The 62,824-nt window shown below is 40.2% G+C and overlaps 5 protein-coding genes across 5 annotated transcripts in view; 3 read left to right on the forward strand and 2 right to left on the reverse strand.

The window, feature by feature from the left end:
• Window positions 1–5,050, reverse strand: part of LOC100488194 (olfactory receptor 1019) — a 5,443-nt gene extending 393 nt beyond the window's left edge. Inside the window, exons 1-2 of the mRNA XM_002934315.3 lie at window positions 5,008–5,050; window positions 1–563 (exon numbers count right to left, since the gene is read on the reverse strand). The exon at window positions 1–563 is cut by the window's left edge and continues 393 nt beyond it. Of these exons, the coding sequence (XP_002934361.3) occupies window positions 1–563; window positions 5,008–5,050 (606 nt within the window). The remainder of the gene's footprint in view (window positions 564–5,007) is intronic.
• Window positions 5,051–13,013: 7,963 nt separating this feature from the next.
• LOC100486213 (olfactory receptor 6B1-like) lies at window positions 13,014–13,874 on the forward strand. The gene has a single exon (XM_004911377.3). It carries the CDS (start codon window positions 13,014–13,016, stop codon window positions 13,872–13,874), a length of 861 nt encoding a protein of 286 aa, XP_004911434.3.
• Window positions 13,875–37,491: 23,617 nt separating this feature from the next.
• On the forward strand, window positions 37,492–40,782 carry LOC116412258 (olfactory receptor 5V1-like). Its single transcript, XM_031906094.1, has 2 exons — window positions 37,492–38,088; window positions 40,723–40,782. Exons 1-2 carry the CDS (start codon window positions 37,492–37,494, stop codon window positions 40,780–40,782), a joined length of 657 nt encoding a protein of 218 aa, XP_031761954.1.
• A 3,286-nt stretch (window positions 40,783–44,068) lies between these two features.
• Window positions 44,069–45,025, forward strand: LOC100487398 (olfactory receptor 6B1-like). Its single transcript, XM_002934310.2, has one exon. The coding sequence runs from the start codon at window positions 44,069–44,071 to the stop codon at window positions 45,023–45,025; it is 957 nt and encodes a 318-aa protein (XP_002934356.1).
• A 10,925-nt stretch (window positions 45,026–55,950) lies between these two features.
• On the reverse strand, window positions 55,951–59,933 carry LOC100491436 (olfactory receptor 5V1; the record flags this gene model as incomplete). The annotated part of the gene is made up of 2 exons (XM_012955875.2): window positions 59,029–59,933; window positions 55,951–55,960 (listed from the first exon to the last, which is right to left on the reverse strand). Coding segments are annotated over exons 1-2 (915 nt in total), but the record flags the coding sequence as incomplete, so codon positions are not given.
• Window positions 59,934–62,824: the final 2,891 nt, after the last annotated feature.

Raw genomic sequence — 62,824 nt, forward strand, 5'->3', positions numbered from 1 at the left:
TTCATTGGCCCTTGTGTCTGCACAGGAAAGGGAGAGAAGTGCGGGAATATCACAAAAGAAATGGTTGATAGCTTCAGACTTGCAGAATGGTAAATGAAATGTAAAGACTGTGTGAACCAGAGAGTTTAGCAGACCAATAATCCAGCATGCCACTGTTAGCACCACGCACACTTTCCAGCTCATTACTTCTTTGTAGCGCAAGGGCATACAAATGGCCACATAGCGATCACCTGCCATAGCAGCAAGAAGAACACACTCAATTCCTCCAAAGGATATAAATAAATATAACTGAGCCACACATCCAGTAAAAGAGATCCTTTTCACTTCAGAAAGAAAATCCAACAGGAGTTTTGGCACAGTGGAGGAGGTAAAGCTTATATCTACCATAGACAGGCTTCGAAGAAAGAAATACATAGGGGACTGAAGAGTGGAGGACAAAGTGATGGTGATGATCATCAAAGAATTTCCTAGCAAAGTCACAATATATACCACCAAAAAGAACACAAAGAGGATGAGCTCAACCATTGGGTCATTTGTCAATCCCAGTAGTGTGAATTCTGTGACCCAGCTTGTATCATTTCTATTTTCCATGTATTGTACTGGCAAGGCCCGCAAACAAGCATTCTGTGTCAGATGAAATATTCAAAACTTTTTAAATAGCTGTAGTGCTATGAGATCATAAAAAATACAATTTACTTTTGTTTAACCTACATAACTTAATTCTAAAATTTAGATTTGTCATCCTTCTTTGATTCAAATTAAACACAAAGGGCAGACCGATAGTTTGAAGGACAGGATAATGGCAACCAGGTCCCTTATGTAAAAACCCCACACACTGACACAGAGTTTTCCATAAGCAATGTAAAAAGACCTGGTGCCATTTATGATGTACCCTGCATATGAATATAGAAAATAGAGGTTTTATTTTGCAGAACTGTGTCTGTATTCCTTATACTGTATTTCACACAGTGTTGTAGAACAAAAGGGGTAACTTATCCCCAAACATGCATATTATTTCAAGATTGTAGAAATTCAGGTCATTCCAGGCCTTTATTAAAATAAATAAATATATAACCCCCCATATTTCTTTGGCCAAGTGCCTGGTATATTGTGAACGGTGACTGTGTGCAGCCCAGTGCCAGTCTGGAAAACCAAGGGCCCACCAACCAGAACTCTAAAAAACCCTGGTATCCCTATTTATGAGAGGTTTATTGTTCAAATGTAATTAATATAGCCTAGAAAGCGCTGATTCCCACTAGATTCCAGTTCATTGAAGTCTATGGGAAACATTTAATACACAGAGATATCATAGCAACCAGAGTGGCATCTTACAAAAAAGCAACTTCAGGACTAATTCTATGTGTGCAGCTATGCTGTTCTGTTTGTTGCGTTATTGCGGTACATGTTGTATACAAGCAAAGAGCAACACAGTAGATACAGACAGGCAGTAGATACAGACAGACTGCAGAGGATAGCTCAGGCAGACAGAGTGCAGACAGAACATCTCTATCCTATTTTATTTTGTTCCAGGAATCTGTTATCTCTTGTTATCTCATTCATTGCACTCATGTATATTGCCCCTTTACCTATGACTATATAGGCAGGGATTGTTACATACTCTTTGATAATTGGTAAAACAATTATACTTAAATGCAACCCCCCCCCCTTTCTTCCCTAACCCTTCCTTTTATTTATTAGTTTGGCTCGCCGGCCATTATACAATAGTTCTACAAAATACTAAAGCATAAATGTGAAAATCAAACAACCTCATAGTTTAGAACTGTAACTTTTATTTGTCATGTGAATAGACTTATACAACATGCATTCTCTTAAATGCAGAGAAGGTTAAATAGAATAAAAATAAAGTTAAAAAAGAAAATGCTGAAAATACCAATACCTACCAGTGTGGATGTGCTTTGATTCTCTGCAGTGCAGGTGCAGTTTCTGACTGAGGTTTTAAAGGAACTTAACATCCCTAAGGAACATGCACAGAACGACTAAACTTGATTTTGCAAAGCTCAAGAGAGAAACCTTTAGTTCTGCATTTATTTATAAAAGGACCAGTAATACCATAAAATGAAAGGTTTTGTATGCATCAAAATATAATGTGCTGTTACTCTACACTACAAAAAAAAATTGTTTGCTAAAGAAACACCACTGCAGTTTACTGCTGAATTGGGTTTTAGGGCACATATTTACATAGCAGACAACATTTAAACTTCCAAAAATACAGGAGTACAATACAGTGAACAAATTTTAAGCACAATCACAATTTGCAAAATCCAGTGTTTTTAAGTGTTCAGTGTTTTAGTTTCAGTGTTATTGTAGGTCTAAGGCTGATGCCACACCAGGCGTATGGCGTATATTTTCGGCAAGCTGAAAAATGCTTGCCAAAAATATGCGCCATATGCACCATATGTCCCCTGCCTGTGCCTGCCCCGGAATGAATGAGATACGCTCAGGTGCAGGTTTTATGCGTATTTCGGATACATGTGCTTGCACCTGAGCGTATCTCATTTATTCAGGTGCAGGCACAGGTAGGAGCGTATGGCGATATTTTCGGCAAGTGTTTAACACTTGCCGAAAATATACGCCATACGCTATGTGTGGCATCAGCCTAAAGGGCCATTAAATCTGCTATAATTGCAATGCGTGTGATGCTGCCGGCGTGTGACAATTGTGCTTGGTGCAAAAATTTAAAATAAATACACACCAGAGACCTGGGTTCAATACCCCAATATAGGACTTTCTTAGTAAGCTCCTGGGTGTGCTGTAAATTGACATTCCTGCCTGTTTCTGACCATCTTGTTTGCCACCTGAACAGACCTGTGCCTGGAACACATTTTGAGACTGATTAACCCTTCTGGTACCGTGTTTCTGGACTGTTATGCTGCTTATTAGTGATGAGCGAATCTGTTCCATTTCGCTTCGCCGAAAAATTTGCAAATCCTTCAAAAGATCTGCGAAACGGCGAAAAAAATCACAAAACTCCGAAAATGTTGTGCGGCAAAAAAAATTGTCGCCCGCGGCTATTCTTTTTTGACGCCGGTGACAATTTTTGGACGTGCGGTGAATTTTTTCATCCGTTTTGTGAAACAATCTGCCAATGGCGAAACACGGAAATTCGCCGCGAATCCATGCCTGGTGAAATATTTCGCCCATCGCTACTGCTTATACTCTATCTTCCTCCTTAGTCCTGACATCAAATCAATTAAGAGTCGAGCACAGGCCCTTACAGCATAAAACTTTCCATTTGCCCCAGATAAACTAAAAGAAAAAAGCAGAGTTCTACAGATAATAACAAATATTTAACTTTTATACCAGGTACATGAGTGTTAAATATGTTAATATATACTCATACATTTAGATGTAAGGCTTATATTATCTACATGATACTAGTGGGCAGAGATTGACTATTGGGCTTCCTCAAACCAAAATTGAGAATATCAACAACGAAGAGGTGTGAGTATATAATTAGCAGCCCAAATTCTAATTTTTACACTCTGTACTTAAACTTTCATCCCTAACGTAATCATGGCACTTTAATAAATGCTCATAAGGAGTATTTGGCCAAGGCCCTACAGAATATGGGGAACCACCATCAACAATTTCATCTGCTTCAAATTTGGATTGAAACATTCCACAGAAATGACAGACCCTAAATTTAATCATCTGAAAAACTCTACCATATTAACCTTTAATATTTGTCTTTAACTTTTACTTTTCATAAAAAAAATATTTTAAGAGCTACTTCATTTCAGATAGAGTTAATGTATTCTTAATTTAGAAAGTGCAAACACATGTCATAGAATGTATGGCGCAGAGTGCGCTTAGAGGGTTGCTGGCATATTAAGGGTTAATTCACCTGTCTGGGAACGTTGCTGGAGCAGGTCTTTTCTCTGTGTTGGCTGCAGGGGCAGAGCTGCAGGTGAGAAAGTTATTGGCTGTTTCATCACACGTGGTTCCAGCTGACCCACGACAACCAGAGCAACGGGCACAGGACAGCACGAAGCAGAGTTCTACCCTGCTGCAGGAACTATGTCATTTATTTAAAGCTCCAGGTAATCTGGAGCTAATCTTTCTGTCACTCCTGGTGTGGCGCATATGCAGTTAAGCACAGGAGTTCCTGAAACTAGTTATAAAGATGTTATTGTGTGTCAAGCTACTCCTCTAGCCTTACACTTATCTAGTACAGTGAAAGAAACAATTTTGAGGGAAGATTATACTGATATGCTTTCATTATTGCGTTCAGCAGAGGATTTTTTTAAAAAGCTGAGGGTAAAGGTGACAGTGTAGAAGATGGGTGTAGACCTGTAGCAAGGACCTTTACTAAATGGCTCCAAGCCTGTTTATATTCTAATACATTGTGTGAAAAATTCCCCAATTTCGGTCCCCTGCCTCTTTAAACACTTGAACATTTAAAATCTGCTCAACAACATCCAGACATTGTGAGAGAGAAATTGGACACAGAACTAGCTCTTAACCATATTGCAGGGCCTTTTGATGATATCCCATTACAGAATATGAGACTATCACCCTGGGTGTTGTGCCTAAAAAAGGAAACAGGTTAATTTAGTTTAATTCATCATTTATCATACCCTTATGGCTTATCAGTAAATGATGGTATTTCCCCAGGCATGCTCTCTGTGGAATACACATCTTTTGATAGGCATAGAGTTGCATAGATTGTGTGGAATAGGATGTTACCTATACATCCAAATTCTTATTTTTTGTTAGGTTTTTTCTTTGGGGTAGTTACTATTACATAAATGTTTGCCTATGGGTTGTGCCGTTTCTTGTAATCATTTTGAGATATTTGCTAACTTTGTTGAATGGTCTGTTAAGTTTGAAACGGGTTCAGATTTTGTTTTGCATCTGTTTTTGGATTTGTTTGTGTCAGGATCAGCCAGGTTTCGAACACCACTTGTGGTGTTCCTGGCGGCATGCATTTGCCTCTGTAGCCACTGGAGGCATTTCGGTCTGTCTGTTTCTTCTCTTGTCTCCTACTTTCTGTCTGCTCTCTTTCCTTCGCCCACCTCATTAACCTCATGTGTTTCCCATCTCCTAATCTTCACCCTTTATAAGCCTTTCCCTGACCATTGCCCCTTGCTTGGTCATTAATTGTCTCTCGTGACCCTGCCTTCGTGTTCCCTGTTCCTGTGTCTGTTCTTGTTCCCGCTGGTTCCAAGCTCCAGTTCCGTGTCCTGATCCTGCCTTCTGCCTTGTTCCTGAGTCCTTTCTAGTCCTGCCTTGATTTCCCGGTTTTGACCTTGGCCTGTCCTTGACTTCGCTTGACTGCCGCTTGCCCTGACCTTTTGCCTGTTTTTGGATTCTGCCTCTGCCTGCCGTTCTACATTCAGTTTGTATATCCGTTGTGTGTTCGGTTACATCACTAAGTTTATTAAAGTTCTTCACTTTCAACATGGCCTCCGACACCAGTTTTGTGACTTATGGTTACACTCCGGGTTACCCAGTCTTCAGGCTCCCACCTTCCTGGTACTCCACAGCATCTCCTCAGGGAGATCGTGACAGAATGACCAAGCCATACAAAATGGAGCCTGCTGGTAACTCCTCCATGTCCTGTGATGTTGAACTACAACTCTCTACTGCTCCTTGGCTCTCTACCCTCAAGAAATACAAAGGTGAGGAAGATTCTTTTTCTGCCTTTCTGCTTTCATGTAAAGCCTTAAGTTCTGCTCCATTTTTTGTACAAGCCACTAATCCTTTAAGGAGTAGACTTATAGCTCGTTATCTCCTAGAGGGAGATGCTCGTGTATGGGTGGAATGGTGCATTGCTGAAAAGGCCAGTTTTTTGGAGGAACCCTGTGCTTTTTTGTCCTATCTGAAAGCTACTTTTACTGGGGATTTATTCCCAGTTACCTCTGACTCATTCTCTTCAAGTGCCACTGGGACTGCCGGTTCTGTAAAACCTTTCCCGTTTACCCCTTCAGTCCCAAGATATTCACAGCTTGTTGAGTTAAATATATTGAATATCCACCAGCCTACTGTTCCTTCCTATTATGATTTTTATGATGAGGAACTAGACTGTGAAGATGACTATACTGATTTTTCTGATTATGAAGATTGGGAAGATGTGGATTCTGATGAGGACGAGATTCAAACTGCCATTAAACCCATGTCTGTTCATTTACCTTCAGTTCAGTCTGTAACTGCTCCCCTGTCAGCTTTGGCTGTTCGGCAGTCTGACATCAAACCTGTGACCATTTTCAAGTCTCTCAGACCTGAACCCCAGTTCGTGAGTCTGTCTATTAAAAACCAGTCTCTTGCTCAAGTTCCTGCAGCCAAGCTTCCAGTGTCTGCTCCAGTGCCAGCTATCTCCCTGTCTGCTCCGGTGCCGGCCATCTCCCTGTCTGCTCCACTGCCAGCTATCCCCCTGTCTGCTCCGGTGCCGGCTGCCCAGCTTCCAGTGTCTGCTCCAATGCTGGCTATCTCCATGCTACCTGCTCCAGGGCCGGATGCCCAGCCTTCAGCACCTGCGTATTTGTCTATCTTTCTGGTACCTGCTCTCAGGCGGCTTGGTCCCTTGCCAGCTTTCCCACGGATTGGGCCTCTACCAGCCCTCTGGCGGTCCAGCTCTGAACTTTACTCCGCTGCCGTGCCAGACTCCACCGCTGTGCCAGACTCCACTGCCGTGCCGGCTCCCCGAAAGCTGACTGCTCCAGTGCCAGCTGACTCCCTGCCCGCTCCTGTGCCAGTCTCCGCTCCTGTGCCGGCTTTCCGAAAGCTGTCTGCTCCTGTGCCGGCTCCCCGAAAGCTGACTGCTCCAGTGTCAGCTGACTCCCTGCCCGCTCCTGTGCCAGTCTCCGCTCCTGTGCCGGCTCCCCGAAAGCTGTCTGCTCCTGTGCCGGCTCCCCGAAAGCTGTCTGCTCCTGTGCAGGCTCCCCGAAAGCTGTCTGCTCCTGTGCAGGCTCTCCGAAAGCTGTCTGCTCCTGTGACGGCTCCCCGAAAACTGTCTGCTCCTGTGACGGCTCCCCAAAAGCTGCTGCTGTCTGCTCTAGCACCTGCTGTTAACCTGCTGGTTCCTGCCATCCAGCCAGTGCCTGCTCCGGTGTCTGCCATCCAGCCAGTGCCTGCTCCGGTGTCTGCCATCCAGCCAGTGCCTGCTCCGGTGTCTGCCATCCAGCCAGTGCCTGCTCCGGTGTCTGCCATCCAGCCAGTGCCTGCTCCGGTGTCTGCCATCCAGCCAGTGCCTGCTCCGGTGTCTGCCATCCAGCCAGTGCCTGCTTCGGTGTCTGCCATCCAGCCAGTGCCTGCTCCGGTGTCTGCCATCCAGCCAGTGCCTGCTCCGGTGTCTGCCATCCAGCCAGTGCCGCCTCCTGTGCCTGCACCCCGACGGCTGCCTTCTCCCGTACCAGCAGTCATGTCTGTACCAGCTCCTTTCCTTGAGCCAGTTCTCCAGCCATCAGCTCCTGCCTCCGTGCCAGTTCTCCAGTCATCAGTTCCAGCTCCTGTGCCAGCGGTCCTGCCCGTGATGGCTCCTGTGCCAGCAGTTGTGGCTGTTCCTGCCTCTGTGTCAGCGGTCGTGCCTGTTCTCTCTTCAGTGCCAATGCTTCTGCCACCTGCCTCTGAGGACAAAATTGCTTCTGGGTCTACCTTCCCTGCTAGTGGATCTGGTGGTTCTGTTGTCGCAGACTCTGCCAGTCCTGTTGCAGTGAGTGGTGGTCTTGTTGCTTCCCTGGGCATCTCTCTTCCACCTGTAGTGGGTGTGCTTGATGGTGCTTCACCTGTAATGGGTGTCTATGATGGTCCTCCACCTGTAATGGGTGTTTTGTGTGGCGTCTCATCCGCTGTGGCTCCTGACCCTGGCGTCTCATCCGCTGTGGCTCCTGACCCTGGCGTCTCATCTGCTGCGGCTCCTGACTCTGGCGACACTCCTGTTCCGGCTTCTGTTCTTGGCGACCCTTTGGCTTCGGCTTCTGTTCCTGACGACCCTCTGGCTTCGGCTTCTGTTCCTGACGACCCTCTGGCTTCGGCTTCTGTTCCTGACGACCCTCTGGCTTCGGCTTCTGTTCCTGACGACCCTCTGGCTTCGGCTTCTGTTCCTGACGACCCTCTGGCTTCGGCTTCTGTTCCTGACGACCCTCTGGCTTCGGCTTCTGTTCCTGGCGACCCTCTGGCTTCGGCTTCTGTTCCTGGCGACCCTTTGGCTTCGGCTTCTGTTCCTGGCGACCCTTTGGCTTCGGCTTCTGTTCCTGATGACCCTCTGATTCCGGCTTCTTATCCTGACGACCCTCTGATTCCGGCTTCTTATCCTGACAACCCTCTGGCTTTGACTTCTGTTCCTGGTGACTTTTTTGTTCTGGCTCTTCTGATGTCCCAGATGTGGTTCCTAGACTTGATTTATCTACTATTCTGGCCTCTGTTTTTGATGAACCACCTGTACTGGCGTCCACTTTGTTTGGGATTTTTTCTAGTAATTTTTTCCTTTGGTCCAATTTATGTTTTTCGTTTTGTTTTTATATTATTTTCCAATGTGGTTTTGGGCCAGGATTTTCTGTTTTTGGTCTCTCTGGACATTTTTTGGACTGCAAGCCTTAAGGACATTTTTGGTAGGAAAATGTTTAAAATATTTCCACCCAATCCCGGGATCGCCCAGTGGTCGATCCTCAAGGGGGGGGTAATGTCAGGATCAGCCAGGTTTCGAACACCACTTCTGGTGGTCCTGGCGGCATGCATTTGCCTCTGTAGCCACTGGAGGCATTTCGGTCTGTCTGTTTCTTCTCTTGTCTCCTACTTTCTGTCTGCTCTCTTTCCTCCGCCCACCTCATTAACCTCATGTGTTTCCCATCTCCTAATCTTCACCCTTTATAAGCCTTTCCCTGACCATTGCCCCTTGCTTGGTCATTAATTGTCTCTCGTGACCCTGCCTTCGTGTTCCCTGTTCCTGTGTCTGTTCTTGTTCCCGCTGGTTCCAAGTTCCGTGTCCTGATCCTGCCTTCTGCCTTGTTCCTGAGTCCTTTCTAGTCCTGCCTTGATTTCCCGGTTTTGACCTTGGCCTGTCCTTGACTTCGCTTGACTGCCGCTTGCCCTGACCTTTTGCCTGTTTTTGGATTCTGCCTCTGCCTGCCGTTCTACATTCAGTTTGTATATCCATTGTGTGTTCGGTTACATCACTAAGTTTATTAAAGTTCTTCACTTTCAACATGGCCTCCGACACCAGTTTTGTGACTTATGGTTACACTCCGGGTTACCCAGTCTTCAGGCTCCCACCTTCCCGGTACTCCACAGCGTCTCCTCAGGGAGATCGTGACAGTTTGCATCTTGACAATTTGTTGGCCCTATCTGCACAGACACCTGCAACATTCTTCTTAACACTTTTTTGCTTATGTAGCAAAAATTTGGTATCTCTAAGCTATGGATAAGACTGTTAAGCCAACACACGTTCTGCAATTTTTAGGGATCGAGAGAGACTCCAACAAAATGGAATTTAGGTTGCTGAAAGCAAAACTGCCGAAGTTGAAAAGTTTAATATCTGTGGTGCTAAAGGCTAAAAAGTTGATGCTAAAGCAGATTCAATCCCTGATAGATCACCTGAATTTTGCAGCTAGAATAATTCCAATTGGCTGGGTTTTCAACCGAAGACTGATTCAACTTACAGTTGGAATTATTATCCCTAAATGGCACATTTGGATTACAAATGTGGTCAAAATTGATTTATTAGTAAGGTGGAATATTTTAGTAAATTATAATGATAAAACTTGTAGCAAGATAGCTTTTGTCGAAAATTCAGCTCTTCACCTTTATTGGGATGTAGCAGCAGAATCAACAGGATTCGGTGTAATCTTTCAGACACATTGGTGCTGTGAAGCATGGCCTGAATCTTGGATGCAAACTAATTCATTCATTTGGATGGTTCCTTTGTTTCTAAATTTCAGTTTGAATATGTATTTAAACAATGCTTACAGAAACTGGGTATTGCACATGATGCTTGTAAGTCTCACTCCTTTCGCATTGATGCGGCTACAGAAGCATCCATGTTCGGTTTTAGTGATGGTTTTATCAAGAGGCTTGGGCAGTGGGACTCCAAACGTTACATGTTAGACCTAAATTAATTTAAAACTTGAATTGATGTATTTCAGGTCAGAAGCAGTGTTTTGTATGGAATATAGCCCATTCTTTAGTATATTAGGCCAGGAGGAGAGCTGCACTGCGAAGGTATGAACTTATTTAAGTTTTTATTTTTATTTATATTTACAAGGTACATGTCAAAGATGCATATTTAAAAGTGATTCTAGCAGGCCCCTGTTGACTCCTTATGGGTGATTGTCCTGAGGTTCCTAGCAGGCATTGCCATCAAGTCTTTAATTGGTTGCTAGCAAACCAAATAAGGAGTACACTTTTTTTTAGGACTCTGGGACATGAGAGCTAAAGCCCAATGACATTAATTAGTTATTCCCTGATATATTTATCCCCTGGGGTGCAATTTAGACAACACACAGTAATGCAATTCTAGAGGGAGTACCATTCATTAAAGCAGCCCCATTTTATACACACAGTAGATGCCTTTATAAAGTGACTTGTCAGTGGACCATATTGCGCAAGATGTGGTTTTATTTAGGGTTTATTTGTTTTCATTCAACAAATCAGCACCAGCACGGTATAAGTGAGTGAATGACATTACATTAAGACAGCAGAACTAGTATACTCTGAATATATACTGGAACCATCGTGGATTTGTTCTTGTATTTATAGTTTAAGATTCATATTTTATGTGTGTAAACAGTGTAGCTTTTAGTCTTAAAAGCGAGTGTTGAAAAGAGTGTCTTGACCATATGCATGAAGAAGAAACTTTGCAGCCTGAAAACCATTCTACAGTGAGTACACTAAAATAATATTTTTACCACACTGCCCAACAAGCCTTAGACCAGGGATCCCCAACCTTTCTTACTCGTGAGCCACAGTCAAATGTAAAAAGACTTGGAGCAACACAAACATCATAAAAGTGCATAGAGTTGCCAAATAAGGGCTAAAATTGGTCAGGAATTTAAAAACAACTACCTGGTTTGGGGGCACTGAGAGCAACATCCAAGGGGTTGGTGAGCAACATGTTGCCCCCGAGTCACTGGTTGGGGATCACTGTCACTGGGTAAGAGTTTTATAATGTTGTATCTTTAGAATATACGTGAGAATATATAGTCATTACCATTTATATCAGGTCCCCTTTACCCATTGCAACCATTTAAGTTCAAGTTTATATACAGAAAACACTGGCCAGTTATGTTCTATTTGAAAACATATGTTTAATGTGCATCCAGTGCATACTGATGTAACAGCCCTGTTCTTAACAGATGATCAGTTTTGCAGTTTTCCAGCTAATAGCACTTTCCAGGCTTCACTATTTATTGGAGAATCGCCTAAAAGCGCCAAGTATAGCAGGTGATATGCAATGCCAGTACTAGAGATTTCTTGCTATAATAATTCATGTTTTTGGATTTTCTTCTCATGTTACTGTAACCCCTATTTGGCTATAAAAAAGTTAAAACCCAGGCTAGTATGATTTAGAGCATGATGTACATGCGACTCTCTTAGACAGGATGGGCCTTCGCTATATGGAAGAGACCATGCGGAGCAAGGGTGTATTGGAACTATAACTCACTGTAGCTGTGTGTAGTGCAGATTAGCAAACATGGATGCCAGAAGGTTCTTGCACTATAGTACAAGTTTATTGTCAGAGACAAATGAAATGCAGGGTTATAGCAATGTACTCACATACAGGCAGATATAGCAGAACCCACTGAGGATAACAAGGGAGGATGCCACTGGTTTATCCCACCTCTTTTGGGAGACTGGGCAGGGTAAAGCACTGCTTTGCCACCACTTTGGAAGGCAGTCTGGATAGTTACTCCAATCCTCAGGTTGATAACCTTTAACTTGTGTGGGTCCTACGGCCAGGCATGGATCAGGGTTTGCACTAACCTGTATCCTGTCACTTACCCGTGGCCCTAAGCTAAGGCAACATTGCTGGATGGAAGGGTACTTCCAGCTGTCCTTCTGTTTGGGACCTGTACTGCCCTTGCTATCTAGTTCTAGCTATCTCACTCTTCTAGAGAGTGCTCTTACAGTTCTGCTATTCTGACTAATCCTCATTCACGGGGCCCTGTCCCCGACTTCACCAGAGTGGATGTTAACTCTGGGGCAAATTGCTTTACTGGGGCCTATTTCTGATCCCAGGCTCAGTGACCTGTTTTTGAGACACAGAGGCAGCCAAAGAGGAAGCCACACCCTCCTGCTAAACACTATATTGGATTGCAAGGGGTGGGGTCAACCCAAATAACCAATAGGTATAAGTGCATAACTTTAAACTGATACATGGGTCTTTGCCCAGTAACAGCAGAAATCAGGAATTGGTAGGGTTTAAAGCCATAGGAGCAGATTAACCCTATGGGTCCCTACATTACTGATGCAGCCAACATTGTTAAAACTGTCCTGCTATATTCATTCTTAGCACTGATTGGCCACAAGTAAGCAGGATTATATGGAGCCTATTAATGCCTATACAAACATAATTAAATTTGACATATCAATAAATTTGGAAATATTTACAAATAAGAGATAAATTGTCATGCTTAGAACAATCTCAGTTTACTATGCTAAACTAGACTGGCCACTAAAGAATGGTTCTCAAATATCCAGACATTAGGTAAGATAGATGGAATTACTTTTATTTTTCCATTTTCTTGGTGTATGTGTGTGGTTTCTTATTTATCTATGCATCTGCAGCTGAAACTTGATATTTGCTTATCCAATACTATGAAATGGAAATCTAATATTTATATCTGTGAATCCAAACACAAATACATATTAAGCCCTAATACATATATATATATATATATATATATATATATATATATATATACATATAGTAAAAAACATTATTTTTCTTCTACTCTCTCTCAAAGGTACAACACAATTTAATGGAAATGCAAAATATAAATAATTCCCAGGTTACTTTCTTCACCCTTCTACAGCTTTGGGGATCTCCCGTTGGACAAATGTCTTTCTCTGTATCCTTTAGTGTTATATATGTGTTAACATTGAGTGGAAACCTGATAATTATCATTGTCTGCAGGGTCGAAAAATCTCTTTGCACCCCAATGTACTTCTTTCTCAGTCACCTTGCTGCACTGGAAATCTGTTATATTTCTGTGACTGTTCCTAAAATGATCCACTATTCTGTTTCAGGGGACGTTACAATTTCATTTGCTGCTTGCCTTACCCAATTGTATTTTTTTGGATCCCTGGGCTCAACCGAATGCTTCCTTCTAGCCGTCATGGCTTATGATAGATATCTTGCCCTTTGCAAGCCTTTGCATTATCACTCTCTGATGACCTCCCAGTTCTGTAGCAGATCAGTTGGATGTTGCTGGTCATTTGGTTTTATATTCACCATGTCCTCTGTCCTTCTTATTTCATCACTAAAATTCTGTGGCTCTAATCATATACAGCATTTATTCTGCGACATCTCCCCAATTCTTAGGTTGTCATGCACAGATATTCGGCACACAGAGACCCTCATTTTCCTACTGGCATCATTTACATTGGTGGGATCCTGCCTAATCACATTACTATCATATTTAAAGATACTCTCTACTGTGCTAGGTATATCTACACAATCAGGTAGGGGAAGGGCAAGTGCAACCTTTGCTTCTCATTTGACTGTTGTTACAATATATTATAGTACAATGATCTTTGTATATGTGCGTCCAACTACTGCAAATGCCTCCAGTCTCAACCAGATCCTATCAATGTTGTATACTATTTTAACACCACTACTTAATCCTTTCATCTATGCCTTGAGGAATAAAGAGGTACAGAGGGCACTTTGGAAACTAAAAAGCAGATTAAAGTTGTAGCTTCAAAAATATATTTTCAGAAATCAATAAAGAATATAAGATCATTCCATTTTGGGCATTAATTTACAGCTGTTCTTGGGTTTTGGCACAAATTGGAGTACTGTATAAAAAGGCCAAAGTGCACATTAAAATTGAATAACATTTAAGAAACCATATTTACTACATATGGAAATAACAAAAATAACAATGCCGCATTACACTTTATATGGTATGCCTCCTAACATATGCTAAGGTTTCAATAGGAATGCCCATTTTGGGGCTTTATCAGCCATTGTTGAGCTACAATGCCAAGCACCTGCAGTCAGTTCACAGTTTTCAGACTTGCTGAGACACAAAAAGGCCCATTTAGTAATATAAGTGTGAAATTGCACAAGTGCAATTACCCAAACAACCACACAGTGAAGGAAAAGATACGATTGGTGGCTAGAGCATTGGTAAGGGTAAGTGAACTGATGATTTTAGTAAATTTAAACCAGTGTATAAAGGGGCAGTGCACATTTAAATTATAAATAACTTTTGGTAGGCTGTAGAAATAGATATTCTGAGATAATTTGCAATTGTTCTTTTTTTGTGTGTGTTTTTTTATTATTTAGCTTTTTTTAGCAGCATGCCAGTTTGGAATATTTGCAGCTTTATGGTTGTTAGAGTCCAATTTACTCTTGCAACCAAACAATGGTTTGAATAACAGACTTAAAGATGGAAAAAAGGGAAAGTCATGCTAAGCACTTAAACAATTTTGCAATGAAAGTGTGACTACAAAAATTCATACAGATAAAGACAACAGGTCTTGTGCACCCAATTATCAATGTAAATTATCAGTGTAAATCAGGGGGCTCAAACTCAATTTACCTGGGGGCCGCAGGAGGCAAAGTCAGGTTGAGGCTGGGCCACATAAGGGATTTCACAAAAAATTGGCTTTCAAGGGATAATGCAAGGCACGGCGGGCGGGAGCTGCTGATTGCGGAAATGACGTTATGCCATCATAACAGTTATTATGGGAAGACGTTCAGCTCCCGCCCGCCGTGCCTTGCATTATCCCTTGAATCGCAATAGAAATCACGATCCATTCATTGCTTTTGAGAAGGCTTTGGTGCGGGTCACAAAATACTGTACCGAGGGCCGCAAATGGCCCGCGGGCCACGAGTTTGAGACCCCTGGTGTAAATCAATGCAAATACTAGCTGAGCTTGGCCTAAATCTTTGTAGCATAAGAGAAATATGAAGGAACAATGGATCTTCACAGCTGTAGGGCTACTGTGCCTCTAAGCTGAGAAAGTAAGTTAGGACTGTAAGTGGAAGCATTTCTAATCAAATCATGTGTAGGGGTTTATTGCTGCTTTAACAAATAGAATTAAATGACTATGTTGAATGAAAATGCCCTTGTCAAACTGAATTGAATCACAGTACTTTCTGAATCCAAGTAGCCAAGCTACTGGTGATGTTTGGGTCGATAAAAAGTTGACCAGCACCAAACCCTAACTCACCCACTCCCAACCTGACCTGGCAATCCAGCTCTGTTTATAGACCCACACCCAAGCCACCCCATCTCTGATGTCATGAAGTGCATAGGGAAGGCAGGTACCTATAAATACAGGCTGCCAGACATGGAAGTGGGGAACAGTAAGGTCACAGCGGGGAGCTCAGCTTGAATCGGCAACCCATGTTGCTTGTTAGCATGTTACTTTGCTGTCCCTTTCTGTATCTGCCTCATTGCCTGGCAGTAAGTTTATCATCCATAAAATATTATATATGGAAAACTAAAAAAAGAGTACATGCAGTGTGTATGTACAACAATAACACAGAAAAGGGAGGAATATAGAATCTAAGAAATTGTTGGTGAGATATAAAAGTGTAGCTGAAGTAAATCAGCTATCCATCTGCACCTGTATGCGTTTCTATACAACATGACAAGGGAGGAGATTTATTAAGACACGAATGCTCGGAGCGTTCATTCAAACGCTCCAAGCGTATTTTCGCCGTTTTTTTCGTGCTTGCATGAAAAATTCGGAAAGGTTCTGCCGCTGTTTACAATTGTTCGGTACGAAACCTTCATCAATGAGAATCTTGGTACCATTGTGATTGGATCATACCTTCTTACACCTGTCAGTTTCAGCTAACACCTAACTGAACAAGTTCAATGGAACCATTGTGATTGGATGTCTGTGACTCTACTACCATCAAGAGTTTAAATACCGGGGAATTCCCTACCAGTCATTTGAACTGAAGAAGCCACTCGGATGAGTGGTGAAATGTTTTCAAGAAAAACTCAGAAAAGTCCAGTTGTTTTAGACTTAATTCTACTAGATACGGCAGAGGTATGTTTTTTTAGGTAGAAATAATGGTGGATACACAGGTCACACAGCCACAACCAATGTTAAATAAATTAAAAAGACTATATTTAGGGCGCCTGCAGTGAATCTAGGGGAACACAGAATGAAACACAGCCAATTCTTCCCAGTTGATTTGCACTCAGACACATGTACTGAACTGAGGTAGAGCTCATTTTAAACCCCTAAAAAGTATTTGCTGCTTTTAATTTCTTTAAGAGCACATAGGCACACCTGATTTTTCTGTTAGGAGAACATTTATTGCTAAGAAGTTTCACAGAACTAATTGTCCCTTTGTGATTTGGTGACATTGATTCACTAACAAATCCAAGAAGGATAACCTGAGGTTTTAAAACTCATTATTTCTAGAAAGTTTGCAACCATTGTTTCCACAGAAAGCATTGTTTTAATTAAATGGACAAACATGAGGATTGATTTAGGATGAATAGTGAATATACCACTGAATAGAACTTTTGATAATGATGTATTAAGTAGTTGCTGCTAAAATTACATACAGTGCCTGTAACGGTGTTGACAGCTATAGACAGACTAGAGCAGTGAGGGCAGGAAGTGGTCAAAACAGTATATAGGGTCTTAGAGGCCTGTAAGGTTAAAAAGCTCAAATTTAGAGGTACACTGTCTCTCTTAGACATTAGTAGATTTATAGTATGGGAAAGCCCTGCCTAGAAGTCAGGTCTTTGTTATTAGCTGACAAATGTTATTACCAACTGAACTATAAGAGTCTAAGCTTTGAAAAACTAAAAGTAATACCAAAAAGCTCTTTACTACACACACACCTATTTAATGTTTTATGCCACTTTACATATGTAAGTGCAAGTACAAGGTACTGTCTTATTATTACAGAGAAAAAAGAAATCATTTTCAAAAACGATTCAGCTTTCTGAATAACGGGTTTCCTGATAACAGATCCTATACCTGTACAGCTTTCAATTGCAATTACAGTAACACATATGAATATAACCATTGAAAATGTTTAATTAAAGTATATTGGAAAGTTGCTTAGAACAAAATATTATGTATTAAGCAAACATTGTCTGGGTGAAGTTCCCCTGAATAAACTTTGATCACCATACAAAGGGAACTTGTAAGCTGTTATAGGTACAGCCAACTGTTATGGTCTTTCTCTCACTGCAGATGGCAAATGAATGTTATTTATAGTGACGGACGAAAGAAATTTGCCATGCATGGATTTGCGATGAATTTCCACACTTTGACATTGGCAGATTTTTTTTGCGAAACGAGCGTCAAAAAGAATGGTCTCGCGCATTAAAAGAATTGTTGCATATCAAGAAGAATTGTCTCGCTCGTCAAAAGAATTGTTGCGCACGTAATTTTTTTTAAAACGCAACAATTTTGTTTGAGACGCATTTTCACCATTTCGTGAATCTATTGAAAGATTTGCTAATTTTTCAGCAAAGCGAAATGGGACAGATTTGCTCATCACTAGTTATTTACACTAGACCTAAAAAACGTCAGGACTGTTAATTTATAATGATTCCCAGGGCCTCCAATACACAAAAAAGAGAGATGGTTACCCAATAACAAATCACAGCCAATATGAAAATCATTGAAAATAACTTCAATAACTTTATTAAAATAATAATCAGGTACATGATGTTACGTTCCTCGGAAAAGGGATATGCAATAATAAACATCCCTTGTCCAGACTGTTCAACAGTTATTTCACAAGTCCATAGGCCTATGGCACACAAAGTAGTTTGACTGCGACAATGCTCTCACAGAGACCTACTGAGGACAAACCACCCTTCCCTCCCTTCAGTTGTCTCTTATTCATATGAGAGGAAAATACTCTGTTTACAGCAGATTCTGGCTTTCTTTTGTAGGGGTCACTTGCTTTGCTGCCTATGAGAGCCAGCAGAGTATTTCCCATTTATTTAAACCACAGTAGATTTTAGTGAAAGCATTTCAGCCATGTGCCAAAGGCATTTAAAGTCCAATAACTCGTACAGGAGATCACTGTGATATAAATGCAACTCCAAGTTAATTCAGTCCTCCATTGCGTCCATTACGAAGGCTGCGTAAGTAGGCAGTGCTGCGTCTATAAATCTGCATCAAACTATGCCATATATATTGGTGCAAGCCCACATGCTCAGGATCAGCTGTTGGCATTATCTGGACATGCTGAGCTGGATTTGTATCTTTAACATGTTCATTGGCTACTTTAGGCTCAAATGCATATGTTGGTTGTAGCTTAATTTTTTGACTCGGTGTTGTTAGTAGCTGAGTGGGTAGTTGAGGAAATATGATTGTTTTCAGTAAAGACCTCTTTGGTCTAGTTTGGCCTTTCTCTGCTTTCTTGGTTATCTTGCTTTCAATCCATTCGCTTAAGTACTGGGTAGAGATATAAATCCCAGGCCGTTGCTTTCGGCCACAGCCTGTTCCCCAGCTTGTCACTCCAACCACAATATAATCATTAGATGTCTTTCTCTTGCACATAATGGGACCTCCACTGTCACCCTGGAAAAAAGAAGAGCCAAATTAACACAACCTTAAACAGTTTTTGCATAGGAAAAGTACAATAGCTTGTATACTGAATATTCCTCCTACCTGGCAGCTGTCAATCTTGCCTTCCTTATGGCCAGCACACAGGTTGTATGGGTATATTTTGCCATTATACCACTCCTTGCTGTTGCAAAGTTCATTATTAATGAGAAACACACCTGCTTCTTGCAGGATATCTGCAACTGCTGCACCTAAATAGGAGAAAAAAGGATTGAAAAGGTTAACCTTGTGAAATCTATTGTGTAAAGCTAATTGCACTCAAATTTCAATATATAAATTAAAGGTCACATTAGGCTCAGTTTCAGACATATTTGAGGGGCTGAATCCAAAAATGATTGGGGCATTCGTAACTGTAATTCAATAATAAGTATGTAACCATGCACTAATGATAAGGCAAAAATTGACACTTACCTTTTTCACTGAGAACACCCCATTCTGCTACGAAGCAGTTGGTCTTCTGTGCCACATTTAGGGAAGCAGAAGGTAAACAGCCCCGCTGGGTGTAGTCATTAAATTTGATGGGCTCATCCAGTAGAAGCAAAGCAATGTCATAAGAATGTTTTCCTTCTCCCATGTACTTTTCATGAAGTATCGTCTTTTTGATCTTTCGAATCTGGGTTTCCGAACCTAGCTTAGAAAGCTTGCGTGCTCCAATTACCACTCTCAGCGTCTCGAGTGTTCTGAAGAAGAACAGAAAAACATGTCAAGATATGTTGGCTAATATGTATCTGCAGGTTTCATCAATGACTGTTATTAATAACAATCATCAATTATGTATTTCTAATTCTGACAACTTATGTAGTGCAACTTATTGTTTAATTATTATTAATAAACCCTAGCTAGGTTAACATGGCCTGGGAACTAATGATCGGATCATATAACAGGCCTAGAGACCTGTCATCGATTCAACATATCGTGTATGCTAAATAGTAGAAACCTCGCACTACAGTATTTATGTGTTGGGTGCACAGTGTAATGATATACTAATATAATATATTGTGTTATAGACACATGAAAAAGATACTGGCACACCTATGGTATATTTAAAATTTACTTATTTTTTATTAAACTTACTTTAAAAAATTAGGATAAAAACACATACAAGGAAAGATAGGGAAGATTAAGATCAAAAACGACACTGTGCTTGTTAAACTTAGATCACTAAATCAGTAATGTATTTCGATTTGATACCGTTACAAATTTTAGCAACAGTATCAGGTTCACGTATTACAGGGACCGAAAAGTAAGTGGCAATTTATTGTATCTGAACTTCGCCACTATACAAGCTACTTAAGAGCCGATTTACAGGGACTGAAACAAAGTAACAATTTGTTCTGTCAGGATTTTGCTACTCAGCAAGCTGCTCAAAGAGCCTGCACTTGCATCTGTTTCTCCACAAGGGGTCAGGCTTGATACACAAAATCCCTAGCTGTGTTTAGTACGCGTTGCCGAGAAAAATCTTTTTGGTTGTAGCGTCTAGACAACAAACGCCCGAGTTGAAATCGGGTGCGGTTAGTAACAGCTAGCGTAGGTTTCTCTACTAGGTATACTGCAGGTAAGTACTACGGACAAAGAATATATTAACAGTCTGTCCTATCAGCTGAAGTATAAGTATAGTCTTAGCCATTAATCAGGCTGAATGTATTAGAGGCGCCGATCGTGATAATTAAGTCAAAAACACGTCTGTTAGCCCTTACTCCTGCCACTGGAGCTTCATATAAAGGAAATATAAAGACAATGGCAGGTCCCCATCAGTTTCTAATTAAGTAACACAGCGGATTGGCCAAGCTATAAATCGGTACTTACAATTTTTCAACCGCAGAGGTGCTCCCCACACCTCCCCTTACCAGAATTAGTGTTAGGATACCTTGCATTTACGTAAAACGTCTCTGCTTTTTTTACACACATTCAATCCCCAACCGGGATTGTTTCACAAGATTGCCGGCAGTTACATACAACAGTGCATTTACTTATTGAAATCGCACGAAGGGGCGGGCGAGTACTTCACATCAGACGCTATAGGAGAACCTTAATCGGAGGAGATATAATGAAATGCCTAACTTCCCGCAATTCCACCAACTCTAAAACAGGTCCTCAAATTACCTTCGGCAATTGGGCTTACTTTGGAGCCCACCTTGAAATCGCACAGACAGCATAAAGCCATGTGCCGCTAAATCCAGCACATATCTATTTATATGCTAATGCTGAGCAAAGCATTAGTCAAACAGTGGTGCCTTATCTGTCCCTAGCAACCATAAATTGGTGCTTTCAACATTACATGTCCCTGATCGCTCTCGTGCCTACAACCATAACAGTTTTACCTCGGCACGAGATTCTAACAAACAACAGGTTCAAACGCCGACGCGCGTTTCGCAAAAGAGCTTTGTCAAGGCGAAATTTCGGTCATTTCCATAGAGGTGGTTTTAAACCTATTACAGCCAATCAGATTACTCATACTTTTTTTAAACTCATTAATTTATACTAGCACGGCCCCTTAGGGCTGGAATGCATTGCCTCATCGTTGCACCGGTTCATTGAATAAATTCTTTGTGTACCTAATTTATTTATATATGTAAAGACCCTGTGATATTCAATAAACATCAATGGTTATTAATCATATTTTTGTTTTTTATTGCTTAATCATTTGTTCGTATTTGTAGTAATATTGTTATTCTTTTAATACAATGTGATATTCGTTCTTTTTTTATTCTCAAAGCCAGAGTGATGTCTGTATTATGTATATTTGTGTGAGTGATCATATAATGTCTCATACTCCAATTATAATTGGATAACATTCTCCTTTTATCTCTACTCATAATGGAAATTTGGTTTATAGTTTACCTCATATATATTGACTTAAATTAATAGTGAACATGATTTAGTTTAAGTGATAGGAAGTGAAGCATTTATTTTAATCCGATTAAACTCAAAGTTACTATCTAGAAGTATGTTGACACTGAATAGTAATTATTAATATATTATGGAAAAGTGGCATGTGATGGCTGGAAATCAAAAACGCTGATCTACAGTGCTATATTAGTGACAGTGATAGAAAAATAGGGTGATGGATGAAGTGCTACAAGTGAACACTGTGATAAAAATAAATTATATAATATAAGCTACATCAGCTGTAGATAATATACTATGCTGAGGCATTCATAGTGTTGTGAATGTTGACAGTGCTTAAATACTAAATAACTAATTAGGTTCGTAGAAATGTGCTAAAGTCAATATTCTCATTTAAACCTTCCGGAGAAAGAGAGTTCAACAGATAAATCCATTTACTTTCTTTTTTGAGCAGATGTTCAGTGATATTGCCCCCACGTATCCCTAAAGTGGCATGTTCAATAGCCCAAAATTTTAGTTGTCTGGGATTTGCTTTGTGAAACTTCAGAAAATGACTGGCTACTGTACTTAAAGTCTTATTGTTGGTCAAATCAGTTTCTGCGTTATTAATAGTGCTGACATGTTTCTGTATTCTCTTATTTAGAGACTGTGTTGTCATCCCTACATATCTTTTATTGCAGGGGCACTCTAAGCAATAGATTACGTTCGTAGTCTTACAGTTTATATAGTCGTTAATGTAGTGTACATGTTCAAAACGATCTTTGAATTTGTTTTGGGTTTTTACCAGATTGCATGAAATACAATTCCCGCACTTATATGTGCCTTTAATTGGGGGTTGCCTCTTTTTGTTCTGAAAATGACTTCTAGTTAGTTGATCTCTCAAGTTTTGACACCTTCTAAAGCAAAAAGATATTTTTTCAGGTAAGATTTTTTTCAATACTGGATCTTGACGTGCAATAGGCCAGAGAGATTGAACAATTCTTTGTAGTTCCGGTGTTTGGGGTCCGAATGTAGTCACAAATCTTATTTGATGGTCATTGGTTGTTTCTACACAGTTAGTTTTTAATAACTGATGTCGGTCTGTGGTAGCTGCCCTATGATAAGCTTGTTTTAATATTTTACTCGGGTATCCCCTGCTTTTTAATCTCTCTTTCAGTTGTTTTGCTCGTACGGAGAAAGTTTCGTAGGTCATACAATTTCGTCTAAGGCGTAAAAATTCCCCAATTGGTAAAGATTTTTTTACTGTCTCTTTATGGAAACTTTGATAGTGTAAAATTGTATTTGTAGCTGTGTCTTTTCTATAAAGATCTGTCATAATATTTAAATGATCATCTATTGCTATATTAAGATCTAAAAACGCAACTGATTTTTGTGACACAGTTTTTGTTAATTTTATATTTAAAGAGTTGCTATTGATGATTTCAAAGAAATCATCTAGTAAGTTTAAAGGTCCTTCCCACAAAAGAAAAATATCATCGATGTAACGAATCCACAGGGGAATATAACTTGTAAAGAAATTCAGATCATCAGAGAATACATGGTCATGTTCCCATTTACCCAGGAACAGGTTAGCGTATGTAGGGGCACAGGCCGTGCCCATCGCTGTTCCCTGTACCTGTAGGTAGAAGCTATTATTGAAAATAAAATAGTTATGCTGTAAGATGAAATTTAATAGTTTTATTAGGAAATGCCCCTTATCTTTATCTATTGTACTGTCTGTATCCAGAAAATATTTAACTGCCTCTATACCATCCTGATGTCTAATTGAGGTGTATAGTGTCTCAACGTCCAGAGTCACCAGCCATGTGTCTTTGACAACATGAATTCCCTCCAATTTGGCCAAAACTTCGGTAGTGTCTTTAACATATGATGGTAATGCAGTTACATATCTCCTTAATTGTTGATCTATAAATTTACTCGCATTCTCAGTCAAATTGCCGTTCCCCGACACGATAGGTCGACCTGGAGGTTTCTGGCTATTTTTATGTATCTTAGGCAATAAATAAAAGGTGGCAATTCTGGGGGAATTTGCCATTAAGAAGGTTTTCTCTTGATTAGAAATAAGCAAATCTTTAGAAGCCTCTTCTATTATACGGTTGTAATTGTTCATATAGATATCACTCGGATTCGAAAAAAGTCTCTTATATGTTTGTGAGTGCAATTGTCGTTTGGCTTCTAAAATATATAATTCATTTGCCCAGATAACAATATTTCCTCCCTTGTCTGAAGGCTTAATCTGTACATCCTCCCACGATCTGATGTCTCTTAAGGCTTCTCTCTCTAATTTAGTGAGATTATCTGGATGATATTTTGGCTGCAGATTTGTTAAGGCCTCAGAGACCATGTCTTTAAACACAGAAACATGCTGACTGATTCCATAACTGGGAGTAAAATCTGATTTTTTCTTAAATTTCATAGATTCCTCTGGATAGGCAGCTTGTGATGTCTCGTTTTCCTGGAGCAGACTATTCAAAATAGACAATGTTTTTACTTCTTTATCTAATTGTAAATCATCATCCTGTTTATGAAAATTCAACATATCGACACAGTCCAAGCCCAACAGAATTTAAAAAATTGCTCAAAAGATATATCGGGAGGGCCTTGCAGACTGACATCTGCCCAAAAATCAGCCAATAATTGCAAAACAACTGTCTGCAATATTTTTGGCTTGTTTATGGCCACCTTGCACTTCCCTTGATTTCCCACTTGTCTCTCAGACAGAACTTTATTTATTTATTTATTGCCAACCAACGTTTAGCTCAGCACAATGCTCCTTTGAAATTTTTTTGTGAAACAAGTGTTGTTAAAGTCAATTACTTAGGTTTTCCTGCTCGAATATTTGTTTAACTAAAGCCTATATTCTTACATTTTGTTGATGAGACAGTGGGCCGCTGTCAACACCCATTGGTTGTTCAGGATCGTGCCACCACAGAAATGTACATAGTTGGTATCAGAACCACTCCTAATCTGCATGCTTACTAGCCAAGGCCATGCTCCTGGCTGGGAATTTACTCCTCCGACAATACGAGAGTTACGCTGGCTGTCCTTTATTAGAGGCCTTTTTCCACATTCTGTAATGGAAAAGAGAAAATTCAGTACACTGCAGTGCTTCAAGACTAACTAACTTTAGGGATAGTCTAACCATCTCTAATGTCAAATGTAAATCAGCCTGTACAACAAGCTTTGATTAGCAATATGGCACCATTATTGTACAGCAAACTGCTGTAACCATGGCAGCAAATCTAAAATTCATAAGCAGTGTAAAGCAGGAGTGAATGTGTAACACTCTCATGCCTACTATGTCACTATACCAAGCACATTTTTGCAACTCCATTACATATTTACTCAGTGCTGGTCTTACCAACTGCGGGGCCTGCTTAGTACATTGTGAATTATGCTTAGTACAGGGGATTCCCTATGTAACCATAGTTTTATAGTTTTTCAGGCTGTTCCTGCTGAACTGTGCTTAATACAGGCACACTTCCCAACATTTAAAAAATGCGAATAGGGACAAAAACCTCTGCTGCAAAGCACAGCTAAAACATTTTTTTAATAGCAGTTTATGATAAAAATGTGTTTTGTTTCTATCATGTGCTGACTAAATATTAATATTACAATATGGTTATCTTGCTGAGGTACTGTATGGAGATAAAGTGTGAATGTAACTCAGCTTGAGCCCTCAATAAACCCTGGGTAGAGAGGGTGCAGTTATTTACTACATCCATTGTGAGAAAACTGCTTTATGACTAAGAACATGAGGTGTAAATAGAAAATTATAGCCCAATGGCCAGCAGCCTGTTCTCTTTTAAAACAAACACACATATGCAATAAAGAAAAATAAAAAATGAGACTAAATATTAACCTCAAACACACTGTACAATTTCATACTCTGAATGGTACCACAGGCAGAAATTCCTACCCTGAGATATGTTCCCCACACCCCAGGTCATCTTCCCCTCACCCCTGCCATCAGATGCAGAAGAATAACAAAAGAAGGTGGTAAGGTAAGGCCATTCAAAGCAAAATTTAGCGCACTTTTCTTTTTCTAGTTGGCTACACAGCTACACACTGACCTTTAGCCATCAGCTGCATAACTCAGAGTACAGTCAGTGGCAGCAGCACTTTTCCCCTTTTCCCTGCTCTTCCTGTAGCTGAAAATGCAGAGCCCGCCTACTTTCTATCCATGGAGGAAGCCAATTCTGCTGCTGATAGCTATGGGGACCCAGTCCAATAGTGAATACGAACAACAGGGCCCCCATTAAGACCCAAAATGCCCCGGGCCCGTGACAACTGTCCCCCCTGCGCCCCCCACAGACATTTAAACTCATTTATCCCCCGCTGAGTTTTTTAAAAAAAACAAATGTGCACGGACTTCTAGTTACATTTACCTCTTATCTTATATGTCTATGAAGATTTTCATTCATCCAGGTCATGGTATATCTAGTATAAATAAATTTGAAGCAACTGGAAGTTGAACTGAAGAAGCTGCTCGGATGAGTAGTGAAACGTCTTCAATGATTACTAAACAAGTCCAGTTGCTTCAAATTTATTTATACTAGATACTCTTATCTTATAGTTACCAGAAGTCTCAGCGCTTTCAGAAATGGAAGTAAAAAATTAGATTACAAAAAAAGATGAAAAAAATAGTTTTTAGCTTTAGGGACAGTCTAGTCTCCTCGAAAGCCAAAACACAAAGCTGTACAGTTTGTTTTAACCATTACAACATCATCAGCTAAATCACAGCTCATATGGTTTAAAGGGGATCTAAAACCCTAGCACAAAATTTAAAAGATGTGTCCCAAAACACAAAACAAATACCTTTCTGATGCATACTAGTGAATGAAATAGATAGGACCACCATACGGGGTTTACCTTGACGTGGTATGGTGGCTTACCAATCTTATGATCATAATTTTGTAACTATTTTGTAACTAAAAACCCCTGTTTTTTGTAAATACGTGCTCTAGCATAGATAATTTACTTATGAAACAGGGGACCAGGGAATGTGCATTGATCAACCCCCCCTCTCTTTTTTGTATGCTTGTAGTTATTTTGGCCAGATCAGTCGCACTTCCATTGTATTTGTATATTCTATTTAGCCTTGGAGTGCTCCCACAACCCCCTTTTGTGCATCTCTTAGTTAGAAAGGACAGTAAGTCCATTTGACAGGCAAAGTGTAGCAATTAGTGATGGGCGAAATTTTTCGCCAGGCATGGATTTGCGGATGAAAAAATTTGCAGCACGTCCAAAAATTTTTGCCCGCGTCAAGATAATAGTCACAGGCGACAATTTTTTTTTTGACGTGCAACATTTTCGCCGTTTCGCGAATCTTTTGAAAGATTTGCGAATTTTTCGGCAAAGCGAAACGGGACAGATTCGCTCATCACTAGTAGCAATCTCTAATAACAATCTGTAATCTCTGTACAGTGCTGCATAAGCATGTTGACAATTAACAAAGGGTAATAATAATAATAAAAACGTATGATAATAAAAATAATAATAACTAGAAAGGGAAGTTTGAGAACAAGCTTCATGTTGGTTTGAAAAACCTGAAGTCACTGAGTGAAATCTGATTGGCTGTTGTTGTCTCCACCCAGTTTTTCTAACCTTGGACCACAGTAATATAGTAAAAACCAATGTGCAAGTTTGGGGACCCTGGTTTTAATGGTGTCAGAATGGCAGTAATTTAAATGTATCCACTGAAAGCCATAAGTGACATCTGATTGGCGGTTGGTAGCTCTGCCCACTTTTTCTAACCTGAAACTGCAGTTACCCAGTGCCTAAGGGGCATATTTATTACGCTGTGTAAGTTTCGGCGAGAAAATTCGCCACACATCACCAGGCTTCGCCGTGTAAAAATGGCTTATAAACGGCGTAAAATCGGCGTAATTGTTTTACACGTTTTTTCTTCCACCGGAACTTATGGAAAATAACGGCATAATATCCGGTGTAATATCCGGCGTTCAGTTGGCGATCTTTTCCATTTATTTTACACAGCTTTTTACTCCATTTTTTTGGCGAATTAGTTTTACACAGCATAATAAATACGCCCCTTACTCTGCAATGTTTAGGGACCCTAGGATTAATAGTCAATGTTGGACTGGTGTGCCAGGGGCCCACCAGAAAACCTTAGACTGTGGGCCCAGTATTTAAACAATTCTCTCTTCACTCACATTCTTTCCTCTCTTAACCACTTCCATACATATTATTATTATTATCTATTCCTCCTTCTATTTATTTTCTTTATTCTCATGGTATAGGCATACAAGGAAAATGGCTGGGTGAGTAGGAGGACCCACTGACACCTGGTCCCACCGGGACCAGCGTTTAAATTTAAACCAATAAAAGTCAATAGGTTAATTGTGATTGGTTGGTGTGCCCACTTTTTCTAACCTTAGTCAAAGTCACCCAGTGCCAAACAGTGGGCACTCTGGCATTAATAGTGTGAGAATGACAGCATTTTAAATTTAAACCAATCACATTCAATGGATTAAATATGATTGGTTGTTAGTGGCCCCACCCACGTTTCCAAACCTAAAACTGCAGTCCCCTAGTGACCAACTGTGAAGTGTTTGGAGATCCTGGTGTTAATACTGTGAGAATGGCAGCAGGTTGAATTTCCCCATTATAAGGTAATAGGTAAAATCTTATTGGCTGTTGGTGGCTCCACCCAATTTTTCTAACCTTGAACCGCAGTTACCTGGTGCCTAACGCTACAAGGTTTGGGGACCTTGGAGTTATTACTGTGAGAATGGTAGCAGGTTAAATTTCCTCCACTCAAAGTCAAAAATTTTAATTCCTGTTCATAGCTTCACCCACTTTTGGGCATACAACAAATCATATTTTCATTCAGGCTGACCCCAAGTTTGGTGAGTGTAGCCTCAAAGCTGTAAGATTGGCAGCAGTTTCAATTTCCCCATTAAAGTCAATAGGTGAAATTTGATTGGCTGTTGTTGGCCCCTCCCACTTTGGGTCATCCAACAAATGTTGCTGTTTCATTATGGGTGACCCCATGATTATGTTATTCAAGTTTGGGGAGTGAACCTTCAAAGCTGTAATTGTGGCAGCAGTTTGAAAATCTTCCCTGTCAAAGTCAATGAAAAAATTGGGGGGTTCGGAGTGGCGCCACAAAAAGAAGGGGGGCGGGATCGCTTAGAAAATCACAAGCAACCTGCTCCACTATAGGGCGAAGAAGTGTGAAGAGTCTGGGTGTTGTACCCCTAAAACTGTAGGAGGAGTAGCGTTTAGAAATTGGGGGGCGCTAAGAATAAGATTAAGAAGTGGAGGAATAAGCTGAAGTGGAAGAACAGTAGGTTGGGTTTTTCAAACCAACATAATTAAGGCACTTGTATATGGAGTCAGTCAATCTAAATTAATATCTCAATAAGATTATGGGACCACCCTAATACAGCACAGAAACCTGTTGCTCAGGCATGAACTAAAGGAGGTTGGTCTATAAAAAGCCTTCTCTGGGAACTGAATGGAGGAGGACAATCAAGTAATTAACCCCTACCCTTGCTGGACAGATTTCCAGACAATTACCAGAATACAACTCCAAGTGGCCACACACTGGCAGATCTGCTCTGTTTGCAAGATTATGAAATGGACTGATCTGGGTGACCCACACACAGGGTGAAATAGGGCTTGTTGGATAAGGTCTGCACCAACGAACTCCTGTCTGATTGATATCTATCTGATTTTTTTTTGGGCATACCTGTCCGGCGTAAGGGGTTGTTCATATATGAGCCATGCTAAAGGGAAAGTATTATGTATATTTAAGCATAAATAATAAGGAATATTTGGAACTTTCAAAAATGACTTACCAGTTAAACAATACCTTAACATAATCAGGAAAAAAGGAATCATTACCTGATTCTTGTAGTCCTGCAGACACCAGACATATGCCAGTTGATATGTCTTGCATTGCTATAGCTCAACCCTAGCATGATCATGAGAAAGAGGTGGAGCTTTCAGTATAAGTGTCTTCTGTCACAGCTAACGGAAGGGATTGTTGGTGGCATAAAGTCACCTTCTTTTTTTCTTGAGTTGCCACCTGAACTGTGAATCCTGTCCAGTTAGTAGATATAGGACCCCGAGCTAAAAAAGAAAGGAGGTGGAAATAGGTAAGTAAAAGGGCGGCCCCTAGATTTTCTGAAAACTGCTTTAGGACAGGGGCAGCCATTTTTAAAAAACATATTTTATGTCATTATGCCATCATTCCTTTCTATAGGGCTTGTGCTCACGAGCGTTCCTTACTGCGTTTCCCTGCAGTGCACCATAGGGGAGTGCAGAACGGAACACATTCATTTCTTCCCTATGTGCCTGTACAGACACAGGTACATGTAAGTGGCGAACGCAGGTTAGATGAAGCATGTTGTGTTCCACCTGCACTCAGCGCTTACATGCCAGGACACTTAGCACAAGATGTTGATTCCATTTTAAGACATAAGTTCATAACAATGCCACCAAATGGCAGGATTTATCTAGGGAATGTTGGTCCCTGGGACTCCCTTGAGCAGTGAAATACGCTTCCTTGTCCTCAGTGGGGTTTGAAATAAGTTTTAGGACCCATTTTTCCAGTTGCTTCCCAGTCCTCTGTCTCCTAATACAACACACCCCTGTTAGTACACACCTACGACTGTATCACTCGACATTTCACACTGCTCCTCTCAGAAATAGGATGTTTTTGAATCCCTTTGTTGTAATACCCTCCGTTATATGCAAGGCCCTAGACAGAAAAAACTCACAGTAGGGGATGGAGATCCCATATTGAAGGGTGTATGATTCAGTAGTCAGAAATGCAATTATTATAGAAAGCCCCCGGATAGCAGCATAGATTGGAGGAGGGGGCAGCACGACCCAGGCCTAGCCCTCGCAAATCCCAAAGGTGGTCAAGTAAATGGGGAGGGGGTAGACGGGGGGTTGGACTAGAGGGCCATTTTAGCACTAGGATCAGGCTTCCTGGCCACCATTTTATGGGAGCCAGAGGTCAGAAAAGTCACCCAGCACACGGATCCTATGGCAGCAGTGGAGGAGATGATAGCCCGCCTGCCGGCAGAAGCGGGCCGCCGAGGAGAGGAATGGCTTCGGCAGCTACTACCAGACCCGGCAAGGGAGCCAGCCCCACAAACCCCACCCAGGCAGCGCAGATCCAGGGCCCCCAGCCGACTGAGCCCATCCCCCCCGAACCGACGGAGGAGGCCCGCCACGAGGAGCCCGACAGCGCCACAAGCCAGCACCAGCAGAGCCGACCCCCCCCAGATGGATGAGCCCACCGGCACCAGAAAGTCCCTCCGGGTAGCAGGAAGAACGGCGCGGACCCCCACTCACCCTGGAGAGGCGCAGGACGGCGGAGGATCAAGCCCGCGAGGAGGGAGTCGAGGAGGACCCCCAGCAGCGAAGGCACGAAGGAGCGGTGCCCAGCTTGGAGCAGCGGCAGCCTCAGGAGTGGTGCGGGGCAGGCCTGTGCGACGACAGATCGAGGTGAATATGAGGTCTCGCGAGAGACCACGCGGTTCCCCTACGCAACGGCGCCAGTGGGAGACAGAGGCAATAGGGGGTTCCCTGGCACAAGGGGATGCCAGCGGCAGGGGCAGAGGCTCCGGAGCGGCAGGCCCACCAGCCGAAGGGGCAATTTGGAGCGGCTATGAGGGGGGCCAGGACAGAGGGGGAAATGGCGGGTGCCCCAGTGCAGGGGGGGGACCCAAGAATGGGGGTGGGTGCCACCACAGAGCGCACCACCAGGGAAGAGGGACTGGGAAGCGCACCACTGGGCCAGCAGCCCATAAACCTGGGGCTAGGAGGGGCCAACATGGCGGGGCAAGGGGAATCAGTCTCCCAGGCCCCAGGGCACGCAGCAGCAGGCAGGGGGACAGGAATAGGCACCCCTCCCACTTCTCTCCCCACAGGGAAGCAGGAGCAACATGGACCTCAGTGCGACAGGAGGACACACAGGACTGGACACCCAAGGAGATACACAAGCAGGTAATGGTACAAGTTTACCCTAACCACAACAACACAAGCAGGGAGCCAACAAAGAGAGGTAGGGGCGCAGCAGGGAGCCAGCCAACCGGGAGGAGCGGCAGCATGGGAAACATTCATGGCAAGCGTACAGCAATTAGTGGGCCAGTGAGAAAAACAGAGCCCCAATACAGGGGTCAGCGGCAGGGACACGGCTGAGCCACCACAGGCCACTACAAGCCAGGGCCCGGGGGACTCAGGCTAAAATAATACAGGGAGTAGCTCCAAATCAGACAGAAAAAAAAGACCCCCATTTCAGATGCGGCAAAAGGGCACGCATACCTGTGGGCTTCGAGGGCCCACTGGGAGCCCACCTAAAACCGGAGGTCAGGGAAAGGATTTGGAAGAGGGAATACGTGGATATATTCACGCTATTACCTCTTGAACGGTTTAACATAGAGAAATTTGAAAAATGAAAGGAGCACAGGAAGGAAGAAGACGAGGATAGGAGGAGGTTCAGGCTGATACCCAGAACTTTCGGGAACTGGATGCAGGCCTTCTGCATACTAGCGAGTATCTTAGGGGAGAAAAAACCGGAGCAATGTTCGGCCTTATTCTGTTACTTGGACAATATATGGGAGGCCCACAGGGTATATGGGGGACTAGCATGGCTCAGATATGATGAGCAGTTCCGGCAGAGAATGGCCATGCGGGCGGAGCTCCAATGGGACCACAGGGACATAGGGCTGTGGATGAGAGTCATGAATAATAAAGGCTTTCAAGGGTACACAGGCGCAGGGTCAGGAGGTTCACAACCCTTTCCAGGGAGCTCCGGCGGGCAGAACCCCAGCCCGACCGGAGCCCACAAAAAAGGTGTTTGCTGGCCGTACAACGACAGCAACTGCAAATGGGGAACCTCGTGCCACTTTTGGCACGAATGCTCATTATGCGCAGGAACCCACCCATACAGCAGGTGTTTTAAGCACAACCGGACAGGTTCAACCAAGGCCAATTTTGGAAAAGGGGGCGACACCAGTGAAGGTAAGGGAGATGCTTCCCTGGCTAAGTGAGTACCCTGACAAAGCCAAGGCGACACTTTTATGGGAGGGGTTTCAATCGGGTTTCCGTATACCAACAAAGGGGGGGGGGGAGGGGACAATATCCACGAAAAATCTGAGGTCCATAATGGAAAATCCAACCTTGGTGTTGGAAAAACTAAGGAAAGAAGTAGCATTGGGGCGGATGGCAGGCCCCTTTCCCACCCCTCCACTACCAGGCTTGCGGGTTTCCCCACTAGGATTGGTACCCAAAAAAGAACCGGGGAAATACCGGATGATTCACCATTTGTCGCACCCAAAAGGGGGTTCGATAAATGATGATATAGACCGGGAATTAGTCAGAGTCTGCTACACATCCTTTGACGAAGCAATTCGCCTAGTCAAAGAAGCAGGAAACAGGGCACTTATGGCGAAGGTGGACGTGGAATCAGCCTTCCGGCTGCTACCAGTACACCAGGAGTCATTACACCTCTTAGGTTGTTACTTTGAAGGTGGTTATTACGTAGACTGCTGCCTGCCCATGGGCTGCTCCATTTCGTGTGCCTACTTTGAGGCGTTCAGCACCTTTATAGAACGGGTGGTCAGGAAGCGGGCAGGAGCAAATTCAGTAATACACTACCTAGATGACTTCCTATGTGTGGGCCCGGGACATTCCATGCTATGTGCGGTCCTATTGCAAATGTTTCAGAGGGTGGCAGACTCGTTTGGAGTCCCGTTGGCACCGGATAAAACGGAGGGCCCCACCACTTGCCTCCGTTTTTTGGGAATCGAAATTGACACAATCAGACAGGAATGTAGGCTCCCCCAAGATAAGATCCAACAGTTGAAAGAAGAAGTAGGTTATGCACGGGAAGCAAAAAAGATAACCCTCAGGCAACTGCAGTCGTTACTAGGCAAGCTAAATTTTGCATGCAGGATCATACCCATGAGGCGGGTGTTTTCGAGAAATTTAGCAATGGCAACAGCGGGCATTCGCCAACCACATCATTTTATCCGGCTGAATGCGGGGCATAGGGAAGATCTAGAGGTATGGAGGGTGTTCCTACAGGAGTTTAATGGCAGACTACTGGCAGAGCCAACCGCGGCCAAATAGGGAACTGCATTTATTTACGGACGCAGCAGGGTCAGCAGGTTTTGGGGCCTACTTTGCGGGAAAGTGGTGTGCAGCATCATGGCCCAACACCTGGGTAGAGAACAAGCTCACAGGCAACCTGACCTTGCTAGAGTTCTTTCCCATTATAGTGGCTATAGAACTCTGGGGTACCCAACTCAAGAACCAGTCAGTGGTGTTTTTTACAGACAACATGTCGGTAGTAATGGCAATTACTAATCTCACTTCCGGGTCACGGCCAGTCCTCAATCTACTCAAACACTTGGTGCTACGCTGCTTACAATTAAATGTAAGGTTCGAGGCAAAGCATGTACCAGGCCACACTAATGAAATCGCTGATTCTCTCTCACGTTTCCAGTGGGACAGGTTTTGACGGCTGGCCCCAGAAGCGGCAGCCCAGGGAGAAACGTGCCCCGAACTAGTTTGGCAACTCATATAACAGGTATGCTGGACTGGGTAAAACGGTCAGTAGCACCAAAAACATGGGTGAGATACAGTCGGGTTTGGGCAGAATGGTTTGAGCTGGAGGCAAGAGCTGGGGAATTGGTGGGTGATAGTGCCAAATTAGGTCTGCTGTTGTGGCGGCTGTCACAAGAATTTGAGGGTAATGTGTCAGTGAGCAGCCTGGATAAAAAGTTGGCAGCATGGGCCTTTTTGTTTAAGTTGATGGGTTGGAGAGACTATACAAAGGAGTTTGTTATTCAACAAGCAGTGAAGGGGTTTAAAAAGGGGGAAAAGATCAATTGACAACCGTCGCCCAATCACACTCAGCATACTGGAGGGATTATTCAATCAACTGCAGGGCCTAACCCACTCACCATACGAAGAAGCGTTGTTTCAATTGGCATTTTCGTGGGCCTTTTATGGGGCATTTAGAATTTCGGAATTGGTCAGCGAGAACAAACATGGAAATGGGGGCATTCAAACCAGGGATGTAGGGGTATCAGAGGAAGGCATAACTATTATTATAAGGAATTCCAAGACAGATAGAGAAGGAAAAGGACTCACAGTACCGCTGTTTGGGGTAGAAGGTTGCCAGACATGCCCAGTAAAGTGCAACAGGGTACACCAACAAGTCAGACCTACGGGACAGGGCACTTACCTAGTACACCAGGACGGCATGTGCTTATCCAGATTCCAGTTTATTGCAGTTCTAAAAAAGGCCCTAACGGGCTTGGGATTGGCAGCAACAGAATACGGCAGTCATTCCTTCCGTATTGGCGCCGCCACAGAGGCGGCCCGCTGGGGGTTGGAAGCAGAGGAAGTAAGACAAATCGGGAGGTGGGAATCGGACAGATTTAGGTCCTATGTTAGGCCTACACGGGCAGAATTCTTAGATTACAAATAGAAGTTGAAAAAAAAAAAAAAGTTATTTCTTTGTCTAAGGTTAACTACAGTGTCTTTTAGGTGTCAACCCCTGCTCAGTATGCATCGTCGGGCACTCATTTATTCGCAGGGCTGCAAAACGTGCCACAGTCCGGCAGAACGGGAGGCAGCTGGGCTTCCCAAGATCACAGGTAAAAACTTCATGGTTAGGGGTAGGAGGGCTCAGATGGGATGAGCTAGTCCCAAGGGTGATGGAGAAGGCAGAAAAATTGGGGGCACCACACATGATAGTTATACATTGTGGAGGGAATGATTTAGGGTTCTGCCCCATGAAACACTTGATCAGGAATATTAAAAATGATCTTGCTAGACTAGAGTCCAGCTTCCCCGCGGTAGGGATTATTTGGTCCGATATCATCCCCAGATTACACTGGCGTGGAGCAAAGTCTCCTATGGCCATAAACAGGGCAAGGATAAAAATTAACAGGGCAATTACAAAATATGTCCAGGAAAAAGGGTGGGTCGCAGTCAGGCATAAAGAGCTGGAGAACCAGCCTCTTTATTTTTCACGAGACGGGGTTCACCTTAATGAGATTGGCCTGGACCTATTCAACTTTACGTTGCAAGAAGCTATTGAAATGGCATGGAAGGCGTGGAGGTGCAAGCAAAGTTGAAGGTGTCCAACTAAGCATGCGGTGGCGGGCCCTTGTCAGTCTGCCGGGTAAATATTTGGCCCGGTAAGAGAGGCTTATCTTGGTGGGATGGTTTAACCCCTAAGGTGGGTGGCTATTATTCTGGAGGCATTCCAAGGGGAATTAATAACAACTGATGGCGGGCGCTCCAGGTAAGGTGGAGGCTCTCTGATATTTACAGGTTGGCGGCGTATCCTCTGGGCCAGGAGGTTTTACAGCAGGAGGATATTGCTTCAGGTAAGGAAGGGCAGACTGACAGGGGCTCATGTGTTTTTGTTTACCATGTTCTGTTACCATGTTTGATATTACTGTAAAATGTTGTATGGAGAATTTATATTTTGTATATCATTAAATTGTTATTGGATGTAAATTTACTGCTGGAAAATAATAAAGCTGTGGCCATTATCATTCCAAGATGATAGTGTCACACATTTTATTGGATAGCGCAAGTTTAGTTTGAGAGTGTGATGGGTTATGCCTGGGTCAAGAAAGCCCCCGGATAGCAGCGTATATTGGAGGAGGGGGCAGCATGACCCAGGCCTAGCCCTCTCAAATCCCATAGGTGGTCAAGTAAATGGGGAGGGGGTAGACGGGGGGGTTGGACTAGAGGGCCATTTTAGCACTAGGATCAGGCTTCCTGGCCACCATTTTATGGGAGCAAGAGGTCAGAAAAGTCCCCTCCCACCCTCCCTAGAATGGGGTGGATTAAGGGTTAGTTTTCTAGTTGTCACACGTGTGGCCATGGAGGGATGGGGTACAAGAGTTTATAGTTAGTTATTGGGAATATAAGGAATTGGGAGGGTCACCTTTGAACATGAAGGATAGTTGTCACAGCAAGGGCAGGCCCTTGTCAGTCTGCCGGGTAAATATTTGGCCCGGTATGTAAATTTATTGCTGGAAAATAATAAAGCTGTGGCCATTATCATTCCAAGATGATAGTGTCACGCATTTTATTGGATAGCGAGTGAGAGTGTGATGGGTTATGCCTGGGTCATGTACCTTGGAATAGTAAAACTTAGCAGTATCTATCAAAAATGTGATTTTTCACTTAATGGCCGATTTAACTAAAATATTATTTTTTTTTTGGAAAATGATGGTGTTTTCCTTTACGCTTGGTTAATTTCCCATTTGCAAAGAGTTGAATTCAGGATGAAATCCCTCCTCATTTGTTTTAAATACATCATCTATAGACAATAAAAAGAAATGATAACATTTGGCAAACCATACATTCCTTTAGTGTTAATAAATACAGCTGTATGCAAATTTTAATTACAGTAGAACCCCCATTTTATGTCTGTCAGGGGACCAGAAAATTTGTGTAAAATGTGGGCAAATGTAAAATTAGGGACCACAAAACAACCAAATTTTTTTTTGCCATATAAAGGCTGATAAAAAGTCACTTGAAGTACAAGAATTGCAAAACAAATTTGTAACAGCAGGATAACTCTTAGGAAAACCACTCAAGGGAAAAATGGCTCTAGGTATTTATGTCAAACCAGGTAACAGAATATATAAGCTCTACATTATGCACAAACTTGGCAACGTACTAGGCTGGCAAAGTACTTCAGGAGAGTTATCCACAGCAGATATACTTAACCATGTTTAAAAGATACTTTACTGACCAGCAATGCATGACTCTGGTTGTGTGTTCTCTGAACATGATCATCCTCTGCTGGAAATATGTGTGTGTTTATAACATCTTGAATATCATTCATTTTGTCAGCATTTTTAGCCCATAGCAGATAAACCAGTCATGGATAATCGCACAGAGGAAGATGTTTTCATCTTGAATGCTTTTTCTGACCAAGGCAGATTGCGCATTCTACTTTTTTTAATATTCCTTATCATTTACCTTGCAACAGTTGTTGGAAACATATTAATCATCCTCCTCAGTAAATTGGATTGTAACCTGCACACGCCCATGTATTTTTTTCTCAGCAACCTCTCCTTTATGGATATTTGCTATACAAATACTACTATACCCAAAATGCTGCTCATAATTCTGCTTAAACATTCAGCCATATCTCCAGCAGCATGTGCAGCCCAGTTGTTCTGTTTTCTGTCCTTGGCAGCCTCAGAATCATCCTTACTTGCTTTTATGGCCTATGACCGATATGTAGCAATTTGTAACCCACTGAGATATACCTCCATAATGAACAAAGCTGTCTGTCTTCAGATGGCAGCTGGGACATGGATCATTGGATGCATCTATGGAGCCATTCACACTGTTACTACTTTTAGACTACATTTCTGTGGCTCTAAAGTTCTCGATCATTATTTCTGTGATATCCCTCCCTTGTTAAAGATTTCATGCAATGATACATTTTTTGTTGAGGCGACTGTTTTTGTGGTGGGTGGTTTTTTAATGCTTGGTTGTTTTATTTTGATCCTTGGATCTTATGTGCGCATTCTTTTTTCAGTCTTGAAGATTCCAAAAGCGAATAGGAGAGGCAGAACCTTTTCAATATGTGTATCACACTTAGTTGTTATCTTGCTATACTATGGCAGTGCCAGCATTATGTACTTTCGCCCCAAATCCAAACTGGTTGCTGATAAAACTTGGCTTTTGTCTATTTTTTATGCAAATATAACACCTCTCTTGAACCCAGTTATCTATAGCCTTAGAAACAAGGACATCAGAAGAGCACTTTTAAAGCTGATCAAATCACTACAAAAGCACAACTAAACACTAGTACTGATATACTAAAAATTAGGATTTACAAAAGTTGCATTTATTACAAACTGTAAGTACATTCCCAAAGTCATTTCTCTAGCACTTTCTCAAGCCAACAATGTATAAAAGTGCCTTCAAAGATGGCTGACAAACTTTAGTACCATGTTACAAAATTAGGGCAGTGATGGAATAATGTATTTTAAAAATGTGTTTTTCTTCAGCGGCTAATGTAAATGAATGTTAGCACACTAAGGACAAACTATAAAACAAGATGAATTTACACAAACATATCAGTGCGCAGTTGTGTCCTTTGCAATAACTGAGGCAGAATTGTACATGTAAGCAATGTGGGGGAAATGGGGCAAAGGATTTATGCCTTACCAGTGATGTAGCAGAGTTGCCCTTTTTTCAATTTTATGCCATTGATCACGTTAACATAATTGAGGCCATCCAGTCCTTAAAGGCCAATTTAATACTTTTTTGAGGTTAAGAAAAAAGTGGTAAAGTGGTAAAGTGTGTAAGTGTAAAGTGATAAGTGTATTACTTTTTAATGCAATCACATTTTTTTTCTTAAGCACTACCTTATAGTTAGAAAAAAAAAATGCAACATAAAATTCCCAGTAAGGTTTTTTGTAGAATCACAATGTTCCATTGATTTTTAATGTAGCTGAAAATCGCAACCATTTATAAACTGGGAAAATAAAATTGATAAAGACAATTCCATTCATTTTTATTACTTGCCATGTTATTTTCTGGTGATTTTTTCTGTTTTTTTCTTCAATAAATCCCGACTGTTCAAGGTTTCAGAAAATATTTGCGCATTATTTTCACAATCACAATTTTTCACTTCATCACTCAGATCAAGGGGCTGATTTACTAATCCACGAACGGTCCGAAGGCGTCCGAATGCGTTTTTTTCGTAATGATCGGTATTTTGCGATTTTTTCGTAAATTGTCGCAACTTTTTCGTAGCCATTACGACTGGTTCACAAAATATCACGACTTTTTCTTAGCATTACGACTTGCGCGAATTGTTGCAACTTTTTTGTAGCCTTCGTGCCGAGTACGAAAGTTTCGCATTTATTCAAGCTTCAGTATCGTGACTTTTCTTGGGCCAGGTTGGAGCTGCAGAGTGCCATTGAGTCCTATGGGAGGCTTCCAAAATCATGCTAAGTCTGAAAGTTTTGCCCGCAGTTTACGAGCGCTCAATACGAAAAAGTCGCGACAAGATACGAGCAAATCGTAACGGCTACGAAAAAGTTGCGACAATTCGCGCAAGTCGTAATGGTTACAAAAAAGTCGCAACACTTTTACGAAAAGTCGTAACGGCGACGAAAAAATCGCAACAAATACGAAAAAGTTGCAAAATGTTTGTTTTCCAATCGGAATTTTTCCCATTCGGATTCGGATTTGTGGGTTAGTAAATCAGCCCCCAAGAGATAAAGCCATCACGATTTATAAATTAATTGCCCCTTATTTTTAGCTGCATTCCGTTTTCTAATCACTCATTACATATTCATATTTCCTGTCCATAACTGAATTGCTTCTTTAGCCTGCTAGAGGTAACACTATCACATGTTCAGTAGAATTACAGTTAAAGGTAAACGTACCCCTAAAAATGAATATGGCTAGAAATGCCATACTTTATATACTGGACTTACTGCACCAGCCTTTCAGTTTCAGCTGTAGTAGTAATGATCAAGGTCCTAACAGTTGTCATAGGAGCTCCCCATCTTGGATTTTGTTATAAGTGTCTGTGACACATCTATGCTCACAAGATAAACTCACAGGACTGTTTACCTTTAAATTAACTTTTAGTATGATGTAAAGAGTAATATTCTGAAACAATTTGCAACTGGTCTTCATTTTTTACTATTTGCAGTTTTTTAGTTTTTCACTTTTTGTTCAAAAGCTCTGCAGTTTGTTGTTTCAGCAGCTATCTGGTTGCTAGGGTCAAAATTACCTTAGCAACCGGGGAGTGGTTTGTCTTTTAAACAGACCATTTTCAGATATTGTTCTTTCACCAACATTTTTTTATGAATTTGCCTTTAGCTCTTAGTAAATCTGTCAGTGCCATCAAACCCAATCCCATGAGCCTTCTACATGAGCCTTGGAATAAGGAGTTTACCAGCAGGATTTTGCATTTCATATGCCACTTTGGGGGCATTTCCTGAAGGGTCATTTTAGTTTGCCTAGGAAGGCTATACATCATTTTATACAGGACAATTGGGCTTTCAATTTTTTTCTATATTTCTGTGTAATTCCACATTCGGTAACAAGATTTAAGGGTCTAAATACCTTCTTCTCTAGCCCCTACTCATTACTGGTCAAGAGGTCAATCCACACACCAACATGCCTGGTGAAAACTAGGACTAGGACCCCCACCAGGTTTTTATCCAGTGCCCTGTTGGACCAGTCCAACCTTGTACCCCAATATCCCAGTTTGGGTGCCAGTGTGCATGTGCTGTTTGCTGATCACCAAGATGGCAGCTGGGAACAGAAGGGACACAGCTAAAGGTGGGGGGGGGAGGAATGCTGTCAAGCAGCTCTGTAGTTCTGGACATGCTATGGGGGCACAGATAAGTTGGGGCAAATGTCAGTGAAGTGATTAAAGAGGGGGCACTGCTGCTAAAACTAAAAATTTGCCTGTGAGGCTTTACTTTTCCTTTAAATAAAAATGTATACAGCATATTCACTAAAAATTGTATTATTGTCTCATTCATTAAGCTAAAACTAGTATAGCTAGCATAACAATGCAAATGTGAGGTAAAAACATTTTATATATTAGATATATACATTATATATTAGATATATAAACTTTTTTTAATCAGTGTTTTACTTGTTTATACAATGTTAGTGAGGCTTTTTGCACCTATTGTTCTAGGGTTAGACAGAAACTTGTTCCCTAACAATAGTTTGTTAATCCCCATTAATACGTTAATGATCCCCCAGTGGGGCCCCTAACAGAGGTGTGAATTGGAGACTGGGTGAAACTAAACAAAACAGAAGAGCTTAGAATTGGTCTGACAGAGTTACACTGAGCTTTACTCCATTTGGCAGGGAAACATGTCAGGAAAAAATGCAGTTAAAACATTGTATAAATGTCGTTTAAACAACAAATTCTCAAAAGAGTCTGTAAACTGTCTTTCTTTCACCAAAAACAGAAAAGTGGCGATAAAGTCAGAATTTAGGTGGATTTCTGTTTGTGAATCTGGAGAAAGTGGTTTCCACCAGTCTTTGCACCCCAAAAGATCAAATTTACCACAGAAAAACTCACCTACTCTCTATTTATTCCAATGGGGTTTTTAGAAGCATATTTACTGTATTAATGGGTGGAAGTTAGTGTTTACCATTTGATAAATATGCTTCTAAGAATCCTATAGGAATTAATTAAGTGGATACATTTTTCTGTGGTGAGCTCTAATTTCACAGTTTGATAAAGCTGACCCAAAGTAATTATATAACTGTTACACCCATATTCAAATAGAAGTTGTTCTGAAGGAAGACCATGGTTAATATTTTTTGAAAATATACACTACAGAGGAACAGCTATTTAAAAAATGGTGGTAACAATGCAACTGCAATTTGCTATTTTGTACTGCAATGTTGTGTATATTTATGAAAACTGCAAATGGTTGCAGCAAAAAAAAAAAAAAAAAATCAGTGACGCAAACTGACTCATGTTGATAAATATTTGAAGCTTGATGGAAAGTTACACTTCCCATTGACTTCTAAAACAAATTTTATGTGGCACCATTTTCATTTTTCATGAAAATCATAATTTTTGCCAGTTTTGCCTTGTTTAACCGTGATTTTTGATAAATCTGCTCCTAACTAATAGTTGCTTCACATTTGGTTGTAGCACTTACAAAATTGTCTGTGTTTCCAGTTGCAAAGGATATATATTTGTAGGGATGGGGATGTGGTAGTCACACCTCATAATACACAATGGAGTTTGACTGCGCAAAGCAACAATGCCAATGTGATATATGAATGTCAGATATACTGTAAGTAATGGAACTTGCGTATAAATATTATCACCATAAGTCATTTAATAGTATGTAGAAGACAAGTTTAGAATTTTGTAATGTCCTAGTTATATGGTAGCATGGCCCTACTCTATCTGTGGCTGGAATATTTAAAATATTGCATTTCAAGATTCTTTTCTGAAATATATGGGATATATTGGTTATGGCTCATTAATAAAATAATTTTACAATGATGAACACTTGTTCATTTTAAATATATTATGGTAAGATAAGCAAAGCACTAGAGAGAGCTTCAAATTCAGACCATTCCCACAATAAATGTAGATAAGTCCCAAAGGAGCAATAATTATGCCTATGGCGCATATAAAAGGAGAGTCTGAAGGTATTAGTGGCAATGGACTGAAAAGGAGATTCAACAACCTGTGTTCACAAAATGGCAAACTGTACAAATGAAAACCTTAAAAAGGATAAGCAGTTACAAAATAAACAGGTAGAACATTTTATTTTAGAAAAAAAAGAAAAATGTATGATAAAGCAGTACTTATAAATACTATGCAGTATATCACTTGAAAAGTGATGGGTTTCTTTGGCAAAGTGCTGTGGCTGCATTTTCCATTCCTCTTCTGTGTGAGATTTGTCTGTATAAATATAGTAGAGCACTATACACTCTTCCGTGAATTCAATATCCAATCTGGTTACAGGGATTTCTTTAAAAGTTATTGTTTATTTATTACAGCAGTTATGCTACAATCCATGGTACAGCACTCTAGCATCAGTTATAGACTTTATAGAAAACAATATACAAAGAAACACAAAGGGACATCTTTGAAAATGAATGTGCCTGTATTTTAATGTCTTTAATGTCACAGAGCTTGGATAACAAACTTACTGAAGAATTTAAAGACTTTTCTATTAGGTTACTATATTAACAAATTGGTATGTAGTTGTGTCAAATCAGTGACTCTGTTAAAGAAATTTTGTTTGAAAAAGTGGTTTCATGGTTAAAGCCCTGCTTTCAGGTTAAACATTTGTTCAGTGTCCCCATTTACTCATAATAAGGTTACACTTATATGAAAACACTGATGGGTCAGTCATTCAGCCACTGTTCAAAGAAAATTTAGAGCAGCAAATACATGCCCATCCCTAATTTAACCCTAATCCACCATCAAACTGGGTTTCCAGATTATATAAAGAGAGCCAACAAGCATCCTCCCCTAAACTTTTCATAAATATCCTTTAACTTGGGCTCCCTAGTTACTACTTTGTAGCCAAGATAGGGCTAGTGTCACAGTTTGGGAACAACTTACCTAAGGATGAGTTTATAACTATGTTGGACCCTTCTGCTAGGGCTTTCTGAAAAAAGGGATACATGAATTACAACTTTAAGAAGTTCATATCTGGTTGACATAATATATTGGTCTAAGGTTGATGGCCTTCCCATCATTTTTCTATAATAATAAAGAAATACCTTGTGGATAACAGGTTTCTGGATAATGGACCCCATACCTATATATGAAAATGTGATGACATGTTGTTTCATAAATCCCTTTTTTCTTAAACATAAAAATACCGTGATTGTTGGGATTCAACAGAGAATATAAATCCAAAGTGGAAGAACTTCAAATACCATCTGAACTAAGGCCAACCTTGTACTGTATTTGGCCACCATGATGATGACATCTAATGAAAGCACCAATGAGAAAGCTGTGGCTCACTTCATTTTGCTTGGTTTTCAAAGCTCTCCAGCCATTAGGAGTTGCCTCTTGTTATTTTTCATTGTGGCATACATATTCATAATCCTGCAAAATGTAGCAGTGATTGTGATAGTCCAATGGGATTCCAAGCTGCATACACCAATGTACTTCTTTCTAACCAAGTTGGCATGCTTAGAAAGCTTGTATGTGTCAGTGACAATCCCTAAAATCTTGGATGGCCTTGTAACTAGCAATAACACAATTTCTGTAGGTGGGTGCTTACTACAATTGTACTTCTTCCTTTCGCTGGCATGTACAGAGTGCTTCCTCTTAGCAGCAATGGCTTTTGATCGATATTTGGCTATTTGTACTCCATTACGCTACCACAGTATCATGACAAACAAGATGTGCTGGAGTCTGACTTGGGCAAGCCTGTTTTTGGGCTTCTTGTCTTGCTCATTCTCGGTAGGTCTAATCTCTAAACTGAATTTTTGTGGACCTAATGTTATCAACCACTATGTGTGTGACATCTCTCCGGTCATTAACCTTTCCTGTGAGGACATTTCAGCTGTAGAATTAGTGGATTTTATCACAGCATTGATTGTGTTGCTTAGTTCATCAGTGCCAATCACTGTATCGTATATTTCTATAATATCCACTGTACGCAAAATACCCTCTGGCAGAGGATGGAAAAAAGCATTTTCTACTTGTGCCTCCCACCTGGCTGTAGTAATTATATTTTTTGGAACAACCATCTTTATGTATGCACGGCCCATGGCCATTCAGTCTTTTAATGTTAATAAATTTCTGTCTGTGCTGTATTCAGTAATAATCCCTGTAATTAACCCCATGATTTACACACTGAGAAACAATGATATAAAAAGGAGCATGAAAAACATATTTGGCACGAGTTTACTTTTGACAAAATAAAAACAAAAGTGGCAAATTCCAAAATAAACTCACCACTCCTGAATGCTATTTTGGATTAGTTGAAAAAAAAAAAAAAAAAAAAGTGTTTATGCATTTATATGCATCTAAGAATAATAAAAAATTTAGCACAGTATAAGAATATTGCCCTGATTTAGTTGTTTATGTAGAATTGAAGGTTCAGCTCCAGAATTTAAATAATTTGTTTTTTTATATTGAACTTTGCATCTACAGTATCCATTCAGGTTTGCATTTGTTGACCAAATGTTCCCTCTGTATTCCTTGGCTAGATATAGGGCTAGAAAGTCATAAAAAGACCAGCATTTACCTGACATTGGTTAAGTGGTAAATATACTACCTATGGCAATTTAAACACTAGCTACCATGATGGCTTCCAATGACCATGCTTCTAGTTGATGATCATTGCTGGGAACTGTAATGACATGGCCAAACATGACAGATGCCTGTGCAGCACTACAAATACTAGACAACCATACAGTTTTTGAACGATTCAGGAGGAATTAAACATGGCCTTATATAAATAACAAATGATGTAATACTTTATATACTAACTCAACTCTACATACAAATTATTCATATTCTGGGAGATATGTGCATCTGGGCACACATTTAGAAGAGTCACACTGTCCATTTCTTCACCCTATGTAATTATATCCATAATTACAATAATTAAATGGCAAGTACATAGCTCTCTGGTATAAAACTATTGGAAGGTGACACTTCCGGTGCACAGATTTAGAGTAGGACGACAAGGTAGTGAAGACTCTTGTTGAGGGTCTGACACTGGGAATCTGGGCCAGTTGTGAACCAGTTTGTATCAACATTATTGTCATCCCCAACCACCTTAGTTTATCTTATAAGTGATACATGCAGAAATTGGTGGCAAATTACATTATAAAGATGGATTCATTTTATTCTGCAACATGAATTCACAAACTGAACTTGCCTATAAAACTGGAAGTTATCAAGGTTCAAAAGGTTTGATAATTAGTTTGCCTTAAGCTATCGTGTGCCTTTGCATTGATATATTTTATTTGCACTAGCCAGCCTAGATTTTGGAATCACTAGGCAATTTCAGACACTTTGGGTTAAAAATCCCTGATGAGACTGATGACAAAATTCACCCCATGTGCTGTTGCCAATAAAGCATAATAAAGTGTAGTTGTTGTAGTAGGAGAAAAATAGGCTTTGTATACATTAAATAATTACATACTTTTGACTTTTATCCCCCCATTGATTTGGTTTGTGCCACCACCATATTTTCTTATTTTTGACAAAAATTATCTATTTTATGATAAAAAAAGAATTTAGATTTTGTATAGTGAGCTTAATTCAAGTTAATATTGATCATATACTACTTATACAAGTAGTATAAGGGCAGAGAAATACTGAATAGTAGCTTAACAGATGGTTTTGCCAATATAGGTTAGGTTGGTTTAAAAAATCAGCAAAATTATAAAATAACAGTGTTCCCTAAATTACAAATCATACCTTTAAGAATTTTGCAATCAGTGCAAAGGACTGGCAAGCTGCTCCATTCACAATACAATTTTCATTTTTTTTTCATTTGTTTTATAGAATATTAAAGGAATACAATGTAGGTATCTATAAAAAATATATTGCACAGACAAGCTAATATGTAAAACTCTACTTTATCTAAATAAACCATATTCATAAAATATACACTTTGTTAGTAGTATGTGTTATTGGGTAATCCTAAATAGAAAACTGCCATTTAAAGAAGTAAGGGCCGCCTCCTGGATCATAAGATTCATAGTGCACAGAAACAAGCCAAGGCACACATACATGCTAGGCCACATCAGTCAATTAATGGACATGGACATGGAGTTCTGCCTTTTGCTTCCACACTACTTTCTTTTACAGTTAGAGCTGCATTATTTCCTGTCTTGTGATCTCTGAGGGAGCACACAGCCCATCACTAAATGGTGGATCAAGGGAAATGCTGTAAAAGGGCAATATTTACTGATATATACATTCCAGTTTGGAGAGATTCTTTAATGGAGCACCCAACAGCATTCACCTTTTCTCCAGAACCGCATCCAAAATGGTGGCGCCACGTGGGTCATGGTGTGGTGACATCAGTACGCAGATGAGTGACATTAGCTCATTGCGCCTGGTGTGAGAATTCACACCGGGTTCAATGCCCGAGTATAGATTCAACTCCTAGGTTACATAGTTACATAGTTACATAGGGTTGAAAAAAGACCATTGTCCATCAAGTTCAACCCATCCGAGTAAACCCAGCACACAACCTATACTAACCAATCTATACACTCACATACATAAACTATATATATACAACCAGTAATACTAACTGTAGATATTAGTATCACAATAGCCTTGGATATTCTGCTTGTTCAAAAACTCATCCAGGCCCCTCTTAAAGGCATTAACAGAGTCTGCCATTACCACATCACTAGGAAGGGCATTCCACAGCCTCACTGCCCTCACCGTGAAAAACCACCTACGCTGCTTCAAATGGAAGCTCTGTTCCTCTAATCTATAGGGGTGACCTCTGGTGCGCTGATTGTTTTTATGGGAAAAAAGAACATCCCCCAACTGCCTATAATCCCCTCTAATGTACTTGTACAGAGTAATCATGTCCCCTCGCAAGCGCCTCTTTTCCAGAGAAAACAACCCCAACCTCGACAGTCTAACCTCATAGCTTAAATCTTCCATCCCCTTTACCAGTTTAGTTGCACGTCTCTGCACTCTCTCCAGCTCATTAATATCCTTCTTAAGGACTGGAGCCCAAAACTGCACTGCATACTCAAGGTGAGGCCTTACCAGGGACCTATAAAGCGGCAAAAATATGTTCTCATCCCTTGAGTCAATGCCCTTTTTTATACAAGACAGCACTTTATTTGCTGTAGTAGCCACAGAATGACACTGCCTGGAATTAGACAACTTGTGATCTACAAAAACCCCTAGATCCTTCTCCATTAAGGATGCCCCCAACACACTACCATTCAGTAGATAGTTTGCGTTTATATTATTCCTACCAAAGTGCATAACTTTGCACTTGTCAACATTGAACCTCATTTTCCAGTTTGCTGCCCAGTTTTCCAATTTTGTCAAATCGCTCTGCAAAGCGGCAGCATCCTGCATGGAACTTATAGTTTTGCACAATTTAGTGTCATCAGCAAAAATAGAAACAGTACTCTCTATGCCCACCTCCAGGTCATTAATAAACAAGTTAAAAAGCAAAGGACCAAGGACTGACCCCTGCGGTACTCCACTAACCACACTGGCCCAATTAGAAAATGTTCCATTTACCACCACTCTTTGTACTCTATCCTTCAGCCAGTTTTCTATCCAATTACAAATATTATGTTCTAGGCCAATATTCCTCAATTTGATCATTAACCTTCTGTGCGGTACTGTATCAAACGCTTTAGCAAAATCTAAGTAGATGACATCAACTGCCATTCCAGCATCAAGGTTCCTGCTCACCTCCTCATAAAAGGCAACTAAATTAGTCTGGCAAGATCTGTTACGCATAAAACCATGCTGCACAAACTAATAGTATTGTGAACTGCAATGTATTCAACTATCCTATCCCTTATTACCCCTTCCAGAAGCTTTCCTACTACTGATGTCAGACTAACAGGCCTATAGTTTTCAGGCTGAGAACGAGATCCCTTTTTAAATAACGGCACCACATTAGCAATCCGTGTTCCTTGGTGCTCTATAATTCCGTATTGACTGATTTCTGGCTCCTGACGTTCCAGATTTGACTTCTGATTATGACTGACTGCCGCCTACCCTGATCTTTTGCCTGGAAATGACCACAAACTCTCTTAACCCTTTGATTACTGCAAACCAGATATTGTCCTGCCTAGTCTGTGCACCAGCTTCCTCCTTGGCCTCGACTCCAACCTGTAAGCCCTGATAAATGGGCACTTTTCCTTGATTTTCCAAGATTTTATGTTCTCTCAGATTTTACATAAAAATGTTGTCCTAATGTTCCCAAAAATGGTTATTTGTCCTTTGTGAATGTTATTATTAGTAAAATAAAGAGGTTTAAAAGACTAGCAAGATACATACTTTGCCACGCAAATAGTAAATTCCAATTAGTCTGCACCTCATACAGTCATGCAGATCTCTTTTTGCTTTAGGTTGTGCATGTGACTGTCAGAGAGGTCTTCCTCATACACCCCCCCATTGTTAAACATTAATGCTGCACTACTTAACCCTCCACAGTACACTAAGGGGCCCATTCATTAAAGTCTGAATGAGTACGAATGGAAAAAAATTGTATTTTTTCTAACTTTCTGTGACTTTTCTGTACTTTGGGGAAATTTTGTGCAACGAGTACAAAAGTTTTGTTATTCATTCAAGCTTTGGTATTGTGACTTTCCCAGGCTTTGGCCAGGTTGGAGCTACAGAGTGCCATTGAGTCCTATGGGAGACTTTCCTTGGGCCAGGTTGGAGCTGCAGAGTGCCATTGAGCCCTATGGGAGACTTTCCTTGGGCCAGGTTGGAGCTACAGAGTGCCATTGAGTCCTATGGGAGGCTTCCAAAATCATGCACAGAAGGTTCAAAGTAAGAAAGTTTCTTGCACCGTTTACGATTGTTCACATACGAAAATTCCAGAACTTTCGGGTTGTACCACAATATTTTTGTACGACCACGATGCGAATATTCGCGCAATTAATGCACATCAGAATATACATATTTCATCCAAATTTTTTCCCAAACGTACTTTTAAAAGTCAGAAATTCGGACTTTGATAAATCAGCCCCTAAATGTTGTATTTCAAAGGAAAAATTACTCTTGTGCTTATATTCCTTGAGTACTTGAAGAATAAGTTGCTTTAACACATTTCCATGATTTAAAATTTCCCTGCATTTTACACTAGTTTTTCCTGGTCCCCTTAAAGGAAACAAAATTCCAAGCAACTTTCCAATGTCAATGTATTGAACATTATTAGTGCTTTAAAAGTTATTTGTAAATGTAATTGCTATGGAAAGCCACATTTGCTGAACTCCTGGATGTTACTTTTTAATCAATGTTGCAAGTGCCAGGCTCCTCCAGCAAGTTAAATCTGTCAGTCTGCTGCCTTGTTTTATATTGTTTCAAACGCCAGAGCCCCCAGGGCAGAGAGTAGAAAAGGACAAACACTGCTTTTAATAGTAATTATATATACAATAACTCAAAACCCATTACAAATATGTAATAAATGTATATTGCCAAGTTGCTTAGAATTTTGTTTTCTTTTATTCGGCAAAAAAATCATATTCTGGGTTGATTTGTCATTTAAAAACTTAAAATGGGGGTTCTACTGTATCACCAGAGGATTTTTGGTATATTTCTAGTTTACATAGAAAATTCTGTCACACTTAATGATTTTACATGTTTAAAGACATGCAAGTAAAAATCATGCTAAAAAAACACCCATTCATTCCGGTGCATTTAGGGCAATTTTGCCATTTTATACATTTCACAAGTGTGGCAGTTTTATTTATCACTAGCTTTGAGCCCACAGAGTCATAAACCCTGACTCACATAGCAGTAGATCATGTTAGTAGATCTCCCTGTTATACAAAGTACCCTGTATTTTAGGACTGCCCCTTTTTCAGGGGCATTTTTGCTGCTTTAAAGGATTTCTGAGAATCCAAACTCATTTATATTTAACAGTGATTCCAGAGCAGCAATGTCCGAGCATGTGTAGTTGTGTTTAATTTAATAAACTGGCCGTCATTGGTAATCAAATGAATACATTTGCAAATTTCAATAATAGATTTTAACAGTAATAAGGGTTTTGTGAAAAAGCATTTTTAATATTCATCACTATTAGAATCACAGTCCCTTGGAATCAATTACTGAGCAAGAGATTTTTGTACTGAAAGAAAAAATATGACAATGTTTTTCTCTGTAAAGTGTATGAGGAATTAAATTCCCTAATGTATTAGTCTATTCAACATAAATAAATGTGTCATCTCGTCTGTGTGTGTGTTTGTCACTGTGCTCGGTAAGTGAAAGAATGTTCCATATTTTCCATCCAGGCGAAATATTTTGAGTTCTGTAAAAGTTAAAACACTGTACAACACCCTACAGCATTTATCATTTCAAATACTGTGTATAATGCTCAAGGATAAATGATGTGTGCGTGTGTGTAAATGATGTGTGCTAGATGACAGATAGATAGATATATTATATATTACCTTGGACATCTTATGGTTGTGTACAGTAAAAGGGAAATATATTATAGATGTACTTACTTATTGTAGCATTTCGCTTTGAAAAAGAGGTATTGGGGTGTTTCAAAACATGAGCCTAAGAAAATATTTTAAATAATATTTGACTTTATGTAACACTTAAAAATATATGATGTTCAAGAAGATGGGTACGCATTTATTAAAACGTGGTTTGCAAATCTGTTTTGTATTAAATAGTGAATTTATTGTGTTAAAGGAGAACTGTCACCAGTAATAATGTTCTCTATCTTTGCATTTCTCTGTAGCAATGTATTCAGTAAATCAGAACAAAGTGTTTTTCCAAAGCTAAACATATTAGTTAATGAATGTCGAATTAGCTAATGAATTAATGAATTAGCTAATGTAAGATTGTCATGAACTTTAAAATTCAAATTTAAAACTACAGATTCAATGAAATGCCAACGTAAGTATTGTTATTGCAGAGTCTATATGAACGACTTCATTTCCTTCCCATATGTAAAAACTCATCCATATTAATGTCAATGACAGATAAGGATAAAGTAAGGATATTAATGGTAAATAAGGTGGCCCCATAACTTTGTATTTCCAAGCAAGCCAGGAATAAAGCATGTCCTCCTTAAGTCTAGTCCAACAATAACCAGTTTTTATCTCCTATTGTAGCAATGGGCAATAATCATACCTGTGTTTATACATTTATTCTGCTTGGACTTTCCAGTTATGGGCAGTATGAAATACCCATGGCCACCTTGTTCTTTTCAATTAGTTTCTTGACACTATCTGGTAATCTTATCATCATTGAGACTATAAGGAGAAACAGAAATCTCCACATACCAATGTACTTTTTTCTGAGCCATCTTTCTTTCTTGGACATGACATCATCGTTCATCATAATACCCAAAATGTTGGCCAATTACTTATCAAGTACACAGATTATTACCTTTTATGAATGCCTGACTCAGTTGCATTTGTTTATTACTTTCCTTGCCACTGAGTGCTTCCTGCTTACTGCGATGGCATATGATCGTTATGTTGCAATATGCAATCCTCTCCACTATTCTGCACTTATGAATTACACAAACTGTGTAAGGATGGTAGCTGCTTCATGGTTCTTAGGGATACTGTATGCAACGGTACATATTATCCTAACTTCCAGACTGGACTTTTGTTATTCCTTGGAGATTAAGCATTATTTCTGTGATCTGCCACCTTTGCTGTACATCTCCTGCACTAATATACTTCCAAATATTGTGGCCATATTTCTTGGAGGTATACTAATTGGTATTGGTTCTTTTTCATTTACCATGTTCTCATACATCAAAATAGTTTCAAATATATTGAAAATAAAATCAGTTAAGGGACGTTTCAAAGCCTTTTCCACTTGTGCCTCCCATATTACTGTCTTTACATTATTTATATCAACTCTCATTGCTGTCTATTTCCAATCTTTATCAACCAACTCCCTAAACAGTAATCGTCTGGTGTCTCTAGTTTATACAGTATTGACTCCGCTATTGAATCCTCTCATCTACAGTCTGCGCAATACTGATATTAAAAGAGCTATGAGCAGTATGATCCTTCAGAAAAGGGTACAGAAGACTAACAAATTCCATACAAGACCACTAAATAAAAAAATATTATGTTGTGTTTTACAGTTTGGCTAAATTTATAATTTAACCTCAGCGCAGGTGAACACTATTAGATAAAAATAGATATTTTTTTTTACAGCGGTACATAAGGTGGATCAGTGTGCCAATGGGCCTTATTTTCTGCTATTTTTTTTTCTATTCGCACACTGTTAATATAGACTCTTCTTACTTTTGGGAGAATGTAATATTTGGCGTTGGAGCAACACACATTCCTGTTGATATTATAGTTATGTGCAATGTAATAATTGTTACACATTATATATGACATATGCAACAGTGTACAGTGTGTAATAAACACAAACAGCTGTGGAAGAAATAGGACATGTCGCTAGCTATTTGTGAGTGCATTGCTAAAGGGGATTGGTCAACTTCTGCCATAAGCTGATTGGCTACTCTGGCATTGTAAGCAGGGATAGTGTGGGGTTGTTTAAATTGCACTGAGCATGAGAAATTGCTTCATTGTGACTGGAGTTTTCTACTTTTTTAAATGTATTTTTGTTTTCTCTTCTGGCCTGGTTTAGCCTCTGGAGAAGACTTTTTTCAGTTTCTGGGAAGATCTCGCTTCCTGTGGGTTTGTTCCAGTGGACATTTGCAAGTTTTCAAGTTTATTGTCATATACAAATAACAATGAAGCATCATTACCGTAATGACATTTTTTGATCCATGTTCCTCCCAACTTTACATAGACAAAAAAAAAAAAATACAAATATTAAATATATTAAAAGTGTGCAATAAAGGTACAAGTATTTACAATAAAAAAAAATGCAATGAAATATTTGAAATTGTGCAGTGAGGATTTAAAGTGGCTTTGCTTAAAGTGACACTGCAAAGAGTCCAGTAGTTATTGGGAGTGTGTGTTGGTTTGTGCAGAATGTCAGCAGTTCAGAAGCCTGATGGCTTGTGGGTAGAAACTGTCTCTGTATCTGCTGGTGCGGGTCTGGATGCTCCTGTACCGCCTGCCTGATGGTAGGAGCGTGAAAAGACTGTGGCTGGGGTGGCTGGGGTCAGAGAGGATCCGCTGTATCTTCCTCCTACAGCGCTGTCTGTAGAGGTCCTGCATGGCCGGCAGTTCAGTTCTGGTGATGCGCTGTGCTGATCTCACCACCCTCTGCAGAGCTTTGCGGTCCAAAGCATTACAGCTGCCGTACCAGGTGGTGATACAGCCAGACAGAATACTCTCAATGGTGTATCGATAGAAGTTTGTGAGTATTCTGGAGTCCATGCCGAACCTTCTCAGTGCTCATGTCTCAAACTGGTATCAGTCTCTGGGAAGTTCTAATTGGCGTGGGCTATTGTTGCTATCCTTCTACCTGTGGCTGTCTGTATATCATGTTTTCACTGCAAGTACCAAGATTTCTGCTGCCAGTTGTAGGGTGAGCTGTAGGGTGAGCTGCTGTGTGTGTCCATCATTAAAGCTTTATTTATTTAAATTATTACTAGATAGTAAAGTCAATTATATTAACAGCAGACATGTATGCAAGCTCCAGGAATTCCTATGTACCAACCATGAAGAAGGTGTACAAAGCTGCTTCTTTGGATAACGTTTCAACATTAGGGGAAAAAATTTGTCAGGAGGAGCCGGATATATTAATAAATGAGGTAAGTTGTTTTTTTTAATTATGTATATTAATTTACTGTATTAATTAAATTTTAAATTTAATGCTATGCTTAGTAGTGATTTTTTTAATGACTGTGAGAAACAGTGCTTAGATTTTTGGAAGCTATTGTTTTAAATGCCACAGAATTTTAGCATCTTTTTGCACAACATTTATACATTGTTTTTAGAAAAATATTTTGTATTTTGCTGTATGTGTGCCATTAGCTGACTTGTGATGGTTGTGGTACTTTTTTGCTAGTTTTTTTTTTTTTTTTTTTGCATTGGCCATTCAATATCAAATTGAGATTAAAATTCATGATGTTATATTATTTAATTAGCAATTGGTCTTTGTTGGTGAATGTATTTATTATTATTGGTTTTGATTACTGTATGCTATGGCCCATTCCTCCTAACCAGCACACTGAATTGCAGACTAAATTACAGAATAGCAGAGGAATAGAGCTGTGGTTCTGCTGTTATTTACTTTTAGTTGTCAAAAGTGAGAATGTTAATTTGTCTTTTAATTTTTCAGTTAAAATCTATACACTTAAATAATTAACTAGAAAGGTAAGTTTAAGAACAAACTTCATGTTGGCTTGAAAAACGTGAAGTCACTGAATGAAATTTGATCTGTTGTTGGGCTCCACCAGTTTTGGACTACAGTTACATAGTAAAAACCACTGTACAAAGTTTGGGGACCCTGGTTTTATTAGTGTCTGAATGGCAGCAATTTATATTTCCCCACTGAGAGTCGGGTGACATCTGATTGACGGTTGGTGGATCCACCCACTTTATCTAACCTTGAGTTGAAGTTGACAAACAGTGGGCGCCCTGGCATAAATAGTGTGAGAATGACAGCATTTTAAATTTAAACCAAAATAATTCAATAGGTGAAGTCTGATTTGCTGTTGGTGGCTCCACCCACTTTTTAAAATCTAAAAATGGAGTCCCCTTGTGACCCTGGCATTAATATTGTGAGAATGGCAGCAGGATGAATTTCCACATTGAAAATCAATAGTTAAAATCTATTTGGCTGTTTTGGCCCCGCCCACTTTTCTAAACTTGGAACGTAGTCGCCTAGTGACAAACTGTGCAAAGTTTGGGGACCCTGACATTAAACATGTGAGAATGGCAGCAGTTAAAATTTCCCCACTGAAAACAATGAAAGAAATATGATTGGCTTTTGGCGGCCCCGCCCACTTGTTCTAACCTTGAGTACATAGTCACCCAGGGACTGACTATGCAAAATTTGGGAACCCTGGCATCAAACCAATAGAATTCAATAGGTGAAATTTGATTGGCTGTTGGTGGCTCGTCCCACTTTTTCAAAACTAAAACTGCATTCCACTAGTGACCAACTGTGAAAAGTTTGTGGACCCTGGTGTTAATACTGTGAGAATGGCAGCAGGTTGAATTTCCCCATTGAAAGTCAATAGGTAAAATCTGATTGGCTGTTGGTGGCTCCCACTTTTCCTAACCTTGAACCGCAGTTACCTGGTGACTAACTCTACAAAGTTTGGGGACCCTGGTGTTATTACTGTGAGAATGGCAGCAGGTTGAATTTCCGCCAAGTCAATAAGTAAAATCTCATTGGCTGTTCACAGCTCCGCCCACTTTTGGGCACCAACAATCATCATATTTTCACTCAGGCTGAACCCCATGACTATGTGATTCAAGTTTGGGGATTGCAAGAATAAGCTGAAGTCGAAGAACAGTATGTTGGGTTTTTTAACCCAACATAATTACTACTAAGATATTATATAAATATGTAAAAAAATATGCTCTATTATAATTAAAATAATCATCTAAATAAAGCAATGGATTATTATCTGTACATTTCTGTGCATAGCAACTCTAAAGGGGGCATTTACTAAAGCACAATTTTTTCGTAGTTAAAGGAGTGCTTCACTTTTAGGTTAACTTCTGTTATAGAATGTCCTATTCCTATGCAATTGGTCTTCATTCTTTATTTGTTGTGATATCTGCCTTGCATTCATTACTTATTTTTCTATTCAGGTCCCTTCCTATACCTATTCACTCCTGGTTACTAAATAAATAAGACCCTAGAATCCATATAGCTGTTGAAGGACAAAAAGTAAGGTTAAAAAGTAGTGTTAGTATTTAAATGGCTAAAGGGAGAGTTTGCCTAGGAGCAGTAACCCATAGCAATCAATAAGCAAGTGGCATTTACTGGTTACCTGTTTAAAAGCAAATATCACAGTCGCTACGATAGGTCACTGCTCCTGGGCAAACTTAAGTGCTTTAATTTACATATGGTGAGTGTCCTTTTACCCTGAACAGGTAATAATGAGGTGTTTGCAGGACTAAAGCTGATATAGGTAAGCTGCTGTGTAGCTATGGGGGGCTGCTATTCAATCTGCAGAATGAAAAAAGTACAAGACACATACCAAATAGTGCATCAAATAAAGAGAAAGATATAAAGACACAGGTCATCACGTTATAAGGAACCTGTATAGGTGAATACAAACAACTTTTTATGTCCACTGTAGTGCTTTGAACTGCTTGCCTTCCTAAAAGAGGCCTAACATGTATCAGTCTGATAGAAACTGAAGCACAGGCGAAGATTATTAAGAAGCACATTGATTCCAGATAGAAAGGCCAAAACGACAAGTGAAGTGGCTAAAGAATAAAAATGTGAAAGTCCGGTAATGGTCCATTTAAATCCTGGTCTAAATCGAAATATTTGACGTAAGTTACAGCGGAAGAAAAAACACATAAGAAAATTACACAGCCAAGCCTGCCGATGTGTGCACACTTTATTGCACAGGTAGTGAATTTAAAGCATTTTACCTTCTGTTTTTGGTGCATATACTTTGTAAAAGTGTTTTGGAATTGGTTGACAAAAGTCAGTACAGTTATAGGACCCATTATCCAAATGCTCGGGACCAAGGGTATTCCGGATAAGGGGTCTTTCCATAATTTGGATCTCCAAACCTTATGTCTACTAAAAAATCAATAAAACATTAATTAAACCCAATAGGATTGTTTTGCCACCAATTATTTATATCTTAGTTGGGATCAATTACAAGGTACTGTTTTATTACTACAGAGAAAAAGGAAATCAGTTTTAAAATTCTGAATAATTTGATTAAAATGGAGTCTATGGGAGACAGGCTTTCTTTAATTCAGAGCTTTCTGGATAATGGATTTCTGGATAACGGGTTTCTGGATAAGGGATCCCATACCTGTACTTAGCTGATTGGCAGGTGACAAAGGGCTGAGCTTAGTACATTGCAGATTAATAAGAATGCATAAATATGCATATTAAATGTCGCACAGAAAGCCCTTGGGCCTATTCTCTTTCCACCTAGCATCAATAATCTGTTGTGCTTGTTACAGTAAGTACTGGCAATTATCATTGTGCTGACTCGTCATTTACACCATTAACTACACCATTAACTTCAGGGCACACTGCCCACATCTACTTTTTTATGCCTACACATTTGGAGGACATATATAAGAGGGCCATGTTTTACCCATATAATATGCATTAAAGGGTAGGTTCACCACACACAAAGTTCAAAAGGCCACAAAACTTTATCATGTACCCTAGCATGGTGTCTTGCAGCAAGTGCAAAATATTAGGTTATTATTGCTGAAAGTCTGCTACAAAAAACATTGTTGGTTCTTATACTCCTATATTTGAGTAATTTACAACCAAAATCATGTAATTGTGTCAAAAGGCGCTCCTTGCAGTTTTGTATAGTTGCTCAGCGCCCTCCTCCCGCTTTCTGTATAAGAACAAGTGTCTGTTAATGCAGGGGAACCCTAGGGCTATCTCCACCTCCAAAGGTATCTCCAGGGTTCCCAGTGAGGGATGTGTCAATAGATGCAGCCTACGTGCACCTAAAGAATCAGCTGCACACACCATTTTGATGACAAATAGACCTAGAGCAGTTAGTCCAATTAGTGCCACAGATCAAGCACAACTTACAAACACAAATGAAAAAGCACAACTTTGATACTTCAACCAGAATTCCATCAGTTATAGCCCTCCCTGGCAACTGCAATGATGCTGGAATTATGGGAAAAGCATGCATTATTGATAGAAATATGGTGATTGTGTCCAAAGTTGTACTTGGCATGCTGCACTTGCAGTTTTAAATGACCCATACAGGTATGTCCTGCATCTACAAATAAAGTCTTTCTTGACCATGATCTTCCCATTTTTTAAGTTTTTATCTGGTGATATCTGAACCCAGTTTATTATTATAAATAGCCTCCTTCTTATATTTAAGGTCTTGGTGTATAAAAAGTCTTGTGTGTGAATTTATGTTTTCTACTGGACAAACTTGTGTTTACGTTGATGTGATATCATGTTTTTTAAAGCCATACAACCACTCTTTCTCATAAGAGGTTTGGCTACCAAGTAAGTGCGTTGCATTACACATATGGTTATTACATTTAAATATTATTATTCATCATTTAACTAGCCTGATGTAAGACTGGATTCAGTAGTCTTTAAATGAACTTTAAAACTGCAGTTAATGTTGTAAGTAATGTCTATGAATAAATTGTCTTCCAATTGCCTTTTCAAAATCTTGGTTTTTAAAGGTGTATATCAGGGGGTTTAACATTGGTGTCACTACACTGTACATCACTGAGATTATTCGGTCCTTGCCTAAAGAATATGAAGAAATTGGTCTCACATAGTTAAAAATAGAACTACCATAGTACAGAACCACCACTGTAAGGTGGGAGGCGCAGGTAGAGAATGCTTTCTTCCGGCTTTCAATAGATCTAATTTTCATTACTGTAACAATGATGTATACATAAGATACAGTGATGCAGAAAAAAGGTGTCCAGCCTATGAATACTCCAATTAACAGTAACAAAACTTCATTAATAGAGGTATCGTCACAGGAAAGAGAGAGTAGGGGAGGAATGTCACAATAAAAGTAATTTATTTTGTTTGAGTTACAGAAGTCCAAGCGGAAAGTTAAAACAGTATGAACAACAGAATTCCCTAGCCCACTGACCCAAGAGAAGCCTGCAAGGTAGAAGCAAAGTTTATGGTTCATAATGGTATAATATTTCAGAGGGCTGCATATAGCTATAAAACGGTCATAGGCCATTATTCCGAGTAAAATGCACTCTGTGCCCACAAAAGCCAAGAAGAAGTACATCTGTGTTACGCAGCCAATGAATGAGATTGATTTCCTCTTTATTATTAGCACTTGCAGCATTTTGGGAATGGTAGTAGAGGTGTTGCAGATGTCCAAAAAAGAAAGATTTGACAAGAAAAAATACATTGGTTTGTGAAGACGCTTGTCCATTTGTGACACCATAATGATAATAGCATTTCCAGTTACAGTCAACACATAGATACAAAGGAGAATACAAAACAAAAGAACTTTAAGGTCTGGTTTGTCTGATACTGCAAGTATGAGAAATTCCTCAAATACTGAATAATTTCCACTCATTTTTTTATGATTTTGAAATAAAGATGTCATGAAGTGCCATGTTAATATATAATGCACAAAGAATAATAATGTTTGGCAGTTTTGTTTTGAAATGTTCATCTAAACGTATCTTGCTAGGAAAATTAATTTCTGTAGCCAAATTACAACAATATATAGAATATGATTTGTCTATTCTTCCATAAGCTTTTATATGAATGATTGGAAATAACAAGCATTATCTGAAGAAGTCTACAGCCAGCATCCTATGAAAGACAATCAATTTTGCAGTATTTAAATACTTTCAGGTGCCATGCCACTGGGAATTACTGTAGGCTTGTTACTTTTATTAGAAATACAATTTCCTCTTGCAACTATACTAATTAGTGTAAGACAGTTTTTAATAACTAAGGTCTTATTTACCATTCAGTAGGGCTCATAAACAGGAATGGGATCTGTTAACCAGAAACCTGTTATCCTGAAAGTTCCGAATTAGGGGAAGGCCATCTCTCCTGGACTTCATTATAAGCAAATAATTATCATTTATAAATATGATTTCCTTTTTCTCTGTAATAAACAGTACATTGTACTTGATCCCAAATAAGATAGAATTAATCCCTGTTTGAGGCAAAATAATCCTATAGAATTTATTAATTGCTGGGCGCTTCGCCAAAGTTCCAGGCTACTCAGAAATTCCTGCCCCTTTCCTAAGGAACTAGTGGAAAAATGGACCAACCCCCCCTTCAGTAGATGTAGCCCTACCAGAGGCTCAACAGATCCTGGACTGGGTGGAATACAACCTTGTACTTCTATCCGCTAACCACATTCCAGGAATATCCAACACCAAACTTCGACTAGATTCCCTGAGTGGGAACTCCACTCAGACGCCTTTCAAGATCTGACACACCGTTGGGGGACACCACAGATCGATCTCATGGCGTCCAGATCCAATCAAAATGTTCTCAAATTTTTCACCCGCTGCAGAGATCCTTTGACAACAGGAATAGTTGCCATGACTCAACACTGGAGGTTTGATCTAGTGTACGTCTTCCCCCCACTCCCCATGCTACCACAAGTTCTCAAAAAGATCAGGCAATCCCCCACCACAGTGATAGTCATAGCACCCTATTGGCCTCGGAGAACATGGTTCTCAGACCTTCAGGAACTCTGTGACACCCAGAAAGGACCTTCTTCTTCAGGGCCCAATCGCCCGTAACAATCCCGGCCTCTTCGATTTGATGGGATGGCTGTTAAGGCATCCATCTGGAGACAAAAAGGGCTAACTGAAGAGGTTATTGCGACTATGCTGAAAGCCCGCAAGCCGACCTTAGCCAAGTCATACCACAGGGTTTGGTGTAGGGACTCTGATGTCCCTTCCTGCAACTCGAGATCCCAAGAATCCTTTAGTTTCTTCAGGGCCTCCAATTATTCCTGAAGCTTGGGTCCGTTATGGTACAAGTGTCAGCGCTTTCAGTCCTCCTGCAACACCGGCTGGCTTTAGATGATTCCATTAGCACATTTCTGCAGGGTGTCACACACATGGCTCCTCCCCATTGCTTACTGCTACTGGGATGGGATCTTAACTTGGTCTTGGAGGCTCTACTAGACCCACCATTTGAACCCCAAGATTTCATCTCAGAAACATGGCTCACTTGGAAAGTGGCATTCCTCATGGCAATCACCTCAGCACGGTGGGTATCTGAATTAGGAGAGCTCTCCTGTGATCCCACTTTCTTGGTCTTCCACAAATATGACTTGTTGAAAAAGAAGAGATTACCTGCAAGGCTTACAGTTGTACAAATGTTTTGATAACCCACTCATAGAAATAAAGATAATTTACAAAAATCAGGATGAATAACAAGAGGACCCACATTGGTAAATTGGGCCATAAAGCGTGTTTTCTTAAAAAATGGTAATTAGTAGAAGGCAAACAGTGGTAAGTTGGCCATAAAGTGGGATTGTAACTGGAGAACCCCAAATGGTAATATTAACCATAAAGTAGTTTTTCATAGATCAGGGTGCATAGCTGAAGGACCACAAACAGTAAGATTGGCCAAAAAGAATGTTAACATAGATCAGGGTGTGTAGCCGGAGGACACCAAATGATTAAACAGGGCATAAAGCAGGTTTACATACAGTAAATAAGGGTGAATAGCACGTAGTGGAAAACTAGGCTGCAAAGCATATTTCAGGGTGAGTAACAGGTGGAGATAAAGTAGTAAAATAAGCTTAATAAAGGTGGTCATGCAGCAGGTTTGTGTAAATAAAATAAAACAGTGCTTTAAATGTATTTATCAGAAATCAAAGCAACAGACAGGAAACATAAATCATGAATCCAAAAATAGAGAAAAATTGGCCCTGCACTATAGTTTCAGGGTGCACAGTGTGTGATAGTAATCATAACTCGAGAAACATTCCTAAGAAGGAAAGACACACAAAGCACTTTTCTGGCACACCTGTAGGCCACAATTAAAAATTATGTCTTTATTTCTTCACTTAAAACCTTTGTTAAAAACTTGTAGATAGAAAAAAGTAAGTAAGAAGGTAAATTAAAATCCAATCTCTATTTCCTGGGCTAATCACAAGGGTTGTGTCTACTCTAACAACCCTTTAACTTCAGTAAACGCTACAGTTGCAAATCCCTTTAGGGAGGTAGAAATGCCAGTTACAAAGTTGCTAAAATGTTGCAATATAGCTCTAGGAAACGGGAAAACAGCAAGTGTAAATTGAAACAGTCTCCTATCTCTGATTTCAACAAGCAACGTGGTTCCTGAGGTAAGTTTCCTGTTTGTTCCTATACTCTCAACCAATTAAATACATTGCGGTTCCTAAGGTAGGTATTACTTTCGTAGTACAATAGTAGGAATTTATTTTAGACCACTTACATCGATCTCCTGCGTGTTATACAGGGCCAG

Source organism: Xenopus tropicalis, chromosome 1 (genome assembly GCF_000004195.4).
Source record: "Xenopus tropicalis strain Nigerian chromosome 1, UCB_Xtro_10.0, whole genome shotgun sequence".
In the NCBI taxonomy this organism is placed as follows: Eukaryota; Metazoa; Chordata; class Amphibia; order Anura; family Pipidae; genus Xenopus; species Xenopus tropicalis.

Bases quoted from the DNA above. Each gene is read 5' to 3' on its own strand.
- LOC116412258 (XM_031906094.1), top strand. From the start codon at position 37,492: ATGGATAATCGCACAGAGGAAGATGTTTTCATCTTGAATGCTTTTTCT. The intron at 38,089-40,722 runs GTGGGTGGTTTT...CTTCTTCTCTAG, and splicing joins TTGAGGCGACTGTTTTTGTG to CCCCTACTCATTACTGGTCA.
- LOC100486213 (XM_004911377.3), top strand. From the start codon at position 13,014: ATGTCTTTCTCTGTATCCTTTAGTGTTATATATGTGTTAACATTGAGT.
- LOC100487398 (XM_002934310.2), top strand. From the start codon at position 44,069: ATGATGATGACATCTAATGAAAGCACCAATGAGAAAGCTGTGGCTCAC.